Source organism: Hyperolius riggenbachi, chromosome 9, assembly GCF_040937935.1.
Source record: "Hyperolius riggenbachi isolate aHypRig1 chromosome 9, aHypRig1.pri, whole genome shotgun sequence".
Lineage (NCBI taxonomy): Eukaryota > Metazoa > Chordata > Amphibia > Anura > Hyperoliidae > Hyperolius > Hyperolius riggenbachi.
The window spans coordinates 49,921,340-49,991,914 of NC_090654.1; the positions used below are offsets into that span (position 1 = coordinate 49,921,340).

Sequence of the window (70,575 nt, forward strand, 5' to 3'; positions counted from 1 at the left end):
CTGTTCAGTATAATAAAGCTGCATCTGACATACACAGGAACACAGTTTTACACACCCAGTAAGCCAGGTAACCCCCTCCAAAAAAATCAATAATACATAGTTTATTGTTGTGCTATGCAAACACTGACATAATTCACACTATGGGGTTGATTCACTATGACAAATAGCATGCCTTATCAGAGTTGGCATGCCTTATTAGATTTATCAGAGTAGCATAGCGAGCATGGGCGTCCGCACATACGGCAAAACCAGGCATCTGCCCGAGCCTGGCCGCCCGCTGCCCCCCCCGGGCCGCGTGCCAGTGCAGCCAGAAGGAGGGGAGCAGCGCAGAGAAGAGAGAGAGCTATGGGCACAGTGGGGAAGGGTCGGACGTCTCCCCCCCCCTTCCCTCACCTTAGGGGGCTCTCTCTCCCTCGCTGTCCCCTCCGGAATGAAGTGTGCAGCGGCTGGGCAGCGGGCGGAACTTACCTCGTCTCGCTCCTGCGTCGGAAGTTCTGGTGCCGCACTCTGGTCTGGATCAGACCAGAGTAGCGGCTAATCCATCCGGCGCGTGCGACCAGAGGAGGTAAGTTCCGCCCGCTGCCCAGCCGCTGCACACTTCATTCCGGACTCCGGAGAGGAGAGCGAGAGAGGGAGGGAGAGCCCCCTAAGGTGAGTGCCCATAGCTCTCCCTCTTCTCTGTGCTGCTCCCCTCCTGCTGGGGCACACATGGCCACTTTTTCTGGGGACATATACCCCTGGCTACATATACTGGGACATATCCCCCTGGCTACATATACTGGGACATATCCCCCTGGCTACATATACTGGGACATATCCCCCTGGCTACATATACTGGGACATATACCCCTGGCTACATATACTGGGACATATACCCCCTGCCTACATATACTGGGACATATACCCCCTGCCTACATATACTGGGACATATACCCCCTGCCTACATATACTGGGACATATCCCCCTGGCTACATATACTGGGACATATCCCCCTGGCTACATATACTGGGACATATACCCCTGCCTACATATACTGGGACATATACCCCCTGCCTACATATACTGGGACATATACCCCCTGCCTACATATACTGGGACATATCCCCCTGGCTACATATACTGGGACATATCCCCCTGGCTACATATACTGGGACATATACCCCTGCCTACATATACTGGGACATATACCCCTGCCTACATATACTGGGACATATCCCCCTGGCTACTTTTTCTGGGGACATATACCCCTGCCTACATATACTGGGACATATACCCCTGCCTACATATACTGGGACATATCCCCCTGGCTACATATACTGGGACATATCCCCCTGGCTACATATACTGGGACATATACCCCCTGCCTACATATACTGGGACATATACCCCCTGCCTACATATACTGGGACATATACCCCCTGCCTACATATACTGGGACATATACCCCCTGCCTACATATACTGGGACATATACCCCCTGCCTACATATACCCCCTGCCTACATATACTGGGACATATCCCCCTGGCTACATATACTGGGACATATCCCCCTGGCTACATATACTGGGACATATACCCCTGCCTACATATACTGGGACATATACCCCTGCCTACATATACTGGGCACATATACCCCTGCCTACATATACTGGGCACATATACCCCTGACTACATATACTGGGCACATATACCCCTGGCTACCTGTTATGGGGACATCTCTACCCCTGGATACCAGTTCTGGGGACATCTATACCGCTGGCCACCTATTCTGGGGACACCTATAGACCTGAGGCTACCTATTTTTGGGGAACCACTGCTGTCAGATTGAGTGTATTTTGGAGAACTGCTGCCAGGTAAGAGGTGTCTACATATTAAGGGGGCAGTCTGCCTATTTATGTGAAAAGCTGTCTATTTATGTGCCTCATGACTGCTGAATTTGTCTTGTTGCGGGCCTCATGGTTACTGACTTTGTCTTGTTGGGGGCCTCATGATTTGTTGGGGGCCTCAAGATTGCTGAATTTGTCTTGTTGGGGGCCTCATGATTGCTGAATTTGTCTTGTTGGGGGCCTCATGATTGCTGAGTTGGTCATGTTGGGGGCCTCATGATTGCTGAGTTGGTCATGTTTCGGGCCTCATGATTGCTGAATTTGTCTTGATGGGGGGGGGGGGGGGGGGGGGGCTCATGATTGCTGAATTTGTCTTGTTGGGGGTCACATGATTGCTAACTGCGAGACTATGGAAAAAGCTGAATCATCATCATATGAGACAATAGCATTAAACCTACTTTTTCCGCTTTTTAAAACAGAAAATGAAACTGGGAGGTTCTAAAAAAAATGAATAATTTTTTCAGGCGTACGATGGATGAAATTGTTTATCTTCACAGTTTATTTTCAACTTAATTTTTCATAATGTTCATGTATGAGTTAAAACGTTTGTATTTAGTTTAAATTGCTGTTGGCACTTTGTGATAGTAAAGTGACTTTGCAGTTTGGACACTCGACCTCCAAAAGGTTCGCCACCACTGTCCTAATCTAATGTCCCACCATTGCTTAGTTCATGTAAACTTGTCTCCACCCACGACCACACCCACATTCTGGTTCATGACCACACCCATTTTTTGGCGTAGCTCTATTTTTTGGCACGTACACCAACCCAGATTTGCGGCGCGGCGCGGTGTGCGCGCCGCCCCGCTTTTTGCTCCATACTTTTTGCCCCCCTGGAAATTTTCTGCGGACGCCCATGATAGCGAGCGCTATGAACTTATGCCTGCTAATTGGCAATGACGAGAGCTCCACTCGTCCTGCCCTGAGCCCCTGCGGGTCCAATCACTTTAAAGGACATTATCCCCGCACTTTGATTGGCCCAATAGGCTGCCTGTCACTTGACAGGAAACTTGACAGGCAGTCTACTGAGCCAAAGTGTGGGGATAATGTCCTTAAAAACGATTGGACTCAGGGCAGGACAAGTGGAGCTCTCGTCATTGCCAGTTAGCAGGCATAAGTTTATAGCGCTCGCTATGCTACTCTGATAAGGCGTGCTAACCCTGATAAGGCACACTATTTGTTATAGTGAATCCACCCCTATGTATTCACAAAACATGAGCATGCACTAGGTATTCAACAACAACCTGTGTAGGTGGAGCTACAGCTGATTGGTCAAGGATCATTGCGGTTTCCAAACTGTTGGGGGGAGGGGCAGAGCCCAGATCTCTCTGAGACCATTGCAGTGCGTAGCTCTGAAGGTGCGGTGCAGGAAGTAGGGTATTGAAACACCATTTATTTCCCATAAGCTATTTATAAAACAAAAAGAGAAAAAACAGCCCCGCTTGCCCACGTAGGACCAGGGAAGCATTTCTGCCAGGCACTGAGTTTTAACTAAACTGAACTTTCTCCAACAAATTGTAATTTTGCGATGCCAGATCTTACCTTTGTCGCTGCCAGAGAAATGTCCTGAATTTGTCTCTGGTAGCGGAGAAGAGAGGACACGGCCTTACAGGGCTGTATGCGTTGTGTGGGTTTGGCATGGGACCTCTGCATCTTGTAGGAATTCTTCTGATTGCAGTGCAGCCATGCAGAGTATGCGTTTCATATGTATCCGCTCATAAACGCCTTTTCCTGGCATCCGCACCGCTTGTCTGGCACCTCTGCGCTCCTACGGGCCGAAAATCAAGTCTGCGTTTGGAAACCCAGTTTAATGGGAACCCACCTCCTCTGATCTCTACAGAAGAGTCGCTTCCAGAGCCAAAAAGCAGAGATGGCTCTCAGAAAACTTCTTATTATTGTTCGTGTTAATGAGTAAAATCCGCTGTGGTTTCCTCCACATCACACTCCGGCTGGCCCGGCCAAAGCCCCCTAATTGCTCATCTTTCAGTTGACTCGTCTGCCTCCGCCTGCGCCTGAGAAGGCTGTAATTTGTCCTCCGGAGGCCTCTATGCAACGTGCTAATTATTTTACCCCTCTTCAAAGACTTTTGTGCCGCAGGGCTGAAATGACTAGCTGTGGTAATTTGGCCTGACGTAGGGAGTGCTTCAAAGTCCCCCCACCTCACCTTGCTGTTTAGGAAGTTTCAGGTGACTCCGTTGCTTTTTTCGGGGAAATAATCACAAAAACGCTCCACGCTTTTCTGCGGGTCTCAAAAAAAATGGCTTTGAAGTCCGTGATTATCTCCCTTCCTATAATTAGGTACAGCTTGTCTGCTGCTCTGGGTGCCAAGATTAGGCTGCTCTTAGTCTGCTACAGCGGAATTAACCCTTAAATCCAAGTAAATGAATCCACCGCTTCATCCTGAAAAAGAAGTGTTTATTAAAAGTTCTGTTGCTAATGTTTTACTCCGTAAAAACATTTCCCTCTTTGTGAACCAGCCTGCCCAAAACTTTGTAAAAATTAAACTATTGCATGGTGCTACCTGCAGAGCTCCGCCCAGCCTCTCTGCTAACTCCCTTCCCTCCTTAGACCCTCCCTACTGATGAGTCATGCTGTCTGGTCTCCTGTGTGCAGACTGTAGGCCTCTGCACTTCTTTGGCTCGCTGTAAGATAGCAATGAACACACAGAGCAGCTGTCTTGTCTCTGCACACAGAGAGCAGACATCATGACTCTTTAGAAAGGGGGGGGGGGCACTGAAAGGAAGGGAGATATCAGAGAGGCTGGCAATAGCTGCAAATACAACCATACAAATTTGACCACCATTTTTAGCTGGCTGGATTGAGAAGTGTATATGTTTACAGGGTAAAAACAGCAGCTGTAAACATTGCTTTTGCAGGACACAGTGGTGTTTATTGTACAGTATAACCTTGAATTGCAAGTAGCTTTTCAAGACAAGCAACACGTTTTATGACATGTTGACTTGATAAGCAACGTCTTGATATACAAGCAGTTGTGATGATGTATGTGTATATGCGCATGACGTCATCACAACTGAGCTGATGGTTCTCCCTCTGACGCCGCAGAATTGTGCGTAATCTCAGTGTAAGGATTGTTTAATGTGTCATTTCCGAGAAATCCTCAAAAGTAGGCAAAAGCAGCTGTCATTGGTTATGTTCATTGTTAAAGCCACACACAAAATAGGTTGGGGTGAACCGCCAGGTAGCAATGAATCTGTTAGTTATAGTGAAAGTCATTTTTACTTTTATACATTACAGCACTTTGTATTTTGGTAAATCTTTTTCTATAACTGTGTTTGGATTGTGGAAGGAATCATCTGAGTTTCCATTAAACCTTACGGGGAAATTTACTTTGATAGAAGACTGCTTTGGATTACAAGCGTGTTTCCTGAACAAATTATGCTCGTAAATCAGGTTTCACTGTATTTTAAATGACTATATTTTAATTCACTACATGGTGCCTTTAAAGGAAACCTGAAATGAAAAGAATATACAAGTGCAGTTACCTGGCAGTCCTTTTATGAGTCACACCATGAAACAGACCTGGAGTCGGTGTCGTCACAATGCCTGATCTGTGGTCCTGTGAGCAGAAACCATATGGACAGTGATATTTGCCAAATACTGTAAAACAAAGCGGCAACTGCTTCATGGAATGCTGGACATATTTGTTCTGTAATGAAATAAGTGCCCTGTGGAGTATTTAGCTCGGGAGGAAGAAACCTCTGTATCCTAAAGAGGCTTCCCTCGTTCTTCCTTCTTCCAGCCGTAGGACCTCCAAATGTCTGTTGACAAGGGCTTGTTGGCGTTGTCCAGGCGCACTAGTGGCTTTCCACTCAAGCTCCAGCAGAAATAGCTGAGCCTGATCGGGTCCACTCTACTGCGCAGATGCAAGCTGTCTGCAACTGCACAGTAGAGCGGACCAGATCGGGCTCAGCTATTTCTGCCGGAGCCCAAGTGGAAATCCGCTACTGCAGGCCACTGGTTATTATTATTATTCGGGGGTGACAGCGCTGGATCAAGCCGCTGAGGTAAGTCTCATTATGATCCAGAGGCTTCCCTCTCCCGAGGTTAGTATCATTTATTTAAATTTTTTTTAAATTACAGATTCTCTTGAAGAATCCTGCAGATGTCGCTGTGAAATGGGACAGCTCAGCATATCTCCTTAGTATATTTTCACTTCAGATTGACTTTAACCCTCCTGGCGGTAACCCCGAGCTACACTCGGGGTAGCCACCGCAGAGGATTTCTGTCCCGGGAGAGATTTTTTAAATAAAAGTTGCTTTAGCCTTAGTAGCTACTTCGCTAGCTACCTGTGTCCTCCAAGTCCCTCCACTCTGCTCTGATCCTCCCTCGGATCCCGCGATGGCGCATCCTTTCCAATCAGCTCCAGGCGTCGCTATGGGGAGGATCGGGATTGCGCATGACGTCAGACGTCATGTCTGATCGTCGCCATAGCGACGACTGAAGCTCATTGGGGAGGCTGCGGCTCTTGCGGGATCGCAACTAGGTAACGTATAGCGGCGGCGATCAGGGGGATCAGAAGGGTGCGGGGGACTTGGGGGACAATAGTAGCTAGTCTAGTGCTAGCTACAAAGGCTACAACTACTTTATTTTAAAAAAATCCCTCCCGCGGGCGCAGCCTCAGAAACTGTGTAACGCCAGGGGGGTTAAAGGAAATCTTTAAGGGAAACCGAGGCATTAAAAAAAGGTAAATTTTTACCTAATACTGTCCGCCAGTCCACCCTGCTAAGACCCTCCTTAACATTGGGGCCACACTCCCCTTCTGGCACAGGCGCAGCCATGCAACCACGCTGCGTCTGCGCAAGCATGGCTGCACCTGCACAGCAGCAGGAAGCCTTCTGTGCAAGCGTGGCCATACTCGCTCAGGCACAATACGGCCACAGTACACGTGCAGAATGTGAAACTTGCAGTTGGGCATGCGCATAACACCAGAAGCGGACTTTAGTTGGGGGCTTAGCGACAAAGCCGTAGGGACCAGGAGGACAGCAAGGGGCCTGATAGACTGCGGGCGGCTGGAAGTAGCCCCAGGTAAGTCAATCTCAACTTTTTGTCCCCACATAAGATTTCTTTTAAGTAGTGGTTTCAGCCACATAGCCTGCTGTTGATACTTCCAGGCAGGCTGCCCTATGTCATATGAGTAGATTTTTAAATCGGAATGTTTAGCAGCACAGCACTTTTTTTTCTTTTCTTTTACCAAAAAGCAAACATTTGGTGTATTTTTTTATTGGTTCTCTGAACTGGTCAACAATGAAAGTGTAATTCTCTTTAAAGGGAGTCTATGAACGCCTCATTAAAAAGGTATGATGAGCACAGACAGGACATGCTGCATCCTCCCAGCACAGTCTGAGCCTCCAGCTATGAAACCCAATCTTGTTTTCAACGCTGTTAAGAGTTTAAGTACCATATCTGCAAATTACGGGAATCAACCTGAGCAGATAACCCCCCCCCACACCCCACACACACACACACATACATTCACACACATACTGTACACATACACACATTCACACACATTCACACACATACTGTACATACACACACATACTGTACACACACACATTCACACACATACTGTACATACAAATATTGTACATACACACATTCACACACATACTGTACATACACACACAGACTGTACATACACGCACATACTGTACATACATACACATACTGTACATACACACACATACACATTCACACACATACTGTACATACACATTCACACAAATACTGTACACACACACATTCACACACATACTATGCATACACAAACATACTGTACATACACACATTCACACACATACTGTACATACACACACATACTGTACATACACGCACAATACATTCACACACACTGCACATTCACACACACACTGCACATTCACACACATACTGTACATACACACACACATATTCACACACATACTGTACATACACACATTCACACACATACTGTACATACACACATTCACACACATACTGTACATACACACATTCACACACATACTGTACATACACACATTCACACACATACTTTACATACACACATTCACACACATACTTTACATACACACACGCTGCACATACACACACTGTACATACACACATTGTACATACACACACATACGTCTCTTTCCTCCGTCTACTCTATTTTTGGCACAAGACCAAACAGACGAAACATTAGAGATACCCATCGCATTCTGCAGACTAATTTAAGAATCAGCGATTAAAGAAGGATGTTCCATTTTTATCACATTAAAGTGTTGTCTATCCAGCTGCTTTAGGGCCTTGATCTTATGTTGGCAAATACTGGTAATGCCCCCTTCTGATAACCTAAATATAGCACTTCTGGGGGGGGGGGCCTTTATGTGATAATGATCTCCCTCTTTGATCTGGCTAAGTATAATTTTGAATGCGGTATTCCTGGGGCGGTATGTGGGACTGTGTTGTGCGCTCAAGAGATATGGAATGAATCAAGGTGCCCCAATCAAGGGGGATGTTTTAAACCCTGAATAAAAGGCCAACAGCGAAATACACAGCAGATATACAGCATATGTCAGGCGTGTTTTCTGCTAAAGGTTAGGTCCTCAATGTGTGCTACGCGTACCCTAGGGGGTACTTCTGATGGTTCCAGGGGGTACTCGGGCTCGATATACCTAACCAAGAATAACAAATTTAGAGTTTTAGAAATGATACATCCTATTTAAACAACACCAAATTAGTATTTTAAAAGCTAAATAAAACTAATTAAAAGCAATAGTAAATGCTTGAAAAAGGTTTAGAACCAATTATCATGTACTTTGATGAAATATATATTTGTCAAGGGGTACGTGTGATAATGTGATACTATGCCAGGAAGTACTTGGTGAGTACAGATTTTTAAAAAAGGTACATACCAAATAAAATGTTGAGAAACACTGTGCTAAAGCATTGGTGATTCTGTCCAGTCGGACCTTGGATTCAGATGCTGCACAAAACGGATGGCCAGAAATCCCATCTCACTTCATTCTACTGCATTACAGCAAATTCAAACAGGATCATGTATATTCAGGGCTCTGGCATTCACAATCACCACCATTATTGGTAGTCAGGCGATGGGCTGGGCACTCCGAGATGTTCGTCTGCAAACAGGAAGTGGAATTGATGCTGGGTACTGGTGCCAAAACAAAGACATCAGTTAGGCCCATTTCACATGGTAGGATGAACGGCATCATGCTGCGTCTCAGTATGGCCGCGCTCAGATGTTAGTCAATACGATAGGTGAATTTCCAGGATGTGGAGGGGGAGTGGCCAAATTGCTACTCACCATTCCTGACAAGCAGAATGTGGAGGGGGAGTGGCCAAGCTGTTGCTCACCCATCCCTCACAAGTGGACTCTAGAGGAGGCGTGGCCAAGTTGAAGCCCTCTCCTGAGTCCTGAAGAAGACAAGAAGAGGGATGAAGGGAAGAAGAGTTTAGATAGTGCAGCACTTGAAGTTTGTCACTATTTTCTCAACAGAGGAATTTAGATAAAAAAAAAAAAAAAAACTCATGTGGAACCAAGGTAAAATTTCTGTGGACATTAGCCCCTTACAGTCATTCAGCACACAATCCTATTATTTTAATTATTTATTGAAAAATCTGTGTAAACATTTAACATTGTTTATAGTGCTTTATGTGTCGTAAGTGTAATGTTTTGTGTTATTTTTGTCCATATAATGAAACGTATACACATCCCTACGATTCCATACATAGGAAAGAAAAAATATTAGTCCTTGAAAAAGTTCATGTCTTTTAGGAGTTAACTATCCTTGTTTTCATTTCAATTTTCTTGAATGAGTATTTCTGATTTGTCCTTTTATCTGTCAGAATGTACCATGTGCCCCAATAGATGCCACTGGTCACCCCACTGTATCGCCCTTTGTGGTACTTCCCATTTAAATTGGCTGCCAGGCAGGTGTCGAACCACCACCCAGAACCATAGTACATCCCGCAGTTTCCCGAAGGATAGTTGTCGTTGTCGCTGTCGTAGGTGGTGAAGTACTTGTGGTCGTGGTTGTAGTTTCGGCTGTAGCTAAGGGCGTTACCCGCATTCCCGTGGTATTCCCTGGCGGTAAGTCTGTACTTGTTTTGCTCACTGGCGACTTTGAATTTCCGGTAGATGGCGTGCCGTTTCACACCATACCAGTCCTCAAGCTCCACGCGAAGGGTGTGTTGGCCGGACCTGGTCAAGCTGTGCAGATTCTCGTTCCCAAGCCAGTGCTCCCCTTGTAGGCTGCCAAAGCCTTGCTTGTACTCCTGCCAGGTGCGATTGAAGTCCACCGCCCCATCCAGCCTCTTCTGAAACACTGTCCAGCCTCCTCCATCCGTTACCATGTCACAGTACACCTAAAGCCAACCAGAAGCACAGTTATGCCACAGAATATATATGGTATATGCTATCATACAGAATATGAACATTGTAGAGAGGGCATCCTGTTAAAACGTGTAATATAAGACACACCTTGTGGAAGCACTTATAAAAGTCAGAGACCTTGATCATAATTCATCCAAGGAGCTCAGAGCCAGGCCCGAATTAACATCACAGGAGCCTATAGGCAGCTACGCTCTGGCATCCCAGACTCCGATCTCCACGAACCCACAAACCCCTGAACCACACTGCAAGTGTAGTATAGGCAGCCAGAGGTGCCCTAATTGTTAAGTAATCCCCCCCCCCCCCTTTCAGTATAGGTAGCAGATTTACACGTAAGCATTCTAAAGAAAAAGACTTATATACTGGCCGCCAAAAGTCTATTGACAAGTTTAAAAAGGCACAACAAATGCTTATTGCATCTGCTTGCCAGAATGTTCAGGGTCTTAAACTAACTACTTGCTATGTCCTGCAGGAGTTGGCCAACGCAAAAAACACTGTGCATCTCAACAGGGGTGCCGCGTGTAGGCCCCCCACGCCCCCAGGAAACATAGGCAGCATATTTAGCAGCTCTAGGCAGTTCCTCCCCAGTAAATGTATTAGACATGTGTGCCTCATCTTCGCTCCCAGTGGAGAGTGTAAATGAGAGGTTACTCACCCCTCTCTTGTCATACCACTGATTCTCCCTTCAGCCACGCATCTTGTGTCCCTTTATCTGACCCACAAGCATGTACTGGCGTGTTACATGATGAAAGACACCACTGTAGCCATGGAGACAGGATGCTGGACAGTGGACACACAGCTGAAGGAAGACCTTGTCAGTGGAAAGCAGAGAACCGGGGAAGTATCCTCTCATTTAAACTCAACTCATGACTCTACATAGATAGGATGGCAGAGGAGGTGGTGAGCTGCCTCTCCACCCTCGGAGTGCCTGTAGGCATGAGCCTACAGTGCCTTATGGAAAATCCGGCCCTGCTTAGAGCCATTAACAAATTTCGAGTGGAGATGTGCCCCAAATAATAAAACTATTTGAAAAATTATTTTACCGATATTCTACTAACAACTATTTCCAATGCCCAAATCAACTTGGTATCTCTCTCTTTATTTTGGGCTAAGTGGCTGAGCAGGTGATCAACTGCATGAAGCAAAGCAGAGACAACTTCCTTAATTTGGGTTGGTCAAAGAGTCTGGAAGACCAGAAGAACGCTGGTCTGGATGACCATGATCAAGGAGAGCAATCATGTGCTTGATATCACTGGATAAGTCTCAGGACACCCCACAGGTGGCTCCAGAGTAGAAGCAGTTTTCCTGTCCTCAGGATTAGTATGTGTATGATGGTCAGGGTGACCAATCTGCCAACCCAGATTGGAGGCTAACCTACAACAGCTCATCCAACACTACATCTTCAGCCCTTCCTACAGCGCCATAAGTGATGTCAGTGGCAGCTCTGACAAGCAACGCATTAAAACTATCTGCAGAAAAACTGGTCTGCTCATTCCAAGTTAGACAAGCATCTCACTGTGTACAAAGATGGTGATATGGACTTCTTCTTACGGGGATAAGAAAGGACTTATCACCAATACTGTCTGCCCATCCCCCACACCTGTGCTGAGAGGTGAGGCACTATCGCACAGTCTATCTCTTTCTCTATCAGTCAACTCCAGAAGTTCAGAAATACCTCAGCGGCTCCCCAGTATGATGTCATGCTTGGAACGCTTTGATTTGGAAGAAAAGTTTTGGAAGTGTAGCTTAGGCAGCTCCGTGAAGCTGGCCCCCCTACAATCGGCACAAATAAAAATGCCATCATGATTGGTTAGTGCTACGCTTGTGCCCATTTGTGCTGCAAAAAATTAAGATTTGTGCTGCTTTCATTTTGAAGATTATAGCATTTATTTCCCAAAAAAAACCATAACCCAGCCCCCATACAACAACCTACAGACATGAATCGGTGAGTAGTGCTGTGCATGTGCTCATTTGTGCTGCAAAAATCATCTTTCTATCTTTTATAGTTTTGAGATATTCACGTTTTTATAAAGGTCAAAAGTTCACTCAGACTCCTTTATAAAGACATAAATATCTCAAAAAGATGATTTTTTTTTTCAGCACAAATGAGCACATGCACAGCACTACCCACCCATACCAGTTTCATGTCTGTAGGTTGTTGTACGGGGGCTGGGTGATGTTATTGTTTTGGAAATAATAAGTGTTATTATCTTCAAAATGTGGGGGGGGCTTAGCTGGGCTTTACAAATCTCAGGAAGTCTGTTTAGATTCCGTCACTCGCATGCAAATATGATGTCGTAGAGGTAAAGTATTAATGCAGGGGCAGTGTGTGTACATGTACACTAGGAGGGACAGTGGCCCGGGAGTTTCCGTCACGTTCGATTATTGCACACCATTACAGCTGCACACCCAATCAAGCATGTAGGCTCGACATCTTGCAGTATGTCCAATCAAAACATTCGACCAATTTTAGGGGCGAATTGGGTTGCTTCGTCAATCGAGCATCCAATTTGATAATACAGTAGAATCCCTTTGTAGTAAACTCCAAGCGATCAAGAAAAGTAGTTTACTATATCAGAAGTTTACAATATCAGAATTGGTCATACATTGTATATTTATACAGACGCAGCTGCTGGTACCTGAGGACTGAGTTTACTATATCCAGAGGTTTACTATATCAGAGTTTACCATAACGAGATTCTACTGTAATTATCTAATCGGATGGCCGATCGGTCGCAAAATCACCTGATGTGTGGCCACCTTTAAGCTGGCTTCAGACTGTATGTTGGCGGTAGCATTGCAGTGCGGACCGAGGGCCGCACCATACTGCCAAAATAGGCCTTTGGGGATTACCTCGTTAGTCTGCAGTAATCCCCATCTGGCCGGGATCCAAACAGGAAGTGATGCTCGCTTACCGTCACTTCCTGTTTTAGAGATACGGAAGTGCACGGAAGTGTATTGTAAAGATATGTTTCCGTGCATGCACACCACCAATATTGTGGCAAACCCTGCGTCCCCATAGACTTACATGACTTCCGGCGTGCCGCACGTCATCGCAGAGGTTGCACAGTAACATTGGTTTGTCCGGCGCACCGCATGCTGTATGAGAGCACCCATAGGCTTTCATTAGCATACCGGTCAGGTGCGGTAAAATGACCCGCTGCACCGCACCAGTGCGAAAGTGCCCTAAGACTTCCAAGTTACCTCAAACGGCTGTCGCAGAGCAATCGGCTGTATGGTGTAGATTCCGTTCTCTCTGATCCCCTGCTTGTAGATATCAGCACAATCTCTAGGAAAGATCCGCTCCATCTTCTCCGAAGATTCAACCACTGCAGGTAACGAAAGACAGAAACCACATATTCACCATGGAAAACTGAACAAGGTGCAACGAATATTACATGCAAAACCTATGTGATTTCTTATGGGTTACACATTAAAGTGGAATGAAACCCAACATTTCTTCTTCGCTCTGAAAAAAATATTTACAGCATATTATGTACAACCGGGCTCCCTCCAGCCCCTGGCAGTCAATATGTCCCTCGCTGTAGCTCCGGTGTCCAGGGATCCCTTCCTCAGAGGTACTGGGCCTGCAAAGAACGCTACAGACCATGTGAGCGCGATCACAAGCAGCAGCATGGCCACGCACTTGCACAGGTGCAGAAGGTGCCTACCTGGCAAGGTCGGCATCTGCAACGGAGGGGACACCGGACATATCAACTGCCAGGTGTTGGAGGAAGCCCTGTGTAAGAAGAACTTGATTTATTTTTTCCTCAGATCTACAACCTACATACACACTTAAGATTTTTTTCAGGGAGAAAAAAATGTTTCTGATCTTTTTTGTCAGAAATCTAAAGCGTGTACTAATGTCCCCTGAAATCAGTGGCCTTCCCTGTACCATTTCGCCCATTTGCGATTCCCCCCATTTTTTTAGTTTACTTCTTCAAAGGGAGTCCCCACACCATAGTGCGACTCACGCATTCCCCCCTCCCCTTTCCATAGACAGTTCATGACACTTGGCCAGGAGCATATCTGTAAAGATCGTATTGGGCAATGAAAATTGAAAGTCTGTCGATACTTTTAAAAATGTTTGACCATACTGATCACATACTTCTCCACAATTTGTAATATATACACAAGCCACTTTAATATCTAGTAGAGTTAATCACCGCTACATGATCTCCACCACATTTCTGTTGTTGGCACTAGAGATAACCAAAATACCACCACAACATTAGAGTTTATCAAATTTGTACTAGAAGCCATTAAAACTGTGTTACAAATCTCTGCCAAGATTAATCTCTAAAGTCCTACACCTTTTCCCTAGAGGTCCCCACCACTATGCCAGTCCCACTACAATTTTGCCATAGCCTATGTCTACTCTGAGCCCATCAGCTTTCTTCTAGGGTCCACCACCATTGTACTTAAGTCCACCATATTTATAGTCTCCTCAACATAGATTGTACACCTTATGTCCCAAGTGTCATGTTTTTGTGGCTGTTTCATACATGTAATCTACACCTCTTTATAAATAAGTAATAATTTATTCTAGACACCATCAATGTTCTGCTAAGGAGTAGAACAACTCTAGTAATGGACCTCACTAAGGGGCTTAATTAGACTTAATAGGGCCTCCCTGCAAAAATGATAGCATGGGGCCCCCTTTGTCCCCGAACACAGGACTGGGAGCCGGCGAATGGCAGCAGAGAGAGTTCTGTTGTGAAGCAGCCTCTGGAAGCAGGAAAAAATTACACAAGCTCCTGCACACGGTTTCATGAGTTAATGCTGAGGTTTCTTTGCTAATTGGCTGCACTTGCGGTTGGGGAGAGGGAGGTGTAAGGGCCCCCAAAGCCTCTGGGCCCCTCTGCGATGGCGGGGGTCACAGGGGTGATTGCTACGCCCATGGCCTCACTATTTTGCGAGGGGTCAGCTACAATGGCCTTGATTCATAAAGCATTACCGCATGAGGTAATGCAGAAAACAGCTGACTTTAGAGAGCAAAATGTCAATTCATAAAGGCCGTTACTGCATGGAAAGCTGAAATTACCAAGCAGTGAGGTAAATTACCGACTTGCGCGATAAACACCTCCAGCACATATCAGCAAATATCAATTCATAAAGACTAGAATATGCAGTAAAGCTCAGAAACATTACCGGCAGCTCTCCTCTGTCAGAAACAGTGAAGAGACTGTGCGAAGATGTGACTCACAGGGGCTTAGACTGATAATTTATGACTGACAGGAGCAAAGTGCCAATAACAACAGCCTCTGTCTCCTGCAAGTTCCACTGATTGGATGTTGATAGGTTGCAATGCCTTTTTGGGAGGGCCAAGATTTTCTACCCCGCAGGCAGCGGAGGAGAGAGAGCTGGAATAAAGAGGTTTCTTCTGCAGCCCTTCAGACGTTTAAACCTTTAGGTTCCTGTTTGAAGATGCAGAGTAGCTAGTGGGGAAATCACCTAAGCATGGCATGTTTAATGTTTCTTGCAGTTCATGTAAGCTGTGGCAATAAAATAAAATGTTAAGGAAAACTAATGAACAAATTCACAGGGAGCAGAGGGAGTATAACAAACATGTACATTCCAAAGGGATGTTCGGATGCCTCTTACTATTGTAATGCACTCACTGCAGGGAACAGCATGTTACACAGAGACAACTCCACACTGTTCTGCCGTTTCCGAACAGGTACTTGTCAACTAAAGCTGGTAAATTACTGCACTTCTACCACACCTGTGAACATTTTTATGAATTAGCACACAAAAGTCTTAAATACCAAATGCGGTATTTTAACAACCAGATTTTTTTTATCGGACAGCCTTTTATGAATCAAGGCCAGTGTGTTAGAAGTCACCACCATTCTACTAAGCATCACTTTCCCCCCACCAGGGCCCCCCACCATTCTTCAGTGACATCTCTGTTAACACACCTTGCGTTACCAGGTTTCCTGTGCTCTTCAGAGTCAGTGGTGGTTCCTCCTTCGTTTCAAGGGTCTTCAGTCTCTGACTCTCTACAACAAAGACTGAATAAGTAAAGGCATTTAAGGTATAGGAAAAAAGCAGAAACATTTAAATCAACATGAAGAATTCAGATCACACGGCTGTGTGTGTGTCAGAGTACAAAGGTGACAGAACATTATGAAAGCAGTTATCAAGGAAACATTGCAGACAAATCTGTTATTGGATAGACCTTCCTTGTACCTTCCCTGTACCCCCAACTCTAATCATAAAATGAAGGCGACACACAGGGGTAATGTAACGATTGACTTATTCAGTGACCACACTTTCTGTACAAAAACTGAATCCAGGGTAGGCATGAAACCTGTCTACTATGAAAATAGATTAGTGGGTGCCCCTTAAAGTGGATCCGAGATAAACTTTTACTCATTGCAAAATTGTGTTCCTTTCATATAGTTTATAGGGCATTCCTCAAGCCAAATACTTTTTTTGTTTTGTTTTAATACTCTAATTCCCTATAGACAAGCCCCGCCCACAGCTCCTTTTGTGCCTTGGCACTGTAGCAAGGGCTTATGGGAGCTCAGTCTGGGCAGGAGGAGGAGGAGTTTACTAGCCATTGATTTCAGAGGCAGAGGGGAGGAGAAGAGGGGACTGAATTTACGCACAGGCAAGCTGATAGCTGACATTTCCAGCCCTCAGCCTGTGACAATGTGACAAACAGAACCTGGCTGCCCTCATTGGATCACAGGAATAAATAATCATAAACTTTTGAAGCTGTTTGCAGCTAGATATGCTGTGTAAACTATCTAAACATTGTATAAGATATATAGACAAGTTACTTGTTATAGTTAGTTTTTCATCTCGGATCCACTTTAATATGGACTTATCACTTACATTCCAAATCCATACTAATAGGTTGCTCTCATAATGTAAGCTAGCAGTATTTTTTTACCAAGAGACAGAACTTGTCATTCCTAAAAAGCAGTCCAGTGGTATAAATCTGCTGGTACTAACTACCCACTCTGCTGGCACTAACTACCCAGTCTGCTGGCATAGCAGAACAGGGTGACTGATGACCGTTATTCAATTCACTTTTTCATCTACGTTTCCTCCTAGATGATATTTTTACACCTTATCAATAAAATACCCTTAAAGAGACACTGAAGCAAAAAAAAACTAAAAATGATATCATGATTTGTATGTGTAGTACAGCTAAGAAATAAAACCTTAGTAGCAGAGATATAAGTCTAATATTGTTTCCAGTACAGGAAGTGTTAAGAAACTCCAGTTGTTATCTATGCAAAAGAGCCATTGAGCTCCACAACTTTCAAAGTCGCAGAGAGCTCTGTCTTCTGAAGCTTATCATCTCAAGTGTCAGTCACTGTATTGTTTTTTTCTTCTGCAGAGTACAGGTCAATAGTTCACTGGCCTGCTCTGTAAAACCATTTAGAATGCTGAGTAGTAAACTGCAAATATTAGAGAATGACGCAATGTTATAAAAAACACTATATAACTGAAAATACAAATATGAGAATATTTTTTTTGCTACTAATCTTCTAGTAATTATCGGTACTACTCAACCAATTCATTATATCATAATTGTTTTCCCTTCAGTGTCTCTTTAAGCCACCAGAATGCAAGAAAATACTATAATATTGTTAATGAAAATACTATAATATTGGCATAATGTTGACACTACTCTTTCATGTACTTTTTGGTACTTAATTACAGAGTGCTGAAAAGTTATCTTAAGTAGAAGATGAAAAATTATCTCCTAAGAGAAAACATAGGAGAAATAGTGAATTGGACTGAGCCCATAGTATTGTGCTGTAATACTGAGTGGTGCAGGGCACTAAAATAATCTATATTTTCCGCATCTAATGAAAATTTAGAATATGGCTATGTTAATAACGAGTGGGAGAGTGAGGTCACTGATTTCCTGGTCACAATTCTGTAATGAAGAGGTAGGTGGCTTACCTCCAAAGATGACATTAATTGTAGTATTACAAAAAAACGTGTTTTTATTTTCTTAATTTCATGCCAATACAATAATACAGCTAAGTCTTAAAGAGAACCCGAGGTGGGTTCTAAGAACGCTAATTGCACACAGAGGCTGGGTCTGCATATACTGCCCAGCCTCTGTTGCTATACCGTTCCCCCCACAAGCCCCCCTGCTCTCTGCTTGACGCTAGTGTTGGGCGAACATCTAGATGTTCGGGTTCGGGCCGAACAGGCCGAACATGGCCGCGATGTTCGGGTGTTCGACCCGAACTCCGAACATAATGGAAGTCAATGGGGACCCGAACTTTTGTGCTTTGTAAAGCCTCCTTATATGCTACATACCCCAAATTTACAGGGTATGTGCACCTTGGGAGTGGGTACAAGAGGAAAAAAAAATTTAGCAAAAAGAGCTTATAGTTTTTGAGAAAATCGATTTTAAAGTTTCAAAGGGAAAACTGTCTTTTAAATGCGGGAAATGTCTGTTTTCTTTGCACAGGTAACATGCTTTTTGTCGGCATGCAGTCATAAATGTAATACATATAAGAGGTTCCAGGAAAAGGGACCGGTAATGCTAACCCAGCAGCAGCACACGTGATGGAACAGGAGGAGGGTGGCGCAGGAGGAGAAGGCCACGCTTTGAGACACAACAACCCAGGCCTTGCATGAGGACAAGAAGCGTGCGGATAGCATGCTTTGTACCACCATGCAGTCATAAATGTAATAAAGATAAGTGGTTCAATAAACAGGGACCACGCGGCAACGCTAACCCAGCAGCAGCACACGTGATGGAACAGGAGGAGGCGCAGGAGGAGAAGGCCACGCTTTGTGAGACACAACAACCCAGGCCTTGCATGAGGACAAAAAGCGTGCGGATAGCATGCTTTGTACCGCCATGTAGTCATAAATGTAATAAAGATAAGAGGTTCAATAAACAGGGACCACGCGGCAACGCTAACCCAGCAGCAGCAGCAGCAGCAGCACACGTGATGGAACAGGAGGAGGCGCAGGAGGAGAAGGCCACGCTTTGTGAGACACAACAACCCAGGCCTTGCATGAGGACAAAAAGCGTGCGGATAGCATGCTTTGTACCGCCATGTAGTCATAAATGTAATAAAGATAAGAGGTTCAATAAACAGGGACCACGCGGCAACGGTAACCCAGCAGCAGCAGCAGCAGCACACGTGATGGAACAGGAGGAGGCGCAGGAGGAGAAGGCCACGCTTTGTGAGACACAACAACCCAGGCCTTGCATGAGGACAAAAAGCGTGCGGATAGCATGCTTTGTACCGCCATGTAGTCATAAATGTAATAAAGATAAGAGGTTCAATAAACAGGGACCACGCGGCAACGGTAACCCAGCAGCAGCAGCAGCACACGTGATGGAACAGGAGGAGGCGCAGGAGGAGAAGGCCACGCTTTGTGAGACACAACAACCCAGGCCTTGCATGAGGACAAAAAGCGTGCGGATATAGCAGCAATGCTTTTTGCCGCCATGCAGTCATAAATGTAATACAGATGAGAGGTTCAATAAACAGGGACCGGAAACGCTAAACCATCCCAGATGTTCATCGGTCATGTTACTTGGTTGGGGTCCAGGAGTGTTGCGTAGTCGTTTCCAATCCAGGATTGATTCATTTTAATTTGAGTCAGACGGTCTGCATTTTCTGTGGAGAGGCGGATACGCCGATCTGTGATGATGCCTCCGGCAGCACTGAAACAGCGTTCCGACATAACGCTGGCTGCCGGGCAAGCCAGCACCTCTATTGCGTACATTGCCAGTTCGTGCCAGGTGTCTAGCTTCATGCCCGGTTTCAGGTCCAGCGGTGCCAGCCACAAATCCGTCTGTTCCTTTATTCCCCTCCAAATTTCCTCCCCTGTGTGCTGCTTATCCCCAAGGCAGATCAGCTTCAGCAACGCTTGCTGACGCATGCCAACAGCTGTGCTGCACTGCTTCCACGATCCTACTGCTGCTGGTGCTGGGTTAGCATTTCCGGATGAGGTACAGCTTTGAGATGCGTTGGAGGAGAAGGAGTCAGAGAGGTAGGTGCTGCTGTTGTTATCCAGCTGTTTGCGGCGTGGGCAACACCCGCGCCGTAGCAGGTGAGGAATCGCTGCCAGGCTCCACAAGGTTCACCCAGTGCGCGGTAAGGGAGATGTATCGACCCTGGCCGAACGCACTCGTCCAGGTGTCAGTGGTGAGGTGAACCTTGCAGGCAACGGCATTCTTCAAGCTTCGGGTTATTTAGCTGACCACGTGCTCATGCAACTCAGGCACTGCAGAGCGCGCAAAGTGGTAGCGGCTGGGAACCACGTAACGTGGGATGGCCACTGACATCATGCCCTTGAAGCTGTTTGTCTCCACCACTCGATATGGCAGCATTTCGCAGGCCAGAAGCTTGGCTATGCTGGCTGGCTGTTACTGCCACGGCCCGGGGGTCATTTGCTGGCAATTTCCTCTTGTGCTCAAACATCTCAGAAACAGACAACTCAACCGTAGCGCTGCACACCGAAGGGCTGTTGGTTGTTGTGTTTGATGAACACTGGGAGACCTCAAGAGCACTAGTCCGGAAAGTGACAGTGTCAGCATCGTCTGATGTTTGTGAATGTTGTGAACCACGCAATGGCTGGGCTACTGCTGCTGCTGAGGCGGGTCTGGTGGTGAGTCTGGTGAACCCAAGGGAGGCAGTGTTGCTGGTGGTACCCTGTCCTGCCGCGTTTGCCCACAGAGTGGGATGTTTGGATAGAATGTGGCGGCTCATGCTGGTGGTGGAGAGGTTGTTAATACTTTTCCCCCTGCTCAGGCGGGTCTTGCACACCTTGCAAATCGCCATGGTAACATCCTCAGTGCAGTCTTCAAAGAAAGCCCAGACTTTAACTGGCTGAGGACTCGGACCTCGTGCGTGATGTGCTGGTGCTGCTTAACCCACTGCTGGACGCTTGAGAGGTCATCCAAGTAATTATCTGGTCCTGTTCTTTTGGATCTGTGAGGGTTGTTGTCCTGGACAACATGGGCAGTATTGAGTGGGTTTTCTTGGGTGCTCCCCTGTGGCCTGTACGTGAACCGTCAGGGGAAACACCTCTTCCCTTGCCCCTCCCTCTTTCACCGGATTTCTTCCTCATTTCACTTATCCTTAAAGTACACGCTGACTGGCAGCAGTACAGTGGCAGTACAGAAATGCTATACAGTGGTGGGTGAGCGGTGTACCACTATTGTCAGCAGTGACACAGAGCACAATGCTATACAGTGGCGGGTGAGCGGTGTACTACTGTTCCCAGCAGACACAGAGTGGAAGTAAACACAATGCTATATAGTGTGGCTGAGCCGTGTACACAGAGTGGCATTAAACACAATGCTATATAGTCTGCTATATAGTCACCCCGAACAGGGTGATGTTCTGCAGAACCCGAACAGTGGCAAACACTGTTCGCCCAACACTACTGGGAGGGAACGCAGATTTTAGTACCTAAACACACGATACAACATGTTTTCCGGGGTCGGACTCTGAGGCACATACAGATGGTCCCGATCATCATCCTCATCATACAACTCTTCTCCTGAGTCTGACCCACCCACCACCTCTGCCACCCCAACATCCCCAGACACAGACCCCTCATCGTCCTCAACATTAACTTGGGATGCTGGCCTGAGCCAGACCTCCTCCTCCACATCAGGCCCCATCATCTCCTCAATGGCAGCCCTCATTAATCGCTCTGGCGACGGACTGATGGACACAACGTTCTCCTCCGGGGAGGGCTGCTGCTGACCACTGGCTGCTGGGGTGGATGTTATAGCTTGCGTGGGGCGTTGGCTGTTGCTGTTGTTGGGAGTGCTGCTCACAGCGGAGGTCTCTGGGGAACTCATGTTGAGCTCATATAGTGGTTGACGGTGAGTGGAGTATTACTGATCCCAGCAATATACACACTGACTGGCAGAGTACGCAATGCTATATAGTGTGGCTGAGCGGTGTACACAGAGTGGCAGTAAACACAATGCTATATAGTCTGGCTGAGCGAGCGGTGTACTACTGTTCCCAGCAGAATCAGAGTGGCAGTAAACAATGGTATATAGTCTGGCTGAGCGGTGTACATAGAGTGTCAGTAAACAATGGTATATAGTCTGGCTGAGCGAGCGGTGTACTACTGTTCCCAGCAGAATCAGAGTGGCAGTAAACAATGGTATATAGTCTGGCTGAGCGGTGTACATAGAGTGTCAGTAAACAATGGTATATAGTCTGGCTGAGCGAGCGGTGTACTACTGTTCCCAGCAGAATCAGAGTGGCAGTAAACAATGGTATATAGTCTGGCTGAGCGGTGTACACAGAGTGTCAGTAAACAATGGTATATAGTCTGGCTGAGCGGTGTACACACAATGCTATATAGTCTGCTATATAGTGTCAGTAAACAATGGTATATAGTCTGGCTGAGCGGTGTACACAGAGTGTCAGTAAACAATGGTATATAGTCTGGCTGAGCGAGCGGTGTACTACTGTTCCCAGCAGAATCAGAGTGGCAGTAAACAATGGTATATAGTCTGGCTGAGCGGTGTACACAGAGTGTCAGTAAACAATGGTATATAGTCTGGCTGAGCGGTGTACACACAATGCTATATAGTCTGCTATATAGTGTCAGTAAACAATGGTATATAGTCTGGCTGAGCGAGCGGTGTACTACTGTTCCCAGCAGAATCAGAGTGGCAGTAAACAATGGTATATAGTCTGGCTGAGCGGTGTACACAGAGTGTCAGTAAACAATGGTATATAGTGTGGCTGAGTGGTGTACACAGAGTGTCAGTAAACAATGGTATATAGTCTGGCTGAGCGGTGTACACAGAGTGTCAGTAAACAATGGTATATAGTCTGGCTGAGCGAGCGGTGTACTACTGTTCCCAGCAGAATCAGAGTGGCAGTAAACAATGGTATATAGTCTGGCTGAGCGGTGTACACAGAGTGTCAGTAAACAATGGTATATAGTGTGGCTGAGTGGTGTACACAGAGTGTCAGTAAACAATGGTATATAGTCTGGCTGAGCGGTGTACACAGAGTGGCAGTAAACACAATGCTATATACTCTGGCTGAGCGAGCGGTGTACTACTGTTCCCAGCAGACACAGAACAGTAAACAGAATGCTATATAGTGTGGCTGAGCGAGCGGTGTACCACTATTCCCAGCAGACACAGAACAGTGAACAGAATGCTATATAGTGTGGCTGAGCGAGCGGTGTACCACTATTCCCAGCAGACACAGAACAGTAAACAGAATGCTATATAGTGTGGCTGAGCGAGCGGTGTACCACTATTCCAAGCAGACACAGAACAGTGAACAGAATGCTATATAGTGTGGCTGAGCGAGCGGTGTACCACTATTCCCAGCAGACACAGAGTGGCAGTAAACAGAATGCTATATAGTGTGGCTGAGCGAGGTACACAGAGTGGCAGTAAACAGAATGCTATATAGTGTGGCTGAGCGAGCGGTGTACCACTATTCCCAGCAGACACAGAACAGTGAACAGAATGCTATATAGTGTGGCTGAGCGAGCGGTGTACCACTATTCCCAGCAGACACAGAACAGTGAACAGAATGCTATATAGTGTGGATGAGCGAGCGGTGTACCACTATTCCCAGCAGACACAGAACAGTAAACAGAATGCTATATAGTGTGGCTGAGCGAGCGGTGTACCACTATTCCCAGCAGACACAGAACAGTGAACAGAATGCTATATAGTGTGGCTGAGCGAGCGGTGTACCACTATTCCCAGCAGACACAGAACAGTGAACAGAATGCTATATAGTGTGGCTGAGCGAGCGGTGTACTACTGTTCCCAGCAGACACAGAACAGTACACAGAATGCTATATAGTGTGGCTGAACGAGCGGTGTACTACTGTTCCCAGCAGACACAGAACAGTACACAGAATGCTATATAGTGTGGCTGAACGAGCGGTGTACCACTATTCCAAGCAGACACAGAACAGTGAACAGAATGCTATATAGTGTGGCTGAGCGAGCGGTGTACCACTATTCCCAGCAGACACAGAGTGGCAGTAAACAGAATGCTATATAGTGTGGCTGAGCGAGGTACACAGAGTGGCAGTAAACAGAATGCTATATAGTGTGGCTGTGCAAGCGGTGTACTACTATTCCCAGCAGACACAGAGTGGCAGTAAACAGAATGCTATATAGTGTGGCTGAGCGAGGTACACAGAGTGGCAGTAAACAGAATGCTGAGCGAGCGGTGTACTACTATTCCCAGCAGCGACACACAATGACTGGGGGGGACCCTGGCTAGCGTGGCTGGAGCGCGAACTACCCTGCCTGCCTACCCAAAGCTAAACCCACAGACAAATGGCGGAGATATGACGTGGTTCGGGTATTTATTTACCCGAACCACGTGACAGTTCGGCCAATCAGAGCGCGTTCGGGTCCGAACCACGTGACCCGTTCGGCCAATCACAGCGCTAGCCGAACGTTCGGGGAACGTTCGGCCATGCGCTCTTAGTTCGGCCATATGGCCGAACGGTTTGGCCGAGCACCGTCAGGTGTTCGGCCGAACTCGAACATCACCCGAACAGGGTGATGTTCTGCAGAACCCGAACAGTGGCGAACACTGTTCGCCCAACACTACTTGACGCCCATAAATCATCAGCCGAGCTGTCGACACGCAGCATGTCGCAGCCGGCTGTTTACCTCTGCATTTGTCAGTCTAGCCGCCCCCCTGCCTTCTCCATAGCTCCGGTCCCCGCCCGCGTCCGTTCCCTCCAATCAGCGGGGAGGGCGTGGTCTCCAGGCAGCCTACTCTACCCCCCCCCCCCCCCCCCCCCGGTCCAGCTGGTTTTCACAAGAGAGTGACCAACCCAAGAGGCTCCAGCCTTCTTCACTCATATGGTGACGGGTTCATAATCTCCACCTGCCCAATTGGTTGGTCTCCCTTATTAGCAAACCTATATTGCATGTTTTTAAAAATTCACCTTCTCACAAATAATCATTACCTACCAGGGGTGTAACTACAGGGGAGCAGCCCCTGCAAGTGCAGGGCAAGGTGTGGAGGGGCCCCCAACTACCAACCTTCCCTCCCTCATATATTAGTCGTTTTTGTGGCTACACGTTATTGGTGTGAAGATCCTGATGGCCACATTTGTCTTATGACCCTTGTTAGATGGGCCCCGGGCTGTGAGGGCAGGGCCGGGCCGAGGCATAGGCTGGAGAGGCTCCAGCCTCAGGGCGCAGTGTAGGAGGGGGCGCACAATTCATTCAGCTGTCATTCCTAATTGTGTATTAAACAGAGAGAAATAAGAAAAGGGGATACATAGCAGTGACTGCAAGCCAGATAACTAGATATTAAGGTGTTGGGGAGGTTGTGGGCCCTGTGGCCCTCAGGGGTAGGCAAAAGAAAGGGTGTGAACATGAAGGTGGCACCATTAGAGTTTTGCTTGAGGTCCCCACGATTCGCACTTACGTCCATTACCTACTGCACCATCTGGGCTCCCTTTAGCTCTGAGTTTTTTTGAAGGTGAGGCGTCATCTCATCCCCCAGACTTCTACCTTCACCATGTGATGAGTGTATAAAGCCCTACCCCATCCCGTTAATGGCTGTTCACCCTCCTATACATCTGCCTCTGTTCATAATACACGACTGGCAAATGGACAGCACCAAGCAGAGGACAGAGTGGGGATTGTGTGCGGGGAGCGCAGGAAAATGGTTTGGCCTTTGTACAGCCGAGGCGATGGGAGACGTGGCGGTCACATCAGAAGAAGCCCAGTGACAAAACTGGTCCAAATTTGTAGGACGTCACCGCACACAGGGCCTTGTCACAGCATCAAAGAGGAGAGGACTTTAAACGAGCCGCACAATGGCCAATCGCCCTTTGTTTTCTCCCCTCTGCTTTCCACCTCAATGGCTCCAAAAAAAATCCAAGCCGTCCATTCTGTTCCTCGTGTTCTGCTGGAAGAGCCTAAACCATTCATTGATCTTTTCTTTATTTCATTAGCGGTTTACTTGTATGCATTTTTTTAGCAACTTCATTTTTTTAAAATTACATATAATCTTCAACCAGAAATGTAATAATTCTAATGCAAGTGTCGTACAATACTGTTGAATCCCTTTATAGCAGGGGTCTCAAACTCGCGTCCCGCAGGCCATTTGCGGCCCTCGGTACAATATTTTGTGGCCCGCGCCGACAAAAGCAAAAAAGACACGGAAGCGAACTATTTTTGCCTATTTTACCTTATAGTTCGCTTCAGTGCTCCCAAGTAATCCGCCACATCCCCGCTGCTAAACGAGGGCTGCAGAGCCCCCAAATCCCCTGGGCAAACATTCACGACTGCGCTGAGGGGCAGAGCTTCCAGCTGTAGCTCTGCCCCTCCTCGGCAATCTGCCGGCATTTCCTGGAAGGGGCAGAGCTTTCAGCTTCAGCTCTGCCCCTCCTGACGTCAATCGCTGCACAGATCGCCGCCTCTCTGTGCAGGAAGAGTGAGAGAGGCGGGCAGAGGCGGCGATCCGCCGCGATTGACGTCAGGAGGGGCAAAGCTGAAGCTGAAAGGTCTGCCCCTTCCAGGAAATGCCGGCGGATTGCCCCCCGGGCGATTTTGTGAAATCCCTTATGCGGCCCAGCCTCATCCTGACTTTTCCTCCAGCGGCCCCCAGGTAAATGGAGTTTGAGACCCCTGCTTTATAGTAAACTCCAAGAGACTAGGAAAAGTAGTTTACTAAATCAGAATTGCTCATACATTGTATAAAGGCGCATGGGCAGGGCCTGAGGACTGTGTTTACTATATCCAGAGTTTTACTGTATCAGAGTTTACTATAATGAGATTCTACTGTATATTAATTTATGTTACACATTTATATAGTGTTTTTCATTTTCTGCAGCACTTTAACCCCCCTGGCGGTATAAAAAATTCCGCCAGGAGGCAGCGCAGCAGTTGTTTTTTTTTTTTTCTTATATCATGTAGTGAGCCCAGGGCTCGCTACATGATAGCCGCTGCTCAGCGGCATCCCCCCGCCCGCTTCGATCGCCTTCGGCGATCTCCGATCAGGAAATCCCGTTCAAAGAACAGGATTTCCTGGAGGGCTTCCCCTGTCGCCATGGTGACGGGGCGGGATGACGTCACCGACGTCATTGGGAGTCCCGATCCACCCCTCAGCGCTGCCTGGCACTGATTGGCCAGGCAGCGCACGGGGTCGGGGGGGGCGCGACGGATAGCGGCGATCGGGCGCGGGGCGGCGGCGATCGGTGTGCTGACGCAGCTAGCAAAGTGCTAGCTGCGTGCAGCAAAAAAAAAATTAAACAAATCAGCCCAGCAGGGCCGGAGAAAACCTCCTGCGCGGCTTACCCCGAACTACGTTCGGGGTTACCGCCAAGGAGGTTAAAGATGATATTGCACATTTACACCACCATTCGCTGCGCTGAAGTCTTAGGGTCAATCTTAAGCTAGGACACTATCTACATGGAGTTCATCCTTAGTCAACGATAAGGATACTATACTATGGTAGATTGTGAACTGCTCTGGACAGTCACTGACATGGCTATGTACTCTGTAAAGTGCTGCAGAAGAAGTCAGTGCTATAAAAATACAGTACATAATATGGTAGGATATTAGACTATGACTATGGTAGGAATTAGATTGTGAGCTCCTCTGAGGACAGTCAGTGACATGACTATGTACCATGTAATGTGCTGCAGAAGATGTCAGTGCTATATAAATACATTATAATAATATGGTAGGACATTAGACTATGACTATGGTAAGATTGTGAGCTCCTCTGAGTACAGTCAGTGACATGACTATGTACTTCGTAAAGTGCTGCAGAAGATGTCAGTGCTATATAAATACATAATAATAATATGGTAAGACATTATGCTATGACTATGGCAGGGATTAGATTGTCAGCTCATTTGAGGACAGTCAGTGACATTACTATGCACCCTGTAAAGTGCTGCAGAAGATGTCAGTGCTATATAAATACATTATAATAATATGGTAGGACATTAGACTATGACTATGGTAAGATTGTGAGCTCCTCTGAGTACAGTCAGTGACATGACTATGTACTTCGTAAAGTGCTGCAGAAGATGTCAGTGCTACATAAATACATAATAATAATATGGTAAGACATTATGCTATGACTATGGCAGGGATTAGATTGTCAGCTCATTTGAGGACGGTCAGTGACTTTACTATGTACCCTGTAAAGTGCTGCAGAAGATGTCAGTGCTATATAAATACTGTACATAATAATATGGTAGGACATAAGGTCTCTGCAGGCTGGCCCGACTCAGTGTAGTTATGCCCCTGATCATTAGTCTGCCAACTCTGAACCTCTTACTGAAAGGTTTTTGAGCTAGTCCATCACATCATGGGTGATTCACAAAGCTTCCGTTTTGCTTTCCAAAGGTACTACCTGGCTAGAACTTATACAAATATGCCGACTGGCCTGCCTAATCAGGTCACACTATTCTAGCAGCTGGGCTGTACCACTGCCATCCAGGGAGTGCTGGGGAAACCCTGTGAACCCCCATAAAGATATGAACTTGTCCACATCCAATCATCAAACAGTTCAGAGCAATGAAATTGTATCACTTACTGTAAGGGACAGCTACATAGGAAGTATGTCATTTACAATCCATTTACTCTGGATCAGATGTATGTGTGTGTACGTATGTATGTTTTTTACAGTTTTCATAGTACCTCTGTAAAACAAGAAAAAAAAAACATTCTAAAGAGTCTGTATAGCCAGTTTTAACATTTTATGCTCTGAACCAAAATACATAATGATGCGAACTTTAGAATTGTTGCCTATGTTCCTGGAGGACCTTGTAGCAGCCCTGGATACCAATAATTCCAAGATGATACAAAATTATGCAAATTTATGCTGTTTTAGAATGCAAATGTATGCTGTTTGAATACTGACCCCACCATGTAATCCCACCATGGCTTAATTCGACTGGTCCATCTGACCACCCCTACTCATAGCTACCAACTGTTCCTCTTTGGCAACCCAGTCCCTATGTCCCTCTTTCTTCCACATTTGTCCCTCTTTCAGGACTGATGTACAGATCTGTGTAAATATGTGTATTGTTCTATTGAAAAAAATGTGTTTAATTGACTTTATTCACATACTTTAAATTGATATATTTATTATTTTCAAATGTTAATATGAAGGAAAATGAACCGAGTTCGAAGAGACTATATTTTTCTTATGAAATCTTTATGGTATGCATAACTATGCTTGTTGCATAACTATGCTTGTATGCTTGTTCTGGGGGCATGATTAGGGGCGTGGCTTAAGTGTCCCTCTTTCTTATCTCAAAAAGTTGCGAGGTATGCCTACTCCCTGACAATATTTCAATGCTGGGCGACTTTAATTGTGGGGAATTAGATTTTCGCAGATGCCCGTTTGTGGCAAAGATGACATCATGGAAGAAGCATTACATTTTGATCGCACTCTTTATTCTTCCAGGCTGATCCTATAAACCAGTTCTGAGCACTGATGCAATAAAACAATCACTGGATAACACATTTACAGGAAGTGCTAATTAACTTGTTAAATAACCCAACCCAAAAATAAGAACAGTGACAGCTTTCCGGGTGTCAGTGAATTACGAGAGTCACAGCAATATACCGTATGTATCTCACAAGGTTAAATATGTCATGGGAATAAATTGTGCCTTATTTCTATATCTTAACTGGCAGTTCTATAAAAAATGTACAGATCTACCTTCCTGAATCAGAAGAACGTTGCAAATCATCTCTGCCAGATGTGAAAAAAAGCAGTACCCATAATACCCCATCACAGTGGAGAGAGGCATGTAAAATATTCCTTTATGACCGTGTAAGCCAGACACACATTCGCTGGTTTATAACACAACTGTAACATAATTTACTGAGATATATAATCCAATTTACAGACAGCTGTTTCAGGCCATTTTGGCCTCATCAGTGCAAGGTGTGGATTGGATATAGCTCAACTTACACATTGTTTCAGTTTTAGGAAAGAAACATTGTAATTTGCAGTTCTTTTCAGTGGGGGGCTTAAACCACTTGCGTACCAGCAGTTTCTGGCCCCTTAGAGGACCACTATCAAACCAAGCGTTCTAAAATGTCAATGTACAAATAATGTCTAAGTAGCTGTGTAAACATTTTCCTACTTTTTATGTTAAATATCAGAGACAAAAACTGGAATTCATTGTGTGTAGATTTTAGTTTGGTCGGAATGTCTCATTTGCATAGTCTGCAGTCTGACATGCTAAAAACAGTGTAATATTGAAACAGAGTTACATGCAATGGCTCTGGTGTCGGATTTTACATACTATTACAAATGTTTATGTTGCATATAAGATACTTTTCCTCTGCTTTCTGCAGACAGCTCAGTCTGAGACAGGCAGCTGCTGAGAGCTTTCTCTCACACACAGGATTAACAGATGCAGTGTGAGGGAATCCCCCCTCCCTTCATGATGTAGTCCGTCATATTTTGGCCATCAGTGAAGTGTGAAAAGAATTTAATAACAGTAAACAAAGAGATAAGCAGTCAAATAAATAGACCTGTACACCGTACAGCACTTCCCAAACAATTCTTATCTCAATTGAAAAAACATGTTAATCAATAGTGTTCCTTTAAAGGACTTCCGAGGCCAAAAAGATGAAAATTACACAATACCTTTTATATATCTGAATCCACGGAGGACGTCCAGCGTGTCCTCCGCACCGTACCGCCGTCATTGCTGCCTTTCTCTTTCCCCCCTGGCTCGGCCCGACCCCACTGAACGGGTCGCATAGGCTTCCACTACTAAGATGGCCGCCGCCTTGAGCTGCGGCTGCGCAGTACGCTTTGCCCTTAGTGAGACTGCGCAGCCTTCAGCCCGCCTCCCGCAGCGTACGGATTCCGTAATGCTGCCCAAGCGTATGTCCGTACGCTGCGGGAGGCGGGCTGAAGGCTGCGCAGTCGCACTAAGGGCAAAGCGTACTGCGCAGCCGCGGCTCAAGGCGGCGGCCATCTTAGTAGTGGAAGCCTATGCGACCCGTTCAGTGGGGTCGGGCCGAGCCAGAGGGGAAAGAAAAAGGCAGCAATGACGGCGGTACGGTGCGGAGGACGCGCTGGACGTCCTCCGTGGATTCAGATATATAAAAGGTATTGTGTAATTTTCATCTTTTTGGCCTCGGAAGTCCTTTAAGGACTAGAGCCCCCTGGTACCAAAAACCGGAGCTTACCGACATCTCACCGCATGGACCAGCCGCTCTTGCGCCACTGAAGCCCACTCGCTCTGTTGACGCTATGATGATAGAGCTATGTGAGACGGTCAGGAGCCGATTTCATTGATTCCTGACCCTGTGATCAATGTGAGCCAATGAGATTGGCTCACAGTAATCATGGGGTCAGGAGCCAATGAAATAGTCTCCTGTCCAGCTCACGGAGCTCTGCCATCATAGCAACGGCAGAGTGAGTGGCCTGCAGCGATGGGAGAGCGGTGCTATCGGTGGTAGCGGTGGGTCCGTGCAGAGCGGTAATTTAACTCTATGCCCTGGCAGGAATAAGCAGCCATAAACAGGGCGTAAATATCAATTGTTGCAGTCCGGAAGCAATCAGTTTGTTTTTATTTTATACTTAAAGGGACACTTAAGTCAAACAAAAAAAATGAGTTTTACTCACCCAGGGCTTCCAATAGCCCCCTGCAGCTGTCCGGTGCCCTCGCCGTCTCCCTCCGATCCTCCTGGCCCCACCGGCAGCCACTTCCTGTTTCGGTGACAGGAGCTGACAGGCTGGGGACGCGAGTGATTCTTCGCGTTCCCAGACACATTAGCACCCTCTATGCTGCTATATGGTATATGATATATGCTATAGCAGCATAGATGGGGCTATTGTGGCCAGGAACGCGAAGAATCACTCGCGTCCCCAGCCTGTCAGCTCCTGTCACCGAAACAGGAAGGGGCTGCCGGCGGGGCCAGGAGGATCGGAGGGAGATGGTGAGGGCACCGGACAGCTGCAGTGGGCTATTGGAAGCCCCAGGTGAGTAAAACTCATTTTTTTTTGTTTGACTTAAGTGTCCCTTTAAGTAACAAACTGTAGCCAATAAGACTTTAATTGCTTCTGGACCGAGTTGGTTGAAATCTACGTCCTGCACGTGGCTGCGTGGTTCTGACAGGACGTAGATTTCAACAATCGTTGCTGTCCCCGCCGCAATACACTCGCCCTGCCGTCTATGTTACGGCAGAGTTGTGTGAGCCAGTCAGGAGCTGATTTCATTGGCTGCTAAATCTGTCATCATTGTAAGCCAATCTTACATTGCTCTGCCGTCATAGAGACAGCAGTGAGAGGGACCTGCTGTGATGGGCGAGAGCGGCGGGACTGTGCAGAGATTTATCGGTAAGCACCGTTCTGCGCCACTTTGCTGTACCAGCAGTTTCTGGTCCTTAAGGGGCCAGAGACAGCTGGTACGGAACAGGTTAAACATGGCCTCTGCTGTGACTTTGCTAAATAGAGGACTGCTGTTTTTAAATAACTTTAGCTCTGCTCTTGGTAGTTTAAGAATTGATTGTTTTATTGTATGAATTTTACGATTATCAGCTCCACGAAAAAGGGAAATAAATCTAATCAGCCACAAATGTATGTTCAGTCTGCCAGCAGGAACTCCTTATTTCATGTCGAAGAAAACAAAATGTAGTAAAGATGGTCTTGATATGATGAGCACTACCGTACACTGATCAGACAAAACATACATTAAAACCTCATCCCTATATTGTATGGGTCACCCTTGTGCTGCCAAAACAGCTCTGAACCATCAAGGCTTGGACTCCACAAGACCTCTAAAGATGTCCTGTGATATGTGGTATAATCTTTTGCTCACTACCCTGGCTACTCAGAAAATGAAGAATCCTCTTCAAAATTGTCATGTTAACATTCATATCCCTACACAATCTAAGCCCCAGACAGGGACGGATCAAGACCAAGTTGCGCCTGGGGCAAGGTCAGGTTTTGGCGCGTAAAGGTCAGGTTTTGGCACCTAAACTGCCATTCATTTTGCCGCCTTTTTAAGAATTCAACAAACTGCGCCTGGGGCAAGATACCCGCTTGCCCCCCCCCCCCCTAGATCTGTCCCTGGCCCCAGATAACTGAAGTGTTTGTTGTAACTGTGTCACACCCCTCCCACAACCTCAATAGGATCCAATAACTTGACCACCCCCAGAGTCCAACTAAAAATGTTTGAAGCTAGAGCTTTCTGTCATGCTGCCACTACCCTTTGGAATACCTTGCTACACCCAACCATGACAGATCCAACGCTTGACACCTAATGCTTGGTACACATGATGCATTTTTTCGGTCAATTTTCCATCCGGTCCATTTCCGATTCAATTTTCTGATCGATTTCCGATTCGATTCTCTTATCTTTTCTTATCTATTTCCATTCACTTCTATGATAAATCGATCAGAAAAATGATCGAAAATAAGATCGGACATGTCGGAAATTGTCTATTGAACCATCTAACACAAAATTGTATGGTGTGTACCTAGCATAAGATGAGAAGGATATGGTGACTGACATATTTATTTCTTTTAAACCATGCCAGTTTTCTGGCAGCCCTGCTGATCTCTTTGACTGCAGTAGTGTCTGAATCACAAACTTGAAACAAGCATGCTGCTAATCCAGTCAGATGCGTCAAAGCACCTGATTTGCATGCTTGTTCAGAGTCTATAGTTAAAAGTATTAGAAGCAGAGGCTCAGCAGGGCAGCCAGGCAATGAGTATTGTTTAAAAGGAAATAAATATATCGGCCTCTGTATTCCTCTCTCTTCAGGTGTCCTTTAAGTCAAAACTGGAAAGCCACCTGTTTAGTCTGGCGTTTATGATCACATAACTTATCCCCTGTACACATCACTATGTACAGATCTGAAGCTTGTGCGTTTTGGGTCCTATGGGAGAAAAGTGCTTCACAAATGTTTTGTTGTTGTTGTATCTGCCACCAAGTCCGCAGCAGATTCTTTACGTTAAGTTGTTAGACGGAGTCTTCATGGTTCTGATTTGTAGCACATCCTGCAGATGCTTAATCAGACTGAGATCTGGGGAGTTTGGAGACCATAGAAAATGTGGTTCATCAGACCAGAACACCGTCTATTGCTTTATGGTCAAGCTCTGGCCTCATTGTAAGCACTTCCAGTTTTGGCCACTCTGACTGGTCTACGGCTGCACAGCAAGCTGTGATACACTACAGTATATTCTGACACCTTCTCATGGTTGTCATTACATTTCTTAGTAATTTGTGCTACAGAACTTCTTCTGTGGGACTGGAGCACATGGGAAAGCCTTCACTCCTTACGTGCATCAATGAGCTTTGGATGACCATGACCCAGCCACTGGTCCACCCATTTTCCTTCCTTGGACTACTTTTGGTAGGTACCACCCACCACAACACCTAAGATTTAGGAGACACGGTGCTCGGACCCAGTTGTCTATCACAATTTGGCCTATCAAAGTTGGTCAAAACCATCCATTTGTCTATTTTTCGTGCTTGCAACACATCACCTTCAAGAACTTTCTTGGTGATGTATTTTAACCCTTGACAAGTGCTGTTGTATGAAGATAATCTGCGTTGTTAATGCTGTGCCAGGTTGGTGGGCTTCACCTATTAGCAGCCTTTCTCGAGCTAGATAATGCTTGGCAGTGGTCTTCCAATGACATAAACCATTTAGGTGCCTAATGCAGCTATGCAGAGTAGTGCAGGGAGCTTCTTTATATTTACCTGTTCCGGGCAGCTGGATCAGCTTCTCCTCTTCCTCCACCGGCGGCGCTGCACTCCTGACATCTTCTTCTGACTTCAGATCACATGATATGACATGTGATCATAACCCAGGGGATAGTGTCAGCGTTGCAGCGCCGCCTGGTGGTGGAAGAAAGGTGATGGAAGAGACTCCTCCATCACCCATACCCTGCCAGGCTGGGGAAGGCACACAGCAGCAAAATCAAAAATCTTCCATGAAGCACACATATAGCTTTGGTATATGGAGCTGCTAATGAGTTAATAATTGCATTCCTCTATGCTGTACATGCTGTCAATGTACTGGGAAAGCTGACATTGGGCCTGATGCAAAAAATGGTGGTAACACCGCCGTGCATAGACTTATTCAACTGCCACATGTTTATATGTATACAATCCAGAGCTAGTATTGTTGAGATGACCCAGAAGGAAAGTCCATAGGAAACAGTTCTTCAATCACAACAATGTCTCCAACTTAAAGCATTCTAATTGGCCGAATAGTGTGGGCGTATTATTACTACAATCTATCTGTAACCTAGCAGTTCGAGAGGGTGCTGTCCGCATACATGTAAAAAGGGCGCTGGAAAATTTGTGGCGCAGGGTGACGTCATAAACCGGCTCACCCTCCTGTAGCAAATTGCCTGGCGGAATTAATTACTATTCCCTCTCTAAGGCGTCATGCAGTGGGAGTAAGATACACTTTGGCTTCCAGCTATTGCTGGTGGCTGAATTGCACTATAGGTATTGTAATTTGGGCTCCATCTTTTCCCAGCAGCCAAATTACTCACAGTCTATAAAGAAAGAAAGAGTTGCACACCATAGCAGGATCCGAGGCGCCGGACCAGTAGTCAAAAAAGTGGAATTACAAAAGGTCTGCACACTCAATAAGCGTTTAAGTGTGTTTTATTTACATAGTAAACCAGACATCAATTCGAATCACCAACAACCATTTCGGGGCCACAGCGGGTCCCCTTTGTCAAGGTTTTTAACAGAATGGTAAGCGTGTATGAGATTTGGGTCATAAACGCATAGACCTTACAACCTGGGTCTTTATACCATCCGGTAAGCCTTTATCATTCATAAGATGCTGGTGGTGGATTACTGGATGTCTAAACTGCGCTCAAGTTACATTTGTACAGCTTTTGAGAGGTCTTATCTGAGGACTGGAACTTCGGGCAGCTCTTTGGCCATTAGTTTTCTGGCTTAGATATTTTACTTTATGTACCGTTTGTTGGCTCGAAGGGGAAGTCAGCAATAACCCATCATGTCTCCCGTATCTATTGTACGGCTCTGTGTAATATGTTAGCGCTTTATGAATAAAGTGAAATAATAATAATAATGGAGGGAATGTTGACACAGCAACTATTATGCAGAACGTCGCTGTAGATACAGATTAGGGCTGCTTCTCTACTGGCAAAATTCAGAACATATTTAGTTATCGCTTAGCTCGCGCTTCACCTTTATTTCACCTCTATCTGGGGTGATAAACGATAAGGATGGCACCGAGGCAGATGTGCAGGAAGAAGTATGAAGGAGGACTGTGAATGCATCGTGCAGGCTCTTGTAACACCATGGACTCCATCCATCTCGGGTGCATCGGTGACATTCCAACACGTGATTTATCTAAGATCACCTTGAAATGGAACCAAGACAACAGGCCTCCCCAGCGGCCCTCATACATTTCTCTCTCGTCCTGGAAAAATAGCATTATTCTCAATGTCCTGGGTCCGTTAGGAAGAGCTGATCTGAGCTGCGAGATTAAACAAAATTCATAAATCAGATTTAAAGGGAAGCTGTTGTGGAAGGAGAGATCTGCACAGTGCAAGGCCAGCACATCGGACAGAATGGAGATGATTACAGGTAAACCCTTTAACCTGCTGCTGTCCACCTTAGGGACTGACGTCCCTGTGAGTGATTGTCCTGTCATTTCCTATAGCTATTAAAGGCTGGAAAAAAAGAATAGTGGTGGGGGACCAAAACAAAAGATCTCTTGTAAAAGTACTAAAGCAGAAGGCAGAACGAACTATATTATAAATCAGATCTACGGGCCTAATCAACAGGGTACAGTCACAGAGGGGGCAGCCATGTCTTCTGACTACATAAAGCAGCTTTCTTCACAGATGTGTGATGAATCTTAAAGGGGAACTTCAGCCTAAATACTGTGATTAAGTTACATTAGTTATGTTAATTAGAATAGATAGGTAATATAATCTCTTACCCACCCTGTTTTAAAAGAACAGGCAAATGTTTGTGATTTCATGGGGCAGCCATCTTTGTTATAGGAGCAGCCATCTTTTTGGTTGAAAGGAGGTGACAGGGATCATGAGACACAGTTCCAACTGTCCAGTGTCCTGATCACCCCTCCAAGCTGCGTGCGCTAGACTTCCAAACTCAAATTCAAAGTTTAAAAAAAAATGTACGCCTTAAACAGCAGAAGGAGAACAACAACATCAGAAATCCCATCATGCTTTGCACAGCATCAAGGAAAAATGCCCGGCAGTTTTCTTCTGTGCAGCTAAAAATGATGCCCGGGTAAGAAAAACAAAGTTCTGATGCTGTGAAACTGTTAAAGAAACACCAAGCCTTTTCAGTGGGGAGCACGGTGGCGTAGTGGTTAGCTCTCTCGCCTTGCAGCGCTGGGTCCATGGTTCGAATCCCAGCCAGGGCACTATCTGCAAAGAGTTTGTATGTTCTCTCCGTGTCTGCATGGGTTTCCTCCAGGCACTCCAGTTTCCTCCCACATTCCAAAAACATACAGATAAGTTAATTGGCTCCCTCTAAAAAATTGGCCCTAGACTACAGTACTTACACTACATAATATAGACATATGGCAATGGTAGGGATTAGATTGTGAGCTCCTTTGAGGGACAGTTAGTGACAAGATAGATATATACACTGTACAGCGCTGCGTAATATGTCGGCGCTATATAAATACTAAATAATAATAATAATCAGTGTTGCCGAGTAGATTTTAAGTCTGGAGGTTCACTTGAAGGCCAGTACCCACTACATAATTTTTCAGACTATTTTTCTAACAACCGGTAAACCTTTGAGTGACAAGCAATCTCACGGCGTGGGTACAGGCGCATGATTATGCAAATAACATTTGGCGATACGTGGCAGCAACAACCGTCATGGCGGATCGGATCTTTAAGATCCCCGATGACTCCCTCGCAAAGTACTGTGATCCGCTTGAACTCTTGTTCACACCCGTCGTGTGGCGTTGCGTGTACTTACCAGCAGGAGGATGGATCGCGGAATACTCGTTGTCATGGGACATTGCTGGCATCCATCTTCTTGCCTCAGGAGGTGAGTATCCAGCTTTACGCTGGTACACACAAAGGGGTGTTCAAGCAATCTGTTAGGGTAATTTCATACCATACCCGCTGCGGTGCGCATCCTAAAAAAATAGGAACGCAACTGAGTTGAAAAATTCTGACTCATACAGTGGAACATACAGTCCATAGGCTTGTGATTAGACTGCCAATAACGGCCAATAACACACAGCATGCTGCGTGTTATTCCAATGGAAATCATCACATTGCATCGCAAACACACTGGTGTGGAAATACCATTGGAATATAACTGCATCGTGTTGCGCAGCAACACAATGGACGTAGTGTGAAAAGACTCTTAACCACTTGCCGACCAGGGGATTTGTCGGGAATCTTAAATATCCGATCCGACATGATAGTCGTAATCGGTGCAAGTCTCTAAACGTCATTCGTGTGATCACGCACTGGTAACCACATTGGGAGATTGCGAAAACGGCCGTTGTCAGAAAACACACCAGGGAAATTATGTAGTGAATACAGGCCTTTAGGCCTCGTTTCCATCTATGCGCTTCTGTCCGCTTCTGAACGCTTTTCAGCAACATGTATCAATCTGTAACATTGATGTGCTGATAAAAAGCGGACAGAAGTGGATAGAAGTGCACTAAGTGGAATCAAGGCCTTAGTGATCATACCATAGCTCCTAATTGTCCTTTCTTCATTTGTCCCTCTTTACTCATATAGGTATGTAAATATTTTTAATTTTTTGAGTTTTTCAGGTTATAACACATATAACAAACATATCAATCAACCCCCCTTCCGCCAAATATAAGTATTTTCCCATTGAAAAAATATGTTTATAGACTCTAAACATTATTTCTATCAATTAAATAGTTATATCTCTAATATTAAAATATTAAAAAGATGATTATAGAAAGGACCAGTGTGGCTTGAATTTAAAAACTTCATGTTCTGTTTCTGAATTCTTTATGGCATCAGTGACTGGGGGTGTGGCATCAGGGCTGCCATCAGAAATTTTGGGCCCCATCAGGCCTGGGCCCCACCTCCCTGGGCTGACCCACTGGTTGCTGTGCGTGCCCACTAGCCACCCCACCCCCGTGTCCGTGCGCGAAGTGCGCTGAGGCGAAAAATGAGCATAGTTCTGACACTGAAGAAAGCGGCATGCACAGCGTGATGCGGCAAAAAGTGGGCGTGACCATGGCATGTTGTGGGTGGAGCCAAATACTAGCAAAATACAGGTAGTCCCCAGTTAACAAATGAGATAGGGGCTTGTAGGTCTGTTCTTATGCTTTATCCATTCTCTTTTGTCCCCCTCTTTTCTTCTTGTGCCTCTTTTGTCCCCCTCTGTCTCACCTCAGTTTGTGCCTCTTTTGTGTCCCTCTGTGTGACCTCATGTTCTCGTCTCATCTCTTTTCTCCCTGTGCCTCTTTTGTCTGCCTCTGTTTCCCCTGTGCCTCTTTTATCTCCCTGTGTTACCTCTTGTCCCCTTTTGCTGTCTCAGCTCATCCCCCTGCCCTAGCCAGGTATAGGTGCCCCCAGTATAGGTATCCAGGCATAGGTGCTCCCAGTATAGGTAGCAAGGTATAGGTTCCCCCAGTATAAGTAGCCAGCTATAGGTGGTGCCCCAGTAGAGGTAGCCTGGTGTAGATGTCCCCAGTATAGGTAGCCTGGTATAGCTGGTGTCCCAGTATAAGCCAGCAAGATACAGGTGCCCCAGTATAGGTATTAAACTATAGGTGGTTCCCCGGTATAGGTAGCCTGGTATAGTTGCTCCCAGTATAGGTAGCCTGGTATGGGTGGTGCACCAGTATAGGTTAGCCAGGTACAGGTGCCCCCAGTATAGGTAGCAAGCTGTATGCGCCCCTGTATAAGTAGCAGGTGGTGCCCTCAGTAAAGGTAGCCAAGTATAGGTGGTGCCCCAGTATAGGTAGCCAGGTACAGGTGGTGCCCTCAGTAAAGGTAGCCAAGTATAGGTTGTGCCCAGTATAGGTAGCCAGGTATAAGTGGTGCCCCAGTATAGTTAGCCAGGTATAGGTGGTGCCCCAGTTTAGGTAGCTAGGTATAGGTGGTCAGTGGCATAGCTAAGGAGCTACAGTATGGTCCCCAGTGCAAGTTTTACATTGGGGCCCCCCAAGCATTCTATGCATAACAATTGATACGGCACACCAAAACCAATCAATGGCAACTACAGTGTCAGAGGTGCAAGAAGGGGATGGAGAACATTGTCTTTATATCCCTACTATGCAAAGCTTCTATAGAAGTGAATATTATCAACACAGAACCAAATAAAGAACTAATACTGAGGTTGGGTATGGGCCCCTTGGGGCCCCTCTAGCCCAAGGGTTCCGATGCGGTCGCAACCTCTCCACCCCCTATTGTTAAGCCCCTGTAGGTGGTTCCAGCCCCAGTATAGGTAGCCAGGTATAGGTGGTGACCCAGTATAGGTAGCCTGTAGGTGATATAGGTGGTGACCCAGTATAGGTAGCCTGTAGGTGATATAGGTGGTGACCCAGTATAGGTAGCCTGTAGCCAGATATAGGTGGTGCCCAAGTAAAGAAAGTGTGCTGTAGCGGGCTCACTCATCTGCTCCCCACGTTCAAGCGCTGATGTCACTCTTTTCTCAGTGCTGGAACACGGTGTGCTGGTTAGTGAGCCACAGGGCCGCAGCCAGCACATGCAGACCTTCCATCGCTTTGGGGGTGCCCAGGGCCCCCAGAAGCCCTGGGCCCCTCACTGCCGTGTCAGTTGCCGTCCCTCCCTGATGGCTGCCCTGTGTGGCATAGGGGTGATTAGGGATGTGGCAGGGGTGTGTCTTAAAGTGCCCCTCTTTCTTATCTTAAAGGTATGTTGGGAGGTATGTACCAATGTATACCTTGGATAGGTGATCGGTTGGATGGGAGTGTCAGACAAACACACATTTTTCCTGAGACGCAGGCAGAGGACGGAGGTAAGCGGCCCTGCTGTCACCGGATCTCTTTATTGTATTCAAACATACATAAAATTACAAATTCCATCACGGGCAGATAAAAGATAGGAGGTCCTACCAGGGGCCAGGATGGATGATTGCAGTAAGGGAAGTAATATTATAGTGCTTACCATTCGGCAATCGCAAAATACTAACTAAATCATTTATCTATATATATAATAGAGTAAGTGCCTCAACCTTCGAGCAAGAAGAAGAAGTACTTTGCATGAGAAAATGTATGCGTGCTCAAACACCAAGTTTTAGGCTTCTTTTCCACGGACTGTTGAGCTGTGTGCAGCAGTAAGCAGTTACCAGGCAGCAGCAAGCAGTTACCAGGCAGCAGCAAGCAGTTACCAGGCAGCAGCAAGCAGTTACCAGGCAGCAGCAAGCAGTTACCAGGCAGCAGCAAGCAGTTACCAGGCAGCAGCAAGCAGTTACCAGGCAGCAGCAAGCAGTTACCAGGAAGCAGCAAGCAGTTACCAGGCAGCAGCAAGCAGTTACCAGGCAGCAGCAAGCAGTTACCAGGCAGCAGCAAGCAGTTACCAGGCAGCAGCGAGCAGTTACCAGGCAGCAGTGAGCAGATACCAGGCAGCAACAAGCAGTTTCCAGGCAGCAGCAAGCTGTTACCAGGCAGTAGTGAGCAGTTGTAAGAGTTTGAGAGGCATTTTACTGCCTATCAACTGTCCGTGGAAAAGAGGCCTACCCTAGCAAGTCTGGCTTTGCAAATCTGGCCTAATTGGCTATTCATGAGGCAATGCTCATGCAAATATGCATTTGCTTTTGCATGCCAAACTATGCAGGGTCAAAAAACCAATACTGCAAAGCGGTCGCCCTGCTACATGCCAGTGATGAGCGAAAAGGCAAAAATTTGTTTCGATAAATTTTTACCGAATTTTCGCCTAATTTCGTTTTGACAGGCAAATTTTCCATCTATTTTTTTCACGTTAATTTTCGCCTAAGGCCAGTCATTTTCGCATTACTTGCGTATGATTGCAGACATTTTCCACATAAGGGCATTAGCGCACGCATTCAGAGAAGTTTCTTGCGCATTATTGCGGGCATTTTTCCGTATAAACGTCCGCATAGATTGAATTTCCATGCGGATTATTGTGGACATTTTTCCGCATAAGGGCATAAGCATCCGCATACAATGAATTTTCGATGCTGGTCGAAAACGCAAATATTTCTGAAGATTTTCGTGAAAATTCGCCAAAAAACGAAAACGGGATTTTCGAGGCGAAAATTCGCAAGCAACACTGCTGCATGCTACATTAGCACTATCCAGGAGCGCCACGGGGAGGATTCCCAATGCCCCCGCTTTATACAGCCGGGGGGACCACAGGGTCCCAGGCTCTCTCACTGCCTAGGAACCACAGCGACACCCCGGAGGGGGAGGCGCAGGCGACCCCCCCCCCCCAAGCGTGGCCAGCGTTGGGGAGAGCCGTCCACACCCACCTCCCAATATTAAAAACAGGCACTTACCCTAACGTCCATTGCATTCTGCTACATGCGCATTAACTTGGGGGCACCACATGAGAAAGGAGTGAAGCATGGGTCACCCCGAGCTTTAGAGCTCAGGGCTGGCTCACATACAGCACTCCAGAGGGGGGGCAGGACAGGTGCAGACAACTCACTCCAGGGCTCACACCACCGGAGCAAGCCATCCACCACCTGCCTCCAAAGGATACAAACTGCAAAAAATGCTTTCCATGAGAAAATTAATGCGCATGTAGCAGAACGCAATGGACGTTAAGGTAAGTGCCTGTTTTTAATATTGGGAGGTGGGTGCAGACGGCTCTCCCTGGCGCTGGCCACGCTTGGGGGGGGGCCGCCTGTGGCACCTAGCCTCCCCCTCCGGGGTGCCGCTGTGGTTCCCGCGGTCCCTCCGGTTGTATAAAAAGGGGGCATTGGGAATCCTCCCTGTGGCGCTCCTGGATAGTGCTAATGTAGCATGTAGCAGTTTTGCTTGCGAATTTTCGCCGAAGTCATTTTTGCATCGAAAATCCTGTTTTCGTTTTTTGGCGAATTTTCACGAAATGCTTCAGAAATATTTGCGTTTTCGACCAGCATCGAAAATTCATTGTATGCGGATGCTTATGCCCTTATGCGGAAAAATGTCCACAATAATCCGCATGGAAATATAGACTATGAATGTATTTTGTAGGTACTGAACTTTTGCAGGAACGGATCTTTTGCAGATACTGATCTTTTGAATGTGTACAGCAACTTTGTGTGTAGCATCTTTGTGTGCATCATCTTGCAAATATTTCTATCTGATGGGGAGTGCAGCTCCATAGAATAGACTGTGTAGGTGTGGCTCTGATACTACATGGAAGGGGGTAAAATTGGTCTGTGATCTTTCATTTTTCCAAAGACTTTTATCTGATGTGTGTACCCACCTTTATTCTTCTTGCTTCAAGGTTGAGGCACGTACTCTATTAGATAGATAGAAGATGCGGCGTATGCTACGACGCGGGACGGCTAGTAAATTAATATTGTAAGAAAAAAAACAGCAAGTTTATTCATTACGGTTACTCCCTACTGACAGGTCTACTTTTAGATACTTCTTGATCGATTTCCCCTTAATATCTGATATTGGTCATGTAACGGGTTAACAGTGACTTATTTATAATAATGCAAGTTGATAGTATTGTTTAGGAACCATCTAGAATCTTATTATGCGTATAAGTAAAATAAGCTATAATAATGATCAAATTGATTTAAACATTCACTGCATAAGCACCTTAAAAATACTCCTTGATTAGTTTTTTTTTAGCTTGCTCTTCCCATGTGAACTTCCCAAATCCCCTTACCCTGCCTACCCCTCTACATGCTTACTTTTGGGGGTCTGCAACTTCGGGGTCACATGACCCCACCACCCAGCCACACAACCATGAAGCCATAATCTTGTACTGTACATCGAAAAAGGGTGGTGCAGTAATTTGGGCTACTCTTACCTAACCTGACCGTATTCTCACCTGAACTCTCCCTCTAATGATGTCTCACCGTAACTTACCCCTGCACCGCAATCTATCCTGATATAAGCTCCGCCTCTGCTGCTAAAAACTCCCTCCTCTGATATTCGTGTTGCAAATTACGATAATTATTGGGCACCAGGGCCCAAATTTTCCTTGAGCGCCGGCATAGCCGCATTTAACATTGTGAACTATGCAGCGCCCATTTTATTAAGTGGCCACGGGCGCCCACATTACCTGCTTCCACTGCAAACCCCTTTGGCTCCACACAGCCCTAACCTTTTCCCAGCCCCCCAAAATTACCACATCACTCCCATATTGCCATGTCTCATCGTCAGAATCATGCCCCTCCCATTGTTCAGTATACTGGAGGAAGGTCCATGGCTGTAACCGCCACTCCAATCATGGCCGGATTTGTACTTTCCAGAGCCCTAGGCTTGCTGTCACCAAAATTTGTCCAACACTCTGACTAGCGATCATTGGTTTGAATGGGCTCATCTCAGTTGTGCTGCTCTGCACCCCATTCAACAAATAATTCCTGTAATTTGCGCTCCTGCCCGAATGTGCACAGCAGCCGATAGTGTTCTGGGCATGCATACTTGAGAAATGACGCTGATGTATGACCGGTACTTGCCAAGAATGCATAACACTGTACCTGCCATGGGCAGGAGCGAGAAATTACAGGGAGCGCCAGTGGACAGAGCATGCGCTGCTTCTTTGTCCTCTGTGCGACTGGCTGCAGTCGGAGCCACAAACAGGTGGCAGGGCAGTGCAATGGAGAGAAGCCCATCCAAAACAGAGAACAGGTAAGTAGCAAACATCCTATCAAGACCCACTTTGGATGTTCTGTCGTAATTATAGTGGACCTGAACTCAGAACTTCCTCTCTGCTCTAAAAGATACGCAACAACATAACCTTTGAATAAAAACATTTCTTTGTTACAGCTGATACAAATCCTGCAATAAATCTGCAGTGTGTCTACTTCCTGCTTTTATGGAAGCAGACATATTTTTTAACATCCTGTGCTTTCAAATGAGCTTAGCTGTTGTGGCAGTCAGGTGACACAGTGTAGAGATCAAATTACAACTTGTGACACAGAGGAGGGGGAATTAGACAGGCTCTCGAAATACATACAGGGTACATATCTCTGTTTACCTTCTGTCCTGTGCAAGCGTTCAGCTCCACTTTAAAGCATTTGAATGACATTTACAGTAATTGCTGAAAAATCTATGCATCTCTTTTGAATGCTGAATGTACATATGGTGGTGTGCTCTAACATATTGACAGTATACGGGAACAAAGTCTGAAGAAGGCTTATTTAAATTGCCTTTAAAACATTTTTTAGGGTAAATGAGGCATGTAGCATCATGTTTTTTTAATGATGTGGGGACTTAAAATCCCCCTCTCTCTCTCAGATGGGAAATCCGAGTTTGCTCGAATAGTGCTATTCAGATTTTAAAAAATATCCGAATAGCTATTCAAAGTTCGGATAGTGGAAAAAGTTCAGATTATCTGGGTAGTTTGGATACCCGAATATTGGATGAGCACCACTGCTCAGGTGTCATTTAAAATGACAGTTTAGCAATGCAAGGGAAAAAAACTGCATTTTTATTCCTGCAGTCTCATAGATGGTAGGAGCTGGAGGACAGAAAATGAGTCATGAAAGAGTTAACTAAAAAAGAGAAGAGACCACTGCTACTAGGGAAAAAAAAGAAAAACAGTCATAAATCAGGATTAGATAAATTAACAACTGCTGGGGTCAGTGTCAAAGCTGTAAAAGAGGTGAAGAAACTGCAGAGCTCACTGATGTTTGGGAATGCCTGCATTAAAACTCAGCGGAACTTAGTTCTATCTGCTTTGTAATGTAAATCTCTGGTATTTCTCACATCGATCTGTATGTCCATCATACAAAGGAATGGATTATCAGATGACCGTTATGATTGATCCTGATTGTTTTAACACATCAGGAAGTGAGAGAGAGATGCAGGGATTGGGGAACTCTGGAATTCAGCTATTAGTGCAGAGCAGGGCGCTGGATGGCTGTGCCAGAAGAGATGATTTACTTTGACATATGACCTCTTCTCTCTCCAAGTCATGCCGCCCTTCTTATCTTATCTAATTTTATCGCCCTAGGCCGTGGCCTTTCCAGAAATCCGTCCCTGACTCCAATCAGCAGGAAGGGGAGGGCGGTGTCACTGTGGTCCGCCTCCGCCTGGGTACCCGCTGACGGGTACCCAGGCAGAATCCTCAGCATAACATCATCTTCAGGAGTTTAAACAAGTTAAAATGTCCTTCTTTCTAAAGATGTCATCTGAAGCTGACGTGTGATTTAACATACAAGCGGCCATACAGAAATGAAATGCCAGCCTTGGGTGGAGTTGCTTTAAACAGCTTACAGGTGACCTAAGCCTGTGTTTTTCCAGGCCCAGACGAAAAATGGAAATCATTTTTTTTAACATAATAAAAGTTGTCGTGGTGACGTCCTACTTCCTCTTTTTTTTGAGTTTCCAACCCCTCAATGCTAAATTCTGCCATTCAGAGGGATCCGGGATTCAAAGTTCACTGCGGATGATGTCACAGAAACGCCTAAGACGCTCTGAGGGGAATCGAGGTAACCGTCGCAAATGAAGTCCCCAACAATAAGGCGATTCAGTCCACCAGATGCACATAATGAAGGCCCAGACAGACAGGGCACGAGGGGTTAACAACGGGCCCCCGCCAGCGTCTCCGCTGTACGCACTGAACGCCCCCTCATACGGGGAGAAGAGGTAAGAGAGAAAAGGTATTACACAAATATACCTAAAAATAGATAAATTATACGTAGAATGAGTGTATAGAATCACAGCTTTAACACTGAGTAAAAAACAAAAAACTATCATTAGTGGATTTACTTAAAAGACCACTATCATGAAAAATTGGAAAATTTAAAGAGGAACCTGAACGGAGATGCACATGCAGGCTGCCATATTTATTTTAACAAGTTGCCTGGCAGCTCTGCTGCTCCTCTGTATCTAATACTTTTAGCCATAGACCTTGAACAAACATGTAGATCAGATGTTTCTGACAAAAATCTGACAAGATTAGACACAGACACACAGAAAATGTATATCACGCTTGTCTCCTGGTGGACTCAAAGCGCCAGAGCTGCAGCCACTAGGATGCGCTCTATAGACTAGGCACACACAATGGCATTTTCAGACAATTTTAATGTCAGATCGATTATTTCCAACATCTCCGATCTGATTTACGATCAATTTTTTGAACGATTGTTCATAGAAGTAAACAGAAAAAAATCAATCGGAAATCAGATCAGACATGTTGGAAATAATCATTCTGACAGTAAGTCTGTCAGAATTGGATCGTGTGTACCTAGCATTAGGGGGTCTTGCCCAAGGTCTCCTATGGAATAGGTGCTGGCTTCCTAAACAGGAAGAGCTGAGATTCAAACCCTGGTCTCCTGTGTTTGAAGCAGAGCCCTAAACCAGTACACTATCCAGCCACTGTATGTTACAGGTGTGTGATTCAGACACTATTGCTACTTATTTTTCTGTGATAGTGGGCCTTTAAGAGAATTCGGATGATTTTGTGCAAACTGTCAACCACTGTTACTTGGCTGAGGAGTTATATGAAAAATAAAAAAATGATTTTAGTTTTAGTAACAAGTGGTCACAAGGACAGCAAGAGACCACAAATCATTCAAAGGTGGAAAAGGATTAAAATCAGGTGGAAAAAAAAAGGAAAGGTTGGAACCTCTGCTAGGTTTTTATTAATGTCTTCTACTTCCTTGTCTTTAGACTCCCAGAGCTCCCATTAGGGCAATTTTCTATAAGACACGCACAGCACTCACAGACTAACACTTGTCTGAAGATTTCAAACATATTTGCTTCCATGTGAGAATACACATAAATACTTAGGGCTCGTTTCCACTATTGCGGTGCGGAATCGACTGGATTCCACCCCTGATGAAATCGCATGAGGATGCGATTCCCCATGCGTTTTTTGCCGCGAATTCGCATAGGTGACGGTATATGCGATTTTAACCATGTCACTGCCTGTGTGAATTTACATTGGTACCTATGCGAATTCGCATACGAATTTGCGGCAAAAAACGGATGGGGAAATCGCATGCGATTTCCCTATTAAATACATTGCATGCGATTTGCATGCATTCTGCGGCTCTTTTGTGCATTTTTTCACCGCTGAAAGATAACGCACCTCACCAACGCTACAGTGGAAACAGGCCCATCCACTTGCATTACATGTGCGTCAGAGAGGTGTAGGCAGGGGAGGACACTTTGGCAACTTGAGAAAGGCCATATAGGCCGAACTTGCTTGATGCAATGAAGTATAAGAGCTTATAAAGCTTATAATACATTGGAGTGTGGTGCCGATCCTTTTGGGAATTATTGTAAGCAGGGGAGGGGACAGCAGCAGTGTCAGAGAGGTGTAAGCAGGAGTGTGGTGCCAATGCTTTTGGGAATTATTGTAAGCAGGGGAGGGGACAGCAGCAGTGTCAGAGAGGTGTAAGCAGGAGTGTGGTGCCGATCCTTTTGGGAATTATTGTAAGCATGGGAGGGGACAGCAGCAGTGTCAGAGAGGTGTAAGCAGGAGTGTGGTGCCGATCCTTTTGGGAATTATTGTAAGCATGGGAGGGGACAGCAGCAGTGTCAGAGAGGTGTAAGCAGGAGTGTGGTGCCAATGCTTTTGGGAATTATTGTAAGCAGGGGAGGGGACAGCAGCAGTGTCAGAGAGGTGTAAGCAGGAGTGTGGTGCCGATCCTTTTGGGAATTATTGTAAGCATGGGAGGGGACAGCAGCAGTGTCAGAGAGGTGTAAGCAGGAGTGTGGTGCCGATCCTTTTGGGAATTATTGTAAGCATGGGAGGGGACAGCAGCAGTGTCAGAGAGGTGTAAGCAGGAGTGTGGTGCCAATGCTTTTGGGAATTATTGTAAGCAGGGGAGGGGACAGCAGCAGTGTCAGAGAGGTGTAAGCAGGAGTGTGGTGCCGATCCTTTTGGGAATTATTGTAAGCATGGGAGGGGACAGCAGCAGTGTCAGAGAGGTGTAAGCAGGAGTGTGGTGCCAATGCTTTTGGGAATTATTGTAAGCAGGGGAGGGGACAGCAGCAGTGTCAGAGAGGTGTAAGCAGGGGAGGGGACATCAGCAGTGTCAGAGAGGTGTAAGTAGGGGAGGGGACATCAGCAGTGTCAGAGAGGTGTAAGCAGGGGAGGGGACAGCAGCAGTGTCAGAGAGGTGTAAGCAGGTGGGGAGAATTTGTTTATAAATGATTATTGCTATTCAAAGCACTTAAAGCAAAGATAATTTCCAGCATAGCACCAGTGAAGAGCCAATACATCGGTTGAAGGAGGGCCCTTCTGGTTCAGGGGCCCTAGTGTGGTCCCAAACTCTGCATCCCCCATTGCTACACCACTGAGGAAGTGTCAACATTTAGACCAGGGTTCAAATCCTGGCTAGGTCAAGTACCTATTCAGTAAGGAGTTCAAAGCAAGACTCCCTAACACTGCATGGTGGCCTCCTGAGCGCGTCCCAGTGGCTGCAGCTCTTCAGCACTTTGAGTCCGACAGGAGAAAAGCGCTATACAAATGTTCGGATTATTATCGGATTATTAGAAATATTATTATAGAAAGTATAGGAAATATAGTATGCAAAATGGGGGTAGTCCTATCATTTCTAAGCAGAAATGAAAACGGATATAGTCAGGTTGAGATCCAATAGTTTAGTATAACATGTAATTGTTGAAATTGGAGCCAGCAATTATTTTCAGAACAGTTCTGTTGATATCGCCAATGGTACACTTGCTGTTATCAAACTGCAGATTGCATAGCTGCTTAAACAGCAGGTCAAAAAATCCCTCCCTTCCTGATGTTTTTTTGCTTAAAGACTCGAGCAGAGACATGTAGCCGTCTCTAACCCATACTGTAACACCCAAATAGGAGATGTAAAGAAGATACCCTATAAACCTGGGGGATGAAATCAAGGACAGTCCCAGTGAATTAACCCGAATGAGTTTTGGAATCAGGCAAACAGGCACCTTATGTGGGAGAGGTGCCCCCCCCCCCCCCCACTCAGATCACTGACATCAGGATCTTACAGTCTAATCCCTGCCTCATATCACTGACCTCAGCCACTTACACCCTAATCCTAGTCTTATGTCACTAATGGTGCCCATACATGGTACAATTTTTTTCCATCACATAATTTTGTTATTCCGTTAGATCGAATATAAAGATTTTTCCATGTCCGATCTTTATAAAAAAAAAAAAAAAGGGATAATTGTATGTTTTTCTAGATAAAAAATGATTCTTTTTGACTTTAATTCAATCTGATCGTTTTGGTCAAATAAACAGCAAAATCAAACGTTTTTATTGTACTATGTATGGGCACCATTAGGATGATATGAGACAGATTAGAGTGTAAGATTCTAAGGACAGTTCCTTAGAAGGTGACAGTTCCTTGGAGTTCATAATATTTTTACTGGGGGGGGTGGCCTGTGGTGGTCAGGGGTGGAGTTAAGGGTGCCACAATGCCTGTGCCAACAGGCCTCTGAGTTGTAAATCCGGCACTGAGCATAGCTAGGGTTTCCGGTGCCCGAAGACAACGTTTTTGTGCCCCCTCCCTTGCTCTCTGACTACTTTCCACTTCCTTCCAGCAGGAGCTGGGGAGAGGGCGGAGAGCAGGAGGGAGCGGGAAAGGGAGAAATCGTGACCAAGAATTGAACTTCATCCCAATCAGTAGCTGATACCCCAAGAAATCTTTTCCTTTTATAAAAAGGGATCATCAGGGGGCTCTGTATGGCTGATATTGTGGTGAAACCCCTCCCACAGTGTGATGTCAGGACCATGCTCCTGATAGTTTCCTGTCTGTGAACCTCATTGTGGGAAATAACAGCTGTTTACAGCTGGGTCCAACTGCCAAAAAAAGCGAGCAGCAGCTCCTTCCAATGACATCACCTGCCAGCAGTAAAAATGTCACCATGTGGTAAATGTCAGAATGTAAATCAGGGAGGGGGAAGAGTTTTTTATTACATTATTTTCACTGGAGTTCCTCTTTAAAGGAAACCTGAGATAAAAGGATATAAAAGTTTATAGGCCAGTCGGGGCTTCAACCTGGCCAATCGAGGAGGCGGAGGATGACGGCGTGGGAGCGATTGGTGCGGAGGGGGCTGGAAGAAGTCCCAGTATGTATAAAACTTTTATATCCTTCTTATCTCAGGTACACTTTAAATTGGACCTTAAAGAGAGTCTGAAGCGAGAATAAATCTCGCTTCAGACCTCATAGATAGCAGGGGCATGTGTGCCCCTACTAAAACGCCGCTATCACACGGCTTAAAAAAAATGAGTTTTACTCACCTGGGGCTTCTACCAGCCCCCTGCAGCAGTCCTGTGTCCTCGCAGTCACTCACTAATCCTCTGGTCCCCCGCTGCCAGCTAGTTTAGTTTTTGCCGACAGGCCCGTCAGGACTGGCCATGCATAGCTTTTTCCACATTCTCGTATTTTGTACGCGTTGCGGCCCACAATAGCGCTAATTACAGTCGGGAATGCGGAAAAAACTATGCGTGGCCAGTCCTGACGGGCCTGTTGGCGAAAACGAACTAGCTGGCAGCGGGGGACCAGAGTATTAGTGAGTGGCTGCGAGGGTACAGGACTGCTGCAGGGGGCTGGTAGAAGCCCCAGGTGAGTAAAACTCATTTTTTTTTTCTGGCTTAAGTGTCCCTTTAACCCCCTTGCCATTCCAATTCTGACGGCAGGGGGGCAGTGCAGCACTTTTTTTTTACTTTTTTTTAAAAATCATTTAGCGAGCCCAGGGCTCGCTACATGATAGCCGCTGACAAGCGGCATCCCCCTACCCACTCCGATCACCTTCGGCGATCAGAGTAAGCAGGAAGTCCCGTTCAGAACGGGATTTCCTGCTGTGCTTCCCCATGGCGACCGGGCGGGATGACGGCACCGACATCATGGACGTCGGGATGTCAGAGGGAATCCCGATCCACCCCTCAGCGCTGCCTGGCACTGATTGGCCAGGCTGCGCAAGGGGTCTGGAGGGGGGGGGGGGGGGGGCGGCGCAGCGGGTAGCGGCGAATTGGCGGCGAGCGGAAAATGCACGCAGCTAGCAAAGTGCTAGCTGTGTGCAGTAAAGAAAAAAATGTTTAAATCGGCCCAGTGGGGCCGGAGAAATCCTTCTGCGCAGGTTACCCTGAGCTGAGCTCGGGATAACCGGCAAGAAGGTTAAAGAGGAACTGTGGTGAAAATAACATGATGAATAAAATTGCTATTTTTTACGATATTCATTTACAGTGTTTGCGCACTGTAAAATCTTTCCTCTCCCTGATTTCCCTCATTCTGAATTTTATCACTGGTGGTGACATCTTTAGTTCTGCCAGGTGATCTGTACGGAATGTTCGCTACTGAGAGTTCTATGCACAGACGGAGATTCTGCTTGCTTGGCAGTTGGAAAAAGCTGTCATTTCCCACAATGCAATGAGGTTCACAGACAGCAAACTGTCAGGAGCATTGTCTTGACATCACACTGTGGAAGGGGTTTCACCACAATATCAGCCATACAGAGCCCCCGATGATCTATTTGAGAAAAGGTAAAGATTTCTCATGGGAAAAGTGGTATCAGCTACTGATTGTGATGAAGTTCAATATTTGGTTAAAGTTCCTCTTTCAGCCAGAATTATTATTATTATGTAGTATTTTTATAGCGCCGACATCTTCCGCAGCGCTGTACAGAGTATATGGTCTTGTCACTTAACTGTCCCTCAGAGGGGCTCACAATCTAATCCCTACCATAGTCCTATGTCTATGTATGTATTGTGTAGTGCATGTATTGTAGTCTAGGGCCAATTTTTAGGGGGATGCCAATTAACTTATCTGTATGTTTTTAGGATGTGGGAGGAAACCGGAGTACCCGGAGGAAACCCACGCAGACACGGGGAGAATATACAAACTCCTTGCAGATGTTGACCTGGGTGGGATTGAACTGGGGACCCAGCTTTGCAAGGCAAGAGCGCTAATCACTACGCCACAGTGCTGCCCACGGCTTCAGGTATACTCAACATGCTACACATGGGCACTACTGATTTCTGAATATGTGGTATATGGGGCATCAGATGTGGATACCATCCATTCACTAATTGCTTAATAAACAAAAAGCAATACAAAGCAGTTCATTACAGTTATGCATATCATATAATGCACCAAAATAAAGCTACCAACCATGAATGGGCTAGTGACTGAAGCAGAGATCTGGCTGGGTAGCACAGAAAAACCTGTGCCAAAGTCCCAATGCCAACAACAACTGATCTGAGAACTATCTGTCCTGTTAATCACTTGTCTTCTATACTTGTCAGCGCAGATGGTTGGGCTCCGGCTCAACCGAGGGGTCTGACTCATCTCCTGAACACAACTCGTTCCTTTAACAGAAAGTCATACACATTGTCAGGAATACCTGAATGAAAGTTTTAGCAGCTGGGATTGATCTCAGGCAGGACATTAGACAGCCTCATTGGGTGTCTTGTAGGCTGGCCATGAGCTGATGTTTGAATATAATATAATTAAATATGGCTGATTACTGATGGACAGCGCTGGCAGGTGTTCAACATGTGCTTCAACCTTCTGCCAGCTGCCTTGTGCCCAATACACACAGCAATGGTCAGGTGATGGCTGATTGTAAGCATTGATTGGGGACATTGCTGACCAGAGTATCATTAACCCCCTCAAGCACATGAAGCAAGTGATAAACACCCCACTGAACTGTCAGAGAGCAATTTACAAGCAGGAGCCATCTTTCAGGCATTTAGAAACTGATTATCAAGGTTGTTCTTCGAACTTCTGAGTACTTTCGAAGCATTTGGGAGGACCTCTGACTGAAGTCGTAATGATGTGTATGTAAAACTGACTTTGACAAATTGGCACTATTAGTTTTGATGTTGGAGCTGTCAGCAACCTGCCGTGCAATGCTAATATTGGCAAAGGTCAACAGTTCATTTTGGTTCATCCCAGCCATAATGCTCTCACCATTGTGTTCTAATCCCCTCCAAGTTCTAGAGTTGCTCCCAAACCCTACATTTCTTTTTGTGCCTAGCACAGCTACCTCTTCTCCCGAAATTGACCCTCAACGATCTCCGGGTACCCTTGTGACCTTGTAGCACCTAACCCTAACCTCCCCCCAACCTCTGAAAGTATACAAATGCCTCAAAATATTTACTCAATAAAGAACAAACCCCTGGTGACGAGATCACACAAAGACTACGACAAAATCGCCTGAAGCCAAAATGAACAGGGCCAAGATTACACTGTCTTCTGTTATCTCTGATCCTACAATGTTGGCATGGTGGGAGGTCCAGTCCTGGGGCCGCTATCTATCCCATGGCCAGACACAGATCCAGAGCTAATGCAGGGTACACACCATGTGTTTTCAAATATTTCCGACATGCTCGATTCGGGCTCCGATCGTTCCTGCCGTCGATTTGCATGTTAAGTATGCCAAATCGATGGCAGGAACGATCGAAGCCCGAATCGAGCATGTCGGATATATAGTCCAATCGATCCCGATCGACCCGCGGATCGATCGAGTGGGAAAACGCATGGTGTGTACCCATCATTAAATACCTAGATATATCTGTTTCAGTCACATACTACCATGAGCATGAGAGAAAAATGTAGGACACAGGAGTGACACTGAAGTCACATAGGACTGAAGGACAAAAGAAGTTGGACACACATAGATGCATCCTTGTTACAGATCTCACCACCCTCTACTACAGTTTACTTAGCGGAGGTCCCCTTTAAAGCAAACCTGAAGCAAAAATAAACTTATGAGATAATGAATTGTATGTGTAGTACAGAAATCGAACATTAGTAGCAAAGGAAAAAAGTCTCATATTGTTTTCCAGTATAGGAAGAGTTAAGTAACTTCAGTTGTTATCTATGCAAAAGAGCTTCTCTTCACCCGATTTGGGCCGAAGACAGTCTTGTTTTCTGAAGCACTTAAAAAACCAAGAAACAGTGAGACAGGTTGAGATGAGGTTTTACTGCAGGAGAGTTCAAAGAATCATTTTTTTCTGCTCTGTTTTAAAGTTTAAAATAGAGTGTGGTTTGAAAACTGCAAATATGACAGTATGATGCAAAGTTTAAAAAAGCTATATAACTGAAAATAAATGAGACTTCTTTGCTACTAATGTTCTATTCATTATCTGTACTACACATACAATTCATTATATCATAAGGGTTGTTTTTTGCTTCAGAATTGCTTTAAGTGCCTGAAAAACTCTTTGGGACACCAACGGTACTTAGAGGACTCACCTAATGCGGAGAGTTTCTGCACGGATTCATTGCAAGGCAGCTCGCATCCCGATAAAATTCCTAACAGAAGCACCACCAGCGAATTCAGCCTGTCCTCTATCTTGCTCAGGTTCACCTTGCTCTCCTCCTGCAGCTTCTGAAGCAGGGAAGTCACTGATTGGAGATTTGACTCCAACAAGTTCAGTCTTTCCCCCACACTCTTTGACTTTGGATTTGGGGGTTTGGGGCTCCCTTCAGTTCCAGATTGCTTCAGAGTTTGTTTGAACTCCTGGTTGGGTTCTTGGTGAACTTCCTTCAGCTCCTCGGGAGTGGGCTGCTCATCAGGTAGCAGAAAATGCAGTTTGCACCCCTGAGGTCCATCACAGTTAGCATCTACTTGAGGCATGGCCACGAGATTATCCAAGCAAGCAGGGTCCTCTTTCCTTTCATTACAATCAGAGCTCTCAGTCACCACATATATCTGAAAATCCTGAAGGAGCAGCAGCAGTGCAATCCACAGCATCTTTTTGCAAGGCAAGAACCTTCGTGTCTTAGTCCTACAACCTGCTCTTATTCTTCCAGAGCATCCAGCAGGAGCTGGCTGAAGCAAACAACCTGTGCAAACTCTCTGACTTTTACAGGTCCCTCTGTACACAATTCTTCACTGGCTGGGAAATCCTGTGAGAGCTTCAAAGCAAATGAAGACAGTGAATGTGTGTGAGGCATGCACCAGACAGGAGGGGGCTGGGGAGGGGGGTGTCAGAGGAGAGAGGAGGGCCTGAAAAAAAAAAAAGTCTTCTGTAGCACTTGAAACTCAGATTAGCATCTTGCACCCCTTGAAGACCAGCTCTAGTTGTGTCTAGGTAAATGTCCCCTGTGTCATCATTTACATGCAAGCTGTTCCTCAGCCTGGGAGGGTTGGGTCCTGTAATATAAAAATTTAACAAGGGAATATAACCCACACCTATATCGTTTTTATGTTACACAAGTAAGAGAAAGATACATCTCATTAAATATACCCTTTTGTTTGGACAGCAGAGCTGAAACTTCTGTAAACTAGAATATACAGTATTCAGAGAACAGTAATGTCATCCCTGCAAAACAGAACTTGCATTTCGGGGTCACCCAGCTCAGGCCCCAATTTACATAACAGGAGCCTATAGGCAAAGATCTCCAGGCACTTTAGACTTCACCCTGCATGAACCAGCAAACCCCCACCGAACTGCACCGCAAGTGTGCTGGCTGGCCCAGCTGTCACTTCTTCATTACCATGCTTGTCATAGGTAGCTACACCTGCCCCTTAGTATTAGGTAGCCAGAGCTATCCTCGGTATTAAGTAGCTACAGGTGCCCTTTAGTATTAGGTAGCCAGAGGAACCTCAGTATTGAGTAGCTATATGGTGACCCCGACTGAAGGAAGATCTTCTCGTCAGTGGAATGCTGAGGCTGATAAGCCTTTAATTTACCTGTTATTAGTGATTGGTCACCGAAGTTTGCTGACACCGGGTGACAGTGTTACATTGATGAACTTTAAGTGCTGATAGATTCCACTGTTTTAATATCTGTATAGTCAGGGCCGGATTTACCATAAGGCACTGTAGGTAGAGATGGGAGATCAAGCTGTGATATGACAGCTGACATCTCCCTTCAGTGATCAGGAGCCATCGCGATTGGCTCCTGATCACGTGATCACTACGATCGCCAGCGGATCATAGTGATCACTATTAGAGCAGTGGCGGGGGGGGGGGGGGGGGGGGGGAAGAACAGGATCCACTCACCTTCCTGACATTCCTCTGGCGATTGTCTCTCCCCTCCGATCTGGTCGGCATCTCCGATCGCTCTGACGTAAGCATCGGGTCTTGGCTTGATGACGTCAAGTCACGACCTGGAACTTAAAGGCATTGCGAGCGAGGATGCCTGCCAGAGTGGAGGGTGCAAGAGCTGCTCATCGCTGGAGCCTGGGAGGTGAGTAAAGGCTGCTGGCGGGGGGACACCTGGCCACACTGGGGTCACCATGCCCAGCTAGCCCTACCAGAAATCTGGCTGCTTAACTTCCCCCCCCCCCCCCGCATGTAAAATAGCCTGGTCTTTAAGGGGGGTTAGGCAGACGGTCCCCAAAGCATTAACTAAGCAGTGGCTGGATAGTGTGATGGTTAAGGGCTCTGCCTCTGACACAGGAGACCTAGGTTCAAATCTCAGCTCTTCCCGTTCAGTAAGTCAGCACCTATCTATTATGGTGTCCTTGGGCCAAGGACGGATCTGGGGGGGGGGGGGGCAAGCGGGTATCTTGCCCCAGGCGCAGTTTGTTGAATTCTTAAAAAGGCGGCAAAATGAATGGCAGTTTAGGCGCCAAAACCTGACCTTGCCCCAGGCGCAACTTGGTCTTGATCCGTCCCTGCCTTGGGCTAGACTCCCTTATGCTGGGAATACATGATGCTGAGGCAGATAGATGGTTCGATAAATAATTTTCGACATGTCCAATCTCATTTTTGATCGTTTTACCGCTCAATATCTGATAGAAGTGAATGGAAATTGATAACAAAAGATGAGAATCGAGTGGGAAATGGAGCGGAAAAACGAATCGAAACATGATCGAACGGCAAATCGACCGCAAAAACGCATTGTGTATTTATTCCCAGCATAACACGGCTACTGCCTACTGAGCACATCCCTAGAAGCTGCAGAGAAAAGCGCAATATAAATGTTACTGGTCTTGTCTAAGTTGACATTTTTTCATGAACTGTAACTAGGGCTTGTTTTGCAGTAGGGCTTATATTTTGAGCAGCCTCAAAAATCCTGAAAAATCTCGCTTATTTTCAGAAAAGGTCTTTCGGAAAAGGTCATATTTTCAGGGAAACAGGTAAGTTTAGACTGGAGGATTAAGTCCCTCTGTACTCTTTCATCTATCTGCTATTTCAGCAACATTACAGCTCCTACATAGTATTTTTCCTACCTTGCTGCTTGAAATTTTACTTTTGGTTACCTTGTTTCTTCATTGTTTAAAATTAATTAAACATCCACTGGAGATCCAAGACACAAGAAGAGTGAGATAAAACTTGGGAGGAAACAGCATCATGTTAATCAAACCTGAATACTGAATGAAAGAAAAACTGGCTAGTAATTTAAAGGGAAACTGAAGTGAGAGGGATATAGAGGCTGCCTTATATACTTCCTTTTAAAGCAAATCTGTATTATGCATGCTCCGTATGGAGCAGCCCATCTTCAGGAGTACTGAGAGACAAGAGGAATGGGGGGACAGCGCTGGAACAAGGGGACCAAGATGTGACAGGGAAGGCCCAATAGGATACAGAGCATTCCCTCTACAAAGGTAAGTATCAGACTTTTTTCTAAATTCAGTTTTACTTTAAAAGATACATGGGGCTTCTGCATTTGCACGAGTGTGTAGCCGCGTGACCGAGGTCGGCGGCCGCTACAGAGGGGATTCTATAGACTCCCTGAGAGCTGAGCTGCAGAGAGGGACACGTAGGCTTCTAGGGGCTGTGGGTAAGTAAATCTGAATTTTTTCTTTTAAATTTGCTGCATGAATCCTTTAACCACTTTGCATTACTGGGTTTTAAGATCCCTGACAATGTTGGCATATCAGCTGTGTCTCTATTTATACAGCAATAACTTTTTATTACCTATGCCATCAAAGTGATACATATATTGTTTTTTTTTTTTCAGGACAATCTAGACTTTCTTTGGATAATATTTTTTTTTCCAAATATTGTTTAATTTCACTAGCATTTTATCAAAGTAAATTAGGCATAAACCTTAAAATTAGACATTTTGTTTTGTTTCACCCCTCCTAATTTTTACATGACAAGCGTTACAGTTCTAAATATCCTGAAAAGCCAAGAGGCCATGGACAGACTGTGATTTGACTTAACCGGGCAATCAATTGCTTTTGCATTTTTATATCTTGCATTAATATACTGTAGGTTGATCACCAAGTCAGCGGATGTTCCTTACTTCACAGCTGAAAGCAAACTTCTGCTACTTTATAGCTTCTCGGTTATTTTCTATTTCCTTTTTTGTGGTTAGAATACCTAGAGGTTTGTTCATTTATCACTTACTGTCCTTTTAGGCTACTTACACACCAAGACGTTGCGTTTTAGGGGACGTTGTGGTCGCATAACGTGCCCCTAACGCAACGCATGGTGGTGTTGAAGTTGGACGTCAGATTGAGCAGCGTTATGCGGCTCTCAAAGCAGCCGCTCCAGGTTAGTGATAGGAAATCCGGATCTTTTTAAGGATTCGGATCATTTGAATCGGATCATTGAAAAGATCCGGATCTTTGAACCAAATCATTTGAATCATTTTACTAGGGAAGCAGACTGCGTGAAATGACTAGCAGGACAGGACTTTCCCTGCACTGTACATTCTGTATGTTCCTGTTTCTTCCAGACAGACATCCACTGTGAACCGAATCTTTCATTGTGATGATCCGGATGATTCGACTCACAAAAAAGATCCGGATCAAATGAACGATTCGTTCATGATCCGGAGAACACTACAGTCCTACCATGAGTCTCTGCAGTGCAGTGACTATTTAATTAGCCATGTGGATGGCCTCGGAGGAGGAGGGGAGACCTCCTCCTCCAACATTACTGAGCATGTGCAAGCTGTCTAACGCTGCTTAGCCCAGTATAACGTACAGCATGCAGCACTTTGTTTAACCACTTGCCGACCGCACGCTTATACCGTGCGTCGGCAAAGTGGCAGCTGCAGGACCAGCGACGCAGTACTGCGTCGCCGGCTGCAGCCTGATTAACGAGCGATCGCGCGGCTGTAGCCGCGCGATCGCTACGTCACACTCTTCGGCCCCCATGTGACTTCAGCCCGCCGGCCAATCAGCAGCGCCGGCGGGCTGTAAAAATTCAAATTGGCCTATAGAATGAGTATAATACAGTTTGTTTACGTAACAAACTGTATTATACTGCCTGCCTCCCGCTGGTGGTCACACTTAGCGATCGACCACCAGCGAGGAGAGCAGGCACAGTAAGAGTGCACACACAGACACTTTAGGAGCCCCACAGACCCCCCGATCACCCGCAGCACCCATCAGACACCCCCCTGTACCCCCCTGCAGCCTGCAGATCAGACCTAACCACCCCCCATATCACCCATCAATAAATTCCTGTCACCACCTGTCACTTCTATCCATCAGAGCAGACCCCCAACTACCCCTTAGGGGTATCTGATCACCCCCACACCTCCAGATCTCCCCCCGACCCCCCCCCCCCCCTGTATACTGAACCTATCTATCTCCCCTGCATCTGTCTATCTCCCCAGTGATCAGCTGCCAATCACCTATCAGTCACCTGTCAATCATCCCTTGTCACCACCTGTCACTGCCCCCCATTAGATCAGACCCCCAACTGCCCCTTAGGGGTATCTGATCACCCCCCACCCCTTCAGATCTCCCCCCCCCCCCCGTATACTGCATCTATCTTCCCTGTAATTGCCCGCTGATCAGCTGTCAATCACCTATCCGTCACCTGTCAATCATTCCTTGTCACCACCTGCCACTGCCCCCCATCAGATCAGACCCCCAACTGCCCATTAGGGGCTTCTGATCACCCACCCACCCTTTCAGATCCCTCCGAGACACCCCCCCCCCCCTGATCACATCAGCAGTCCATTGTTTACATCTGTTTTTCCCTGTAAACACCCACTTATCACCCGTCAATAACCCATCTATCACCACCTGTCACTCCTATCCATCAGATTAGACCCCCAACTACCCCTTAGGGGTATCTGATCACCCCCCACCCCTTCCGATCCTCCCCACACCGTCCTAGTTCATTGATTGCGTATATTCTCCCCCCTGCCATTGTGTATCTTATCTCCTGTCTGTAAGGCTTGATTGTGCTTTGTTTGGCTACAATTGTCTCAATTGCACTGTGATTGGCATCGATTGTCGTGTGATTGGCTTCGATTGTCACGTAATTGGGCTTCGATTGTCGCGTGATTGGCTTCAATTGCCCGTAATTGGTTTTGATTGTGCCAATTGCCCACTGATTGGCTGTTTTGCCCTGTGATTAGCATCGATTGTCGTGTGATTGGCTTCAATTGTCACGTAATTGGTTTTTGATTGTCACGTTATTGGATTCAATTGGTCCGTGATTGGCTTTGATTGCGCCGATTGCTGTAATTGTGTTGTAATTGTCTCGTGATTGTTTTTGATTATTTGTGATTGCTCTCTGATCCCCAACCCCCCCCCCCCCCCCCCTCACCATCACCATCACTATCACTATCACTGTCCTAGTGATCTAAAAACTTTTTTAGTATCACTAGTGGTAACAAACAGTTAGGCCAGTTATCTAAGCAAAAGGGTTGTTAGTGTCAGTTAGTGCTCAGCCCACTGCACCACAGTCACTAATTAGCGTCATCACTGTCGCTAATCAGCATTGGTACTATATAGTATCTGTAAGTGATTATTAGTGATCACAGTCAGATCTATATTAGGGTCTCTAGGATCCACAAAAAAACGCAGTGTTTGCCCGATCAGACCTGATCGTTCGCCTGCACTGCGTTCAGCCCGCCCCACCGCAGTGACAGAAATTTCTTTTTTCTGATCACTGCAAAAAACACTGTACACAAGCTGTGGCACTGTAAACATCAGTTTTGATTTTTTTTATCTAAACTCAGTGACCACAGCTTTCTACCTCTCAAGTACTCCCTTTCGCTAGGTAGGTGCTCTTTTCCTGGGTAGTCTCAGAGGAATACCTCCTAAATTTAGCAGGCCACCATGGCAAAAAAGAGGTTTTCCAATGAAGACATCTACAGGTACATGGACCAGTCGGATGAGGATGATTGGGTCGACTTATTCGACGAATCTTCGGGTTCAGAGTACGATCCTGTAGACAGCAGTGGCTCTCAGACCGATAGTTCCGATGACGAGGTTGAGGTCCCGGCTAGAGCCAGGCGTACCACACCCCATGTCACTGGACTGCAGGTGGCGGAAGATCAGTCTCAAGGGCAGCAGAGTGGCGCTGATCTGATTTTTCTTGGTGAGGCATGCACCAGCAGCGCAGCATCTCCTGGGCCTATCAACACCAGTACTTCCGCAGAAGACCCTGATGAAGTGGCGGACACCATCCTGGAAGTAGAAACTGGTTCGGTGGTACGTGAATTAAGATCCGATCCGCAGCCACCAAGTAGACGGGCCCGTACTCCCATTGGTTTTCCAGAGGTGCTGGCAAACCCTGATTGGCATTCCCCTGATCCCGCCGCACCCATACTGCCCCCTTTCACCGCCCAGTCTGGAGTCCAGGTGGAGACAGTTGAACTAGGATCGGCCCTAGACTTTTTTGAACTGTTCCTCACCCAGGATCTCCTTGACTTAATTGTGGCTGAGACCAACCTATATGCCACACAATTTATAACCGCCCATCCGAAAAGCTGCCACGCCCAGCCTTTTCGGTGGAAACCACTCCAAGTTTCCGAACTTAAAATTTTTTTGGGCCTTCTCCTCAACATGGGTATTACTAAAAAAAATGTATTGCGCTCTTATTGGTCTACACGGCAAATACATAACATGCCCGTGTTCTCTGCTGCCATGTCCAGGACGCGATTTGAGATCATCCTGCGCTTCCTGCATTTCAATGACAACGACACCTGTCATGAAAGAGACCACCCAGCTTATGACCGGCTCCACAAAATTCGGCCCCTCATAGACCACCTGTCATCCACATTTGCAGATGCTTATACCCCTGAACAGAACATCTGTGTAGATGAGTCCCTCGTACATTTTACCGGGCGCCTTGGCATCAAACAGTACATCCCAAGCAAGCGCGCCCGGTATGGGGTGAAACTGTATAAGCTCTGTGATAGGGCCACAGGCTATACATCTCGTTTTAGGGTCTATGAGGGAAAAGACTCAAAATTGGAGCCGGTCGGATGTCCTGACTACCTGGGGAGCAGTGGAAAGATTGTGTGGGACTTGGTGTCACCCTTGTTCCAGAAGGGGTACCATCTTTATGTGGACAACTTTTACACAAGTGTGGCCCTCTTTCAGCACTTAAAGTTAGAAGGAATCCGATGCTGTGGCACCGTGCGGCCTAGTCGCCGGGGCTTCCCCCAACAGCTCGTTAACACCAGACTTCAACGGGGGGAGAGGGCCGCCTTGTGTACCGATGACTTGCTCTCGGTGAAATGGAAGGACAAGAGGGACGTTTACCTTCTGTCTACCATTCACACAGACACGACAGTACAAATTACACGGGCAACAGAGGTCATTGAAAAGCCCCTCGCCGTCCACAGCTATAATGCCAACATGGGAGGGGTGGACTTCAATGACCAGATGTTAGGGCCCTATTTAATTTCCCGGAAAACCAGACGCTGGTATAAGAAAGTGTCTGTGTATTTAATTCAATTGGCGATGTACAACAGCTTTGTTCTCTACAGTAAGGCTGGGAGAACTGGATCTTTCCTTCAATTCCAGGAAGACATTGTTTCGGCACTCCTCTATCCAGAAGGTGACAGAGCCCAACCCCCAAATGCAACTAGCCGGCTGCATGGAAGGCATTACGCCTACCCGATTCCCAGTACCCCAACTCAACGCAACCCCAGAAAAAGATGTCGTGTCTGCAGCAAGGCTGGAATAAGGCATGACACCCCCGTTTACTGTCCCCGCTGTCCTGACCAGCCTGGCCTATGCCTAGGGGAGTGTTATGAGAGGTACCATGAGAAGGCACACTTTTAGAACCTAGGGAACTACAGACACAGCAGTAGGCACACAAGGGTCTCTCAGTGCTATTTCACACTGGCGCGATGCGTTAGGGCAAATTGCCTAGCAAAAGTCACACTTTGCGGTCCCCCCCTACGCCGGAAGTGCTTGACTTAACGCTAGTGCATGCCTACGTTACTGCGTGGCTTCTGCGGCAATTTGGGTCGGCCCAGAAGTCATGTTAGTCTACGGCGACGCAGTTAATTACTAGGCCGAATGCTACTCTTGTGGTATTCCCTGAAGATCTATTTTGGGCGAGACGGTGCGGCGGGCTCGACCGACCGGATAGGCCAGTATGCAGTGTGAACCCAAACATCAGGTTTTGAGAGATCCAAATACACTGGCCTGCCAGAAACCTCTCCTTTCACTTGGGACAGAATGCATAATGTACTTCGCCACATATCTGTGCGATTTGCACTTTGCACATTGACCCATGGGGGAGGAGAAGTTTATCCTCAGCTCGCAGGTAAAAAAAAACAAACAAAAAAAAAAAACAGGTAAGCAAAAAAGTTAATATTTGGTTACCAATGTTATTGTTTGGTTTGAACATATTTAATAAAGTTTAAAAAGTTAATGTTATTGAAGTGCTTTGCTGCTTGCTTGCTTTTTTTTTTTTTTTTTTTTTCTTCTTCTCTCTTTTTTTCCAACCGACCAATCAGCTGCAGCACTGATGATGCATCCTGACAGAAGCATTGCGCTTCTGTCAGGTTACACAAAATCAGTGCATGCAGCGCTGTAGGACGAGATTTCTCCTCCACAGTAAAAAAGATACGTTTGCCGAGGCATATGGGCCAAGGTGTGGTGTTGGGGATTCATATGCTTTGGCAAGCACTTTGTATCAAAAAAGAACTCAAGCAATGATTTCTCCATTCACATCGATCAATGTGGATGAATAAATCAGGATTGCCTGGGCATACGAGCTGGTGGGTTTGGATTTTTGGGGTGGCAGCTCCTATGTCCAGGCGGACGCCTTCCCCTCCTTTTTGTTTTGTTTTTTTCGTTTTTCTTCTCTCTTTTTTCTATCCAGACCGACCGACCGACCGACCGACCAATCAGCTGCAGCACTGATGGTGCATCCTGACAGAAGCATTGCGCTTCTGTCAGGTTACACAAAATCGGTACATGCAGCGCTGTAGGACGAGATTTCTCCTCCACAGTAAAAAAGATACGTTTGCCGAGGCATATGGGCCAAGGTGTGGTGTTGGGGATTCATATGCTTTGGCAAGCACTTTGTATCAAAAAAGAACTCAAGCAATGATTTCTCCATTCACATCGATCAATGTGGATGAATAAATCAGGATTGCCTGGGCATACGAGCTGGTGGGTTTGGATTTTTGGGGTGGCAGCTCCTATGTCCAGGCGGACGCCTTCCCCTCCTTTTTGTTTTGTTTTTTTCGTTTTTCTTCTCTCTTTTTTCTATCCAGACCGACCGACCGACCGACCAATCAGCTGCAGCACTGATGGTGCATCCTGACAGAAGCATTGCGCTTCTGTCAGGTTACACAAAATCAGTGCATGCAGCGCTGTAGGACGAGATTTCTCCTCCACAGTAAAAAAGATACGTTTGCCGAGGCATATGGGCCAAGGTGTGGTGTTGGGGTTCATATGCTTTGGCAAGCACTTTGTATCAAAAAAGAACTCAAGCAATGATTTCTCCATTCACATCGATCAATGTGGATGAATAAATCAGGATTGCCTGGGCATACGAGCTGGTGGGTTTGGATTTTTGGGGTGGCAGCTCCTATGTCTCTCTTTCTTTTCTTTTTGTTTCACATTTTTTGGCAGATATTTGTTCATCCACATTGATCGATGCGAATGAAGGGATGTTTGCCGTTCATTTTTCCTTTCAGCCCAGAATGCACTACCTGTATGCCCAATATAAGGAGTATAGCAGAAATACTGGCCATACATGTAATGATTGCAGAGGCCCTAAAATGCCAGGACAGACCCCACAAATGACCCCATTTTGGAAAGAGGACACCCCAAAGTATTCCGTGAGGTGCATGGTGAGTTCATAGAAGATTTTGTTTTTTGTCACAAGTTAGCATAAATTGTTGTTTTTTGTTTTTTTTCACAAAGTATCCTTTTCTGCTAACTTGTGACAAAAAAGAATTTTTTTTATAAACTCACCATGCCCCTCATGGAATACTTTGTGGTGTCTTATTTTTAAAATGGGGTCATTTGTGGGGTTTGTTAACTGTCCTGTCATGTGGGGGGGGGGGCTAAATTGTGAGCACCCCTGTAAAGCCCAAAGGTAGTCATTGCACGTTGGGCCCCTTAGCGCAGTTAGGCTGCAAAAAAGTGCCACACGTGCTATCGCCGTACCCGGGAGAAGTAGACCAATGTGTTTTAGGGTGTATTTTTACACATACCCATGATGGGTAGAAGAAATGACTCTGTAAATGACAATTTTTTGATTTTTTTTTACACACATTTGTCCATTTACAGAGATATTTCTCCCACCCAATATGGGTATGTGTAAAAATACACCCCAAAACACATTGTACTACTTCTCCCGAGTACGGCGATACCACATGTGTGGCCCTTTTTTGCACCCTAACTGCGCTAAGGGGCCCAGAGTCCAATGAGTACCTTTAGCATTTCACAGGTCATTTTGAAACATTTGGTTTCAAGACTACTCCTCACGGTTTAGGGCCCCTAAAATGCCAGAGCAGTATAGGAACCCCACAAATGACCCCATTTTAGAAAGAAGACACCCCAAGGTACTCAATTAGGAGTATGGTGAGTTCATAGAAGATTTAGCTTTTTGTCACAAGTTAGCGGAAAATGATTTTTATTGGGTTTTTTTTACCAAGTGTCATTTTCCACTAACTTGCGACAAAAAAAAAATCTTCTATGAACTCACCATACTCCTAACGGAATACCTTAGGATGTCCTCTTTGTAAAATGGGGTCATTTGTGGGGTTCCTATACTGTCCTGGCATTTTAGGGGCCCTAAACCGTGAGGAGTAGTCTTGAAACCAAACTTCTCAAAATGACCTGTGAAATGCTAACGGTACTCATTGGACTCTGGGCCCCTTAGCGCAGTTAGGATGCAAAAAAGTGCCACACATGTGGTACCGCCGTACTCAGGAGAAGTAGTATTATGTGTTTTGGGGTGTATTTTTACACATACCCATATTGGGTGGGAGAAATATCTCTGTAAATTGACAATTGTGTGTAAAGAAATCAAAAAATTGTCATTTACAGAGATATTTCTCCCACCCAATATGGGTATGTGTAAAAATACACCCCAAAACACATTGTACTACTTCTCCCGAGTACGGCGATACCACATGTGTGGCACTTTTTTGCACCCTAACTGCGCTAAGGGGCCCAGAGTCCAATGAGTACCTTTAGCATTTCACAGGTCATTTTGAAACATTTGGTTTCAAGACTACTCCTCACGGTTTAGGGCCCCTAAAATGCCAGAGCAGTATAGGAACCCCACAAATGACCCCATTTTACAAAGAGGACATCCCAAGGTATTCCGTTAGGAGTATGGTGAGTTCATAGAAGATTTTATTTTTTGTCACAAGTTAGCGGAAAATGACACTTGGTAAAAAAAACCAATAACAATCATTTTCCGCTAACTTGTGACAAAAAGTAAAATCTTCTATGAACTCACCATACTCCTAATTGAGTACCTTGGGGTGTCTTCTTTCTAAAATGGGGTCATTTGTGGGGTTCCTATACTGCCCTGGCATTTTAGGGGCCCTAAACCGTGAGGAGTAGTCTTGAAACCAAATTTCTCAAAATGACCTGTGAAATGCTAACGGTACTCATTGGACTCTGGGCCCCTTAGCGCAGTTAGGATGCAAAAAAGTGCCACACATGTGGTACCGCCGTACTCAGGAGAAGTAGTATTATGTGTTTTGGGGTGTATTTTTACACATACCCATATTGGGTGGGAGAAATATCTCTGTAAATTGACAATTGTGTGTAAAGAAATCAAAAAAATGTCATTTACAGAGAGATTTCTCCCACCCAATATGGGTATGTGTAAAAATACACCCCAAAACACATTGTACTACTTCTCCCGAGTACGGCGATACCACATGTGTGGCACTTTTTTGCACCCTAACTGCGCTAAGGGGCCCAGAGTCCAATGAGTACCTTTAGCATTTCACAGGTCATTTTGAAACATTTGGTTTCAAGACTACTCCTCACGGTTTAGGGCCCCTAAAATGCCAGAGCAGTATAGGAACCCCACAAATGACCCCATTTTACAAAGAGGACATCCCAAGGTATTCCGTTTGGAGTATGGTGAGTTCATAGAAGATTTTATTTTTTGTCACAAGTTAGCGGAAAATGACACTTGGTAAAAAAACCCAATAACAATCATTTTCCGCTAACTTGTGACAAAAAGTAAAATCTTCTATGAACTCACCATACTCCTAATTGAGTACCTTGGGGTGTCTTCTTTGTAAAATGGGGTCATTTGTGGGGTTCCTATACTGCCCTGGCATTTTAGGGGCCCTAAACCGTGAGGAGTAGTCTTGAAACCAAATGTCTCAAAATGACCTGTGAAATCCTAAAGGTACTCATTGGACTTTGGGCCCCTTAGCGCAGTTAGGGTGCAAAAAAGTGCCACACATGTGGTATCGCCGTACTCAGGAGAAGTAGTACAATGTGTTTTGGGGTGTATTTTTATACATACCCATGCTGAGTGGGAGAAATAACTCTGTAAATGGACAATTGTGTGTAAAAAAATCAAAAAATTGTCATTTGCAGAGATATTTCTCCCACCCAGCATGGGTATGTGTAAAAATACACCCCAAAACACATTGTACTACTTCTCCCGAGTATAGCGATACCATATGTGTGACACTTTTTTGCAGCCAAACTGCGCTAAGAGGCCCACAGTGCAATGACTACTTTTAGGCTTTACAGGGGTGCTTACAATTCCGCACCCCCCAAAATGCCAGGACAGTAAACACACCCCATAAATGACCCCATTTTGAAAAATAGACACTTCAAGGTATTCATTGAGGGGCATGTTGAGTCCATGGCAGATTTCATTTTTTTTTGTTACAAGTTAGCAGAAATGGAAACCTTTTTTTTTTTTTTTTTTTTGTGACAAACTGTCATTTTCCGCTAACTTGTGACAAAAAATAAAATCTTCTATGAACTCACTATGCCTCTCAGTGAATACTTTGGGATGTCTTCTTTCCAAAATGGGGTTATTTGTGGGGTATTTATACTATCCTGGAATTTTAGCACCTCATGAAACATGACAGGTAGTCCGGAAAGTCAGAGATGCTTAAAAATGGGAAAATTCACTTTTTGCACCATAGTTTGTAAACGCTATAACTTTTACCCAAACCAATAAATATACACTGAATGGGTTTTTTTTCATCAAAAACATGTTTGTCCACATTTTTCGCGCTGCATGTATACAGAAATTTTACTTTATTTGAAAAATGTCAGCACAGAAAGTTAAAAAAATCATTTTTTTGCCAAAATTCATGTCTTTTTTGATGAATATAATAAAAAGTAAAACTCGCAGCAGCAATCAAATAGCATCAAAAGAAAGCTGTATTAGTGAGAAGAAAAGGAGCCAAAATTCATTTAGGTGGTAGGTTGTATGAGCGAGCAATAAACCGTTAAAGCTGCAGTGGTCTGAATGGAAAAAACAGCGCTGGTCCTTAAGGGGGGGTAAAGGCTGAGTCCTCAAGTGGTTAAACGTGCTGCGTTACTATGTAACGCAACGTGTGCACTGTGAACAGCACAATTGATTTTTCATTGCTGTGAGTTAGGCTGCGTTACTGGCTGCTGTAACGCGGGACTTGAACATCCCACTGTGAAACCAGCCTTAAACCTTTAGCAGCCAATTTATTTAGAGGTTTGCAAGTGCCCCGGACCAATTTGTTTTAGCACATTTTTTTATTTCTTACTTGTTATATTTTCTTTCCTTCTAATTAGCACTGATGTAATGTATATTTATGGCCACTTATCACTAGGGGGCAGTGTGAGACAATAATAGAGGACTTCTACTTTCATTTTCTATATTTTCTGTTAGCAGAGAGAGATCAACGCATTCCAAGAATTTACAGCACAACTTTTGCCGACTGAGGTCAAAAGCAATGCACTTACCTCAAATGAGTTAAATCTATTGAAGCTGCTAATGGGTTAAAACGTGGATCTGTTGTCTTGCATTATTAATTACCTTTACCTGTAGCAATTTGGCGGGGCTTGATGTCCATTTGGCATTTGTGTTATCTGTCATAAATAAAGTTGCTTGTTAAAAACTTAAAAGAAAAAAAATAAACTCTGAAACAGTAAAAAATCTAGCGGGAGAAGGTGGAATAATAGCTGT

At 45.7% G+C, this 70,575-nt stretch overlaps 1 protein-coding gene across 2 annotated transcripts; it reads right to left on the minus strand.

Annotated features, from left to right (window-relative positions):
* Positions 1-9,553: 9,553 nt before the first annotated feature.
* Positions 9,554-56,206, minus strand: LOC137532314 (fibrinogen-like protein 1). 2 transcript variants are annotated; one of them, XM_068252714.1, is made up of 4 exons: positions 55,545-56,206; positions 16,214-16,294; positions 13,497-13,621; positions 9,554-10,267 (listed from the first exon to the last, which is right to left on the minus strand). In XM_068252714.1, exons 1-4 carry the CDS (start codon positions 56,044-56,046, stop codon positions 9,674-9,676), a joined length of 1,302 nt encoding a protein of 433 aa, XP_068108815.1. In that variant the 5' UTR covers positions 56,047-56,206; the 3' UTR covers positions 9,554-9,673. The 2 variants fall into 2 exon arrangements, with proteins under 2 accessions (XP_068108815.1, XP_068108814.1); XM_068252713.1 differs by having other exon boundaries at positions 16,214-16,306.
* Between the last annotated feature and the right edge of the window lie 14,369 nt (positions 56,207-70,575).

Excerpts from the sequence above, each read along its gene's own strand:
- LOC137532314 (XM_068252713.1), bottom strand. The coding sequence starts at position 56,046 with ATGCTGTGGATTGCACTGCTGCTGCTCCTTCAGGATTTTCAGATATAT. Across the intron at positions 16,307-55,544 it reads GCAGAAACTCTCCGCATTAG|TCTTTGTTGTAGAGAGTCAG; the intron begins GTGAGTCCTCTA and ends TTACTTATTCAG. Across the intron at positions 10,268-13,496 it reads CTCTGCGACAGCCGTTTGAG|GTGTACTGTGACATGGTAAC; the intron begins GTAACTTGGAAG and ends GGTTGGCTTTAG.